This window comes from Silene latifolia, chromosome 7 (assembly GCF_048544455.1).
Source record: "Silene latifolia isolate original U9 population chromosome 7, ASM4854445v1, whole genome shotgun sequence".
Classification (NCBI taxonomy): domain Eukaryota; kingdom Viridiplantae; phylum Streptophyta; class Magnoliopsida; order Caryophyllales; family Caryophyllaceae; genus Silene; species Silene latifolia.
In genome coordinates, this window is record NC_133532.1 from 121,374,798 (window position 1) to 121,446,886 (window position 72,089).

At 39.9% G+C, this 72,089-nt stretch overlaps 4 protein-coding genes and 1 non-coding gene across 6 annotated transcripts; 3 read left to right on the forward strand and 2 right to left on the reverse strand.

The window, feature by feature from the left end:
- The first annotated feature begins 20,542 nt into the window (after positions 1-20,542).
- LOC141593680 (small nucleolar RNA R71) lies at positions 20,543-20,649 on the forward strand. Its single transcript, XR_012521751.1, has one exon. It is a non-coding gene; the product is annotated as a small nucleolar RNA R71 (small nucleolar RNA).
- Positions 20,650-31,035: 10,386 nt separating this feature from the next.
- On the reverse strand, positions 31,036-34,037 carry LOC141592838 (uncharacterized). Its single transcript, XM_074413699.1, has 5 exons — positions 33,841-34,037; positions 33,194-33,443; positions 33,008-33,077; positions 32,335-32,500; positions 31,036-31,366 (listed from the first exon to the last, which is right to left on the reverse strand). Exons 2-5 carry the CDS (start codon positions 33,345-33,347, stop codon positions 31,259-31,261), a joined length of 498 nt encoding a protein of 165 aa, XP_074269800.1. The 5' UTR covers positions 33,348-33,443; positions 33,841-34,037; the 3' UTR covers positions 31,036-31,258.
- Positions 34,038-45,603: 11,566 nt separating this feature from the next.
- LOC141592839 (uncharacterized) lies at positions 45,604-46,837 on the forward strand. Its single transcript, XM_074413700.1, has one exon. The coding sequence runs from the start codon at positions 45,780-45,782 to the stop codon at positions 46,638-46,640; it is 861 nt and encodes a 286-aa protein (XP_074269801.1). The 5' UTR covers positions 45,604-45,779; the 3' UTR covers positions 46,641-46,837.
- Positions 46,838-53,486: 6,649 nt separating this feature from the next.
- LOC141592840 (uncharacterized) lies at positions 53,487-59,084 on the forward strand. Of its 2 annotated transcripts, none has more exons than XM_074413701.1 (5): positions 53,487-53,725; positions 55,286-56,188; positions 56,579-56,779; positions 57,872-58,067; positions 58,367-59,084. In XM_074413701.1, the coding sequence occupies exons 1-5, from the start codon at positions 53,663-53,665 to the stop codon at positions 58,549-58,551; spliced, it is 1,548 nt and encodes a 515-aa protein (XP_074269802.1). In that variant the 5' UTR covers positions 53,487-53,662; the 3' UTR covers positions 58,552-59,084. The 2 variants fall into 2 exon arrangements, with proteins under 2 accessions (XP_074269802.1, XP_074269803.1); XM_074413702.1 differs by having other exon boundaries at positions 53,533-53,725; positions 55,273-56,188.
- Positions 59,085-61,889: 2,805 nt separating this feature from the next.
- On the reverse strand, positions 61,890-67,978 carry LOC141592842 (BES1/BZR1 homolog protein 4-like). Its single transcript, XM_074413703.1, has 2 exons — positions 67,553-67,978; positions 61,890-63,053 (listed from the first exon to the last, which is right to left on the reverse strand). The coding sequence occupies exons 1-2, from the start codon at positions 67,763-67,765 to the stop codon at positions 62,244-62,246; spliced, it is 1,023 nt and encodes a 340-aa protein (XP_074269804.1). The 5' UTR covers positions 67,766-67,978; the 3' UTR covers positions 61,890-62,243.
- Between the last annotated feature and the right edge of the window lie 4,111 nt (positions 67,979-72,089).

Consider the following 72,089-nt stretch of genomic DNA (forward strand, 5'->3'; position numbering starts at 1 on the left):
GAGTATCCCACTCGTATTCATTTATATTTCTTATCCTTTGCCTTCGCTTGATCATAGGAATGATCTTTGCCTTATCTTGTCGCATGGGTGCCTGGACCTTGGGCGGAGTACGCTGGAGCGCCTCCTTTTGTCGCCGAGGTCCTTCGACCTAGGAGCCCGAGTCGGCCGCTTGTTGTGGGACGTCGATGGGTCCCGTGTGGTATCTGGGCGAGCGTTTGGCCGTCGGTGTTCTCGGGACGCGTTGACGGTTCCGTTGATCCTCCGAGGACGATGTTCGGGGAGCCTGCGAGGCCGAGAGGAGGCGGACTGGGCGGTGCCAATGGCGACGACCTTCTTCTCCCTGGAGAGGACTACTCGGCGTTCCTTTACGGGAGGTTGGCGTACTGGCCAGTAGTGGTGAGTATCTTTTACTTTTCCTTGATTTGATTTTGAGAATTACGACGAAAGATCATCGATTAATGAGAGCTATTTGTCCTTGCAGGAGGTCGAGGCGGCGGGCATCGAGCCCCCAGTGTACCCCGAGACTCTTGAGTACACTGACGCGATCGGGAGGACGACGATCTCCGAGTTGCGTGACTTTGACGTAGGCGCGTGACGGATCTTTGGCCTAGACGACTGGCAACATCTGATTCGGAGGGTGAGCCTCCAGTTTATATACCTTTCGTGTAAGAACACATTTGATTGAACTTGTTCAATTTACTGAGAATTTCTTTTGAAATGCAGGTCGCGCCATCTCGGTTCGTGGCGCTATAGAGGGTGGCCAACCGGCTACGAGCTACCGCCATCGAGGCACTCGTCGGTGGTCGAGGTCGTCAGGTATGAACCTCATTTGATTTCTTTTGATTTTTTTGATTTTCGATTTTGCTTGAATTGATTGACATGAGCCACTTTACTTGTTTTACGGTGGCCGTGAGTCGGAGCGAGAGCGACCCGTCTCGGGAGGAGACGGCTCGCTTGTTGAGGAGCTCGAGTTTCGGGATGCGAGATTGCCGCTCTTACGGCGAGAGTTCTTGAGTTGGAAGGTGCCCAGAGTAGTTTTGTGTAGTTTTGTAGATTTGTACATCGATTTTGAACATTTTGGACTTTGTTTGGGCGCAAGCCCCGTTGCTGTACATTTGCTTCATTTGGTGTATATACGACGGCCGAGTGCCTTTGTTTCTTTGGGTTGTGTTGCTTGTATCTGCAGGTTAGTTCTTGAACAGGTTTGGTAGATAGCGGTTTACGCCGTCATGCTGCCGAAATTTACATAGAAATCACGCAGAACATACATTTTATACATATGGCCTTAATTAGCGCAAAAAAGACTCAAAAGAACGTAAAAAATGCAAAAATTTTGCCGGAAATGACCGGACGGTAGGGAGGGTTACCCCCTAAAAAAAGAAAAAAGAGAAATCTATAAGTGTAGAAATGAAATGTAGAAATGAAATGTTGAAATTTGTTAAAAAAATGAAAACAAAAGAAAATTATTTCCCAAAAGGAAAATGAAATTTATTTCCTAGAAAGAATGAAATTTAGTGTGATGAAATGGCGAAGGTGTCGACGTCGCCTCGAAATGCGTGCCCGCGAATTTAGGAAACTCGAAACATGGTAATCTCCCCGTATTTACCAAAATACAACTCCGCAGGAATAGGAAATCATGCGTTATAGAATTAGGAAAGATCCAACACGGAAATCATAGAAGTGAGATCAAGAAGAGGCGCGCATGAGTCGCGTCCCTTTGAAGAGGCGCAAGCAGTCTTTGCGCTGTTCCCAAGCTGGTCCGTTCTGACGGATTTTTGGAAACAGCAATTAGTATAAATAGAAGCGTCGATGGAGTTTTAATTCACATAAATCTTTCGTCTTTTCTTCGTCTATTCACATAAAATTCCCAAAATAAATTTTCAAAAGAAAATTATCATCATGAATACTTTGGAGATCCGCTTGAAGGAATGGACTAATGAATTTTCGAATATGGAGAAGCATGACATGGGTGCTTATAACCTTGGGTCTTTGTTGAGTTTGAAACTCATTAAAATTGTAAACCCATTCTTGGATGCTTGCCTTGACTATTGGGACCCGAATTATCATGTTTTCGCGTTCCCAGGAGGTGATATTTGCCCATTTCCTGAAGAAATAGCTGCTATTGGTGGATGGGATCCCGAACATTTACCCGCCATTTCTTCCACTTCACAAGGGTATAAGAGCAAATTCGAGAGACTTGCTTGACCGACCAGGACTTGAGGTGGATCGTCTAGTTACCCCGAAAGGCGTGAGAATGTTGGACTTTATTGATCGATTCATCAACAGGGCTGACCCTACTGTCTCTCATGTTGCTAGGAGGAGAGCATTTGGCTTTTGTTTGTTGCATGTGTATGTCTTCCAAGGGCATGTTGATGAAGACTTGAGAGGTGATCCTCGTCTTTTGTGCCTTATCGAGCAAATGGAGTGCGGAGCCCAGCTTGCTTATGCTTAGGGGAGATTATCTTGGGCTTGGATAATAGGAAATCCAACCGCGATCTACCGTTTTTGGGGAGTCCCGTCATTTTGCAGGTAAAAGACACCTTTTCTTTTTCTCTTTTTTGTTGTTTTTGTTTTCGTTCGTTTTTTTTCTTTTTCTTCTTTTTTTTTTTTTTGTTCGTTTTTTTTTCTTTTTTTTTTCTTTTTTCTTTTTTTTTTTGGTGTCTAATACCTGCTTTTGGTAGGTTTGGCTTATGGAACGGCTCCGATTGATCGAGCCTCCAGTTCATGCACTTTCCTATCATTCCCGTATGATTGCGATGAGGACGCGTTTGTACATGATGGACTTCACCCGGGTCTGCGATTATTGGAAGAACAAGCTGAAGAGTGATGATGGCCCATTGATTAGGTGGGTCGTACCGTGGTGGCACCTCAAGTCTGTCACTGGAGTGTCTTCTTTGGATCCTACTAGGTCCGTGCGCATTCCGGGATTGGAGTTCATGGTATGCATCTTTCCGGAAAGATTGATGAGGCAAGTTGGGCTGAAGTAGACGATCCCGAGGCTTGACACCGTCCCGCAGACTGCTGTGGCGCTTACTACCGAGAGCCGAAGAGAGTGGGCTATTAAATGGGCCCAAAGAAACATGTGGTTCTTGAACTTCTCCGCCAATGCTTTATGTGTGTCGGATTCTTATCTGAGGTGGAGAAAGGCTGCGACTTCGGAAGAGCGCGAGAGACTAAGGAAACGCGAACCTATCGACTACAAGGTGCGCGAGGGAGAAAAAGAGAAAGGGAAGCATCTGACAGAGGGAGAAGAAGAAGCCGGGCTTCAGGTCATTCGTCCTTCAAAGAAATCAAAGACTACTCCTGTCGCAGAGATGGTGGTTGGCAAGAATGGAAGAGTCAGGCCTCGAGAAAGACCGTTGGTGATTAGGTCTGAAGTGGTGCATGAGCGCCCAGCTCGAGGTCGTGACAAGAAGTATGACAAGAATGACAAGGGCAAAGGGAAGATGGAAGAATAGCCCGAGTCCTTATTTATTATTTGATTATTATTATTATTGTTGTAATAAAAAGGAGGGATTTTTAGAATCCTAGCCTATTCTATTTTTATTATGTAACGTACTACTATTATTAGAAAGCGAATGGAATAAAAAAGGTTGAATGGTTATGAAACCGTTGTGATTTTCTTTTATTATTCTTGTCGAATTTCAAATGCAATGCAAATGTCCTTCTATTTACATTTTAGATATATTGGGTTGAATCCGGTGAAGGATTGCCTACGTATTCACTTTAAAAAGCGAAATCAAACCCTTGCGCGTAGTTCGAGTAAATGTAAAAGAATAATTGTTCGAAGCAAGAGCTTGTAACGAACATGGAAAATAAGCATGAGCTTTTGCTCGTTCTCAAGGTGCGAATTTAGTTTATTTGATGATATGAGGACGACAAATTTGTCAAAATGCAAGAGCACAGTGACACTTAGCTTATTTCAGCTTGGCCAGGGGCCGTTTATTTAGTGCCACATGAGCGACACATGGGTTTACGCGAGGCGCGTGTGTGGTCCTATTCTAGGCATAGTATCATTTCAGCTGGTCAAGGTTTGTTGGGTTTGAAAACTCATTCCCATCTAGGTCTGTGATTCTAACCGCACCCCTTGGGAGTATGGATTTGACTAGATATGGTCCGGCCCAATTAGGTTTGAATTTTCCCCTTGGGTCGATAGGTAAAAGAGCTCTAACCGATTTGAGTACTAAGTCTCCTTCTTTGATGTTTCTTGGCCTAACCCTTTTGTTGAAAGCTCGTTTGATACGTGCTTGATATGTTTGGACATTATGTAAGGCGCGTAGCCGACGTTCATCCAAGAGGATGAGTTCTTCATATCTATCCTTCTTCCAATCAGCTTCAGGGATTTGACTTTCGAGTAGAATACGCAAGGATGGTATTTCTAGTTCGACTGGATGTACGGCTTCCATGCCGTAGGTTAAATAGAAAGGAGTGGCCCCAGTGGGCGTCCTAACTGATGTACGATACCCCCATAAAGCAAAGGGTATCTTGCTTGGCCAATCTCTGTAGTTGTCAGTCATTTTCTTGAGAATTGTGACAACATTCTTGTTTGCCGCCTCTACCGCGCCGTTAGTCTGTGGTCTATAGGGCGAGGAGTGGTGATGCCTAATCTTATATTTGGCTAGCAATTGCTCGGTTTCGGCTTGGAAGTGTGACCCATTATCGCTAATGATCTCATGTGGGCAACCATATCGACAGATGATGTTGTTTTGTATGAACTTTGCCACATTTTTGGCCGTAAGACCGATGTAGGGAAGCCGCTTCTACCCATTTGGTGAAGTAGTCAATTGCTACTAGAATGAAACAGTGACTTCTGTTCCGGTTTGGGGTTATCTTTCCGATTATGTCAATTCCCCATGCAGAAAATGGCCAAGGAGATGTCATCGTATAGAGCAATGAAGGAGGGACATGTTGTACATTCCCGAAGATTTGACAATTGTGGCAATGTCTCACATATTTGATGCAATCAGATTCCATTGTGGTCCAATAATATCCCAAACGTGTGATTTTCTTTGCCATCATAGGCCCACTCATGTGGGGACCGCATTCTCCATCATGGACTTCTTCCATCACCTTTCGTGCCTGTGAATGATCAAGGCAACGTAGGACTACACCAAGAGGTGTTCTTTTGTATAATTCTCCTTGTATCAGAATGTATTGGGAAGCTAATAGGCGTATAGCACGTTGTCCCCTCTTGTCCATATCGGGTGGATAGGTACCATTGAGCTTAAAATTCAAAATTGCTTGGAACCGGGGTTCTGCCGCGATTTCCTCTTCATCGGTGATTTGGTGGACATAAGCCGGTTCGACCGTCGTTCGATGCACAAAGGCATGTCTATCATGATCGGCATGTTTATCAAAGATGCAAGTTTCGCAAGAGCGTCTGCAAATTGATTTTCCTCTCGAGGTAGGTGTAAGTAGGTTACGTGATCAAAGAATTGAGCCACTTGGTCTATCCTAGCCTGATAAGGTGCAAGGCTTTCACTTCGGATTTTCCAAGATCCTGTAACTTGGTTGATGATTAGTGATGAATCCCCATGTACTCGGAGGTTTTTGATTCCTAAGCTTACTGCTGCTTGTAGTTCGATGAGACAAGCTTCATACTCTGCAGCGTTGTTTGTCACCTCGAAGTCGAGTTTGACAGCAATTGGTGTATGCTCACCTTCAGGAGAAATGAGCAACACTCCTATTCCGAATCCTCTTAAGTTTGATGCTCCGTCAAAGTATAGATCCCCGGAGTCTACATCTGTTTGAAGTATATCCTCATCGGGAAATGACCAAGTATCTATGGTTTGTGCGTCGTTGATAGGATTTTCCGCGAAGAATTCGGCGACGGCGCGACCTTTTATGACTTTCAGTGGCACATATTTAAGGTCGAATTCTGAGAGCATCAGAGTCCATCTTGCTAGACGTCCGTTGAGGACGGGTTTTTCGAAGAGGTATTTGACTGGATCCATTTTGGAGTATATCTTGATGGAGTAGCTAACCATGTAGTGACGTAGCTTCTTCGTTGCCCACACAAGAGCGAGGCATGTCTTTTCGAGTTGTGAGTATTTGCACTCATATTCCAAGAACTTCTTACTTAGATAGTAAATAGCTCTTTCTTCACTTCCTACGGTTTGAGCCAGCATAGCACCTATGGCGGTTTAGTTACTGTGAGATATAAACCAAGAGGTTGATCTCGTTGTGGCGGCATGAGCACTGGTGGTTTAGCCAATATCTCCTTGATTCGGTCAAACGCCTTTTGGCAATCATCATCCCACATGGTGTGGTCTGTTTTCTTGAGTTTCTTGAATATAGGCTCGCAAATCATCGTAAGTTTCGATATGAATCGACTTATGTATTGTACCTTTCCCAGGAATCCTCTGACTTCTTTTTCTGTTCGGGGTTGTGGCATTTCGATCAGAGCTTTGATTTTGGAAGGATCTATTTCTATTCCTCTTTGACTAACCACGTATCCCAGGAGTTTGCCGATGTTACCCCAAATGTGCATTTCTGAGGATTGAGCCTCATGTTGTACTTCCGTAGCCTTGCGAAGAATTTGCGAAGGTTCGCAATATGTCCCTCTCTTTCTTTGGATTTGACGATCATGTCATCTACGTATACCTCAACTTCTTTGTGCATCATGTCATGTAAGAGTGTAGTTGCGGTGCGTTGGTATGTAGCTCCGGCGTTGATTAATCCAAACGGCATTACGGTGTAGCAATAGGTTCCCCATTGGGTGACGAATGCGGTCTTATGCATATCCTCCATGGCCATCTTGATTTGGTTATAACCCGCATATCCATCCATGAAGGATAGTAATGCGTGGTCTGCAGTATTGTCCACTAATATGTCGATGTGAGGTAGAGGAAAGTCATCTTTTGGACTCGCTTTGTTCAAATCCTTAAAGTCAACACAAACACGGATTCCCCATCCTTTTTGGGTACGGGTACTATGTTGGCTACCCAGTCAGAATACTCGGAAACTTTGATGAACCCGGCTTTGAATTGCTTATCAACTTCTTCCTTAATCTTTAGAGCCCATTCTGTTCTCATTCGTCGAAGCTTCATTTCACGGTTCGAAACCCAGCTTAATCGGAAACCTATGTTCAGCAATATCCCTGTCGATCCCTGGCATATCTTTGTAGGACCAAGCGAAAACGTCTTTGAATTCATTTAGGAGGTCTATGAAATCGGCCCTTTCGGTAGAGCTCAAGGTAGTTCCTATCCTATGTTCTTGGGGTTCTAGTTCGGTTCCTACGTTGATGGGTTCGGTGTCTCTATTACTGGCCCCCCTTCCCCTTCCTGTAATATTTCTTTGGCTACGTAGGGAGGTATTTCGGTTAAGTCTGGGTCTTGGTCATCCTCAGTATCATCATAAAAACGAATTGCACTCGAAAGAACACAGAGAGTAAGCAGAACCTGATTTATTCATATTAAGATTTGAGTAAATTTGAAACAAAGAAGCCAACTGATCCACGGTCAGTGGTGGCAAAGGGACAGTGGTTGGGGCATTTCCCGAACTACTGTGACTACTCGAGGCTAAGCTAGGAGAAACGAAGGGAGTGGGGACGACAACAGGAGTAGACTCTCTAATGACTTCTCTAGACTCCGACTCTGACTCCGACTCCGACTCGAATTCATCGTCTTCTGGTTCTCCTTTGAACATCTCTCCTTCTCCAGTGGTGAGCTTGAAGAGTCTTCCTTGGTTGTTGGTCCACTTGATTGATTTTCTCCATCCTTTCTGCTGCTTTGTGTCGGTTTCTGTGATCAACGCGGTGGGGTTGAAGCGATCGTCCTGAAGTATCATAGTAATGATCTCATCCTGCGCGGCCCTAATGAATCTGTCCTCTCCAAACAATAGGCTAACAGCTTGTTCGTCTAAGCAAGGTGCTTGACGGGTTTTGACGGTATGAACCGTTTCTGGAGGAATGAAGTAGCAATCGTGAAAGATCTCGATTCCGGCTAGCTTCCTCTCAAGGTAATGCCAAGGTTCGGGAAATCCATGAAAGAGCTCCGAACTTCCTTCTTGAACAAAGTATCCATTTAAGATAGGTAGATAGGGTCTCATTTGGACTCTTACGTGCTTGCGGTTTTGGACTTGGGCCAGCATTTCTAGGACTTCCTCTTTTGTAGGTTTGTACCCTAGTCCAAGTGGTATCCTTGTTGAGTTGCCTTTCTTGTGTGGTGCGAAGGTATTCTTCCGAATAGGGTTCAAAGGCATTCCAGGGAAGTATCCCTGGGACTTGAGTATGTGGTTGACCACTAAGTTGGAGTAGGGATTATAGTATAGAGGTGCCAACTCACTTTCTATGACATTCACACTTTGGAAGCCCCCAAGTTCGTATATGGGATCCGCAAGGACTTGATTGTTTGATTGTTTCTCGATTATTGCCTTGATGGGTGACGAAGTGATCGTCACTACTTTGCCATTTAGTGGGATCTTGATCTTTTGGTGAAGGGTGGATGTTACTGCTTTGGAAGCATGAATCCAAAGCCTTCCCAGAAGTATATTGAATGAAGCTTCGATGTCCACTATTTGGAAGTTAACTTTTCGTTCGATTGGTCCCGTGGCTATGGTTAGGCTAGCAAGTCCAACCACTTTTCGTCGTGTACCGTCATACGCACGTACACCTTGATTGGTGGGAGTCCAATCCGACTCTTTCATGCCTAGCTTGTATGCCGTTTTGAGGGGTATGACGTTGACCGCGGAGCCATCATCTACCAAGGTCATTGGCACATTCTTCTTTAGACAAATGACAGTGATGTATAGAGCAAGGTTGTGACTAACGCCAAAAGGTGGCAAGTCTTCGTCTGAGAAAGTAATAGGATTACTTAGCTTTGGTGATTCTTGGAAGACCAAGTTGACTACATCTTCAGGAGTGGAGTTATGTGCTACACTTAGCTTGGCCAAAGCTTGGCGATGTGGGAATGAGCTTGCTATTAATTGCCAGACTGAAAGATCAGCCTTGGTCTTTTGTAATTGCTTGAGCAAATGATCAGTGGGGTCATCTTCGTTGTCATTTGGTGTGATGACGTTGGTTGGACCGTTTTGAGTAGTATTTTGATATGGGCGATCCGAACGAGTTAGGTGATCCACATCTTGGTCTTTGCCATTCTGGACTATTTCCTTGACTACGGAGTTTTCAATGAGATACTCGTCTTCATCATTATCGGCCCAAACCCCATTGATTGCAGCTAGTTCCCTCATTCTCATGATGTCACTTTCTAGTCGTATGATTTGATCGACTAGTTTATCAACCACGGTGACTACTTCTTGCATAGTGGCATTTTGAGAGAAGATTAGTGGCGCATGTTCTTCGGGTATTGCGTTGGGATTGCGTAGGGTTGTTACCATGCTCTCTAGTTCCCAAACTTGCCTATCTACACTCCTCGCCCATGTGATGAAGTCGGAAATGGTAGGGGAGATAGTAGAGTAGAACCCCTCTTTCTCAATTGCATGAATTTTATTTTCGGTGGGAGAAATGAGGTATGAGCAATCTAAGGTAGATTCATCACTTGTAATCACTAGAACTCCAAGAGGATTCTGAGTGTTGTTGGGTTTACCTCCTGGTGGTATCGGAAGTCGACCATCTTCGATCATATCTTGAAGCACGTGTTTCAACTTGTAGCATTTTTCTGTGTCGTGTCCTTTGCCCCTATGGTATTCACGAGGGAATTTTCATCCCAAAACTTGGATTTCTTTTCGGGTTCGGGAGTAGGTCCAATGGGTTGGAGTTTACCTTGCTTCATTAGCCTCTTTAGAGCGTTGGAGTAAGTATCCCCAAGGTTTGTGAACTTCCTTGGTGGGCTAGTTTTCTTGGATGGCTCGAGAAGGTTAACCTCATCGGTCTTGCTAGTAGAGCCGTATGAACGACTCGTGGCCCCTTGATATCCTCTACCTACCGTTTTGGACAAGAGTCTTTTATGGATGTCATCTTCAATTCGTGTCCCTAGTACAGTTAAGTCCTTGAAAGTCTTGATGTTTTGATATCTCAAATGGTTGGCATATATGGGCTTGAGATTATCCACAAACTTTTCCACAAGAGTAGCCTCATCCGGGCGTTCAACTAGTTGAGTACTAGTCTTCCTCCACCTACTTAGGAAGTCGGTGAATCCTTCTTTGTCATTTTGGGTAAGAACCTCTAGAGTACGCATGTTGACTTGGATCTCGGCATTATCCGCATATTGTTTCGAGAACTCGATTGCGGCGTCCTCCCAAGTGGCGACTTTCTTGTGATCTAAAGTGTAGAACCATTGCTTCGGGATGGTGTCAAGAGATGAAGGAAAGATCCTTAAGAACATCTCCGGTTTGATGCCTATGATAGACATGTAATCCTTGAAGGCACGGATGTGGTTCAAAGGATTCTCGTGTCCCTTGAACTTAGGGATATCCGTCATGCTAAAGTTAGTTGGCAATTTGGAATTGACGGCTTCATACTTGCGATTGTTTTCCCTATAAATGTCATCCCCCTTAAGGTACATCAATTGCTCCTCTAAGTATTGGAGTCTTTTCTCGGCTGCAGTCGTCCCTATGATAGGATTCTCATCTTTAGACTCGTCATCGGAAAAACGTAGTACTTCACCTTTAGGGGGAGGCAACCTTCCCTCTACATCAAAGATACGGCCTTCGATAAGTTCAAGGCGGTCATAGGTTTGTTCTTGAGTGATTTGCATTTGGGCTAGCGCGGCTAGGATTCGATCATTACTCTCTTGAATTTGCTGGAGATTTGTTTCTTCACTTGATCCGGGCATCTTGGAAACTGGATAAGAGATCGGCGACGAATCAAAACACGATCGACCATTCTATCACACTTGCTAAAAGAGGAAAAGTTTTGACTCGTGAAGTGGGTGTGTGCCACTTGTGTTGAGTGAGTTTTGAAGAAAGACAAGGTCTTTGAAAATGTGTGTCCTAGTCAACTGTAGTGTAGTTGTAGGAGTGGACTCGAAGTGAGGTTTTGAAATGGGCTTGTGGCCCGAATTTTGACACGACAAACGGACGGAGTTTTGACCGGATTTTGCGCTAATTGAAGGCCTATTTTTTCGAAATTCTTGTTTGAAAAAAGGATTTTGATTTTTTTGAAAATTCGTCATGGTTTTGTTTAGAAGTGGTGATCACGTAGGGTTTACACATTTATACAGGCATTATAACGGGATGCTGAGTGCATTTAGAAGGGTTTTGGTTTAAAGGGTGGGTTGCCATACCGAACCATCAAACCCGAAGTCTGTGGAGAGGCTCGTGCCAAACAAGAGTAAGGCCGATTCCTAGTCCATTTCCTCAAGTAGTGAAGGCCCTTGATACAAACAAAAGTAAGCATCACGGTACGGATGACGTCAATCGCTATCCATCCTTAGGCCCAAATAAGAATTAGGACCGTTTAGACGGGACGATTGGTCGAATGGGTTGGGTTGGGCCTAGGAAGGCCGAATAAAACGGTCTAGGAAGACCGAGTTATGAAAACCGACAATTGTCTTGTACAAACTATTCCCTAACCTTGTTCGAGTTTCACCCTAGCTACACGTAAGTGTATAATCCCCAGCGGAGTCGCCAAACCGTGGACAGCGGGCCGCCCACGGGGGCGCTTGGTGAGAAGGTCGAAAACAAGCGTTTGCATTTTGTATGGAGTCGCCACCAATTTTTATGGGAAATTGGAACCGTTCGAATACCTCGTGTCATGTCAAGACACAAAGTAGTGACATGAACACTAAGCAATCGTTACCCTTAGCATTCTATGTCTAGAATGACTCTCGTGGATGCCAATGAACACGGGTGCTCACGGAGATCTGGAGTAAGGGGTGAGGGTACGTATTAGGAAGCTCTTTTGATCGAACACCTAATCCCGCCCGCCTCGATAGCGGCCTCTACTAATGATTAGGGAAGTTATTCGTACTCGATATATCGTCGATTGTATGCATGCAATGCAACATCCAAGTTTTAATCCTAACATGTGAGAATTAGGCTAAGTCGGTGAAACAATTAATTAAGCATACGATTAATGTCGAAGTAGGATTTAATGCTCATTTACATGTGAAAACATACAAACGGTAAAAGAAATACAATAATTATAAATACAATAATGAAAATTACATTAATTACATTGGAATAGGCGATTTATGTCGAAAATACCTTCAAAACGGATAATTTGAGAAAAAGAATAAAAGAATAAAAGAATAAAATTAATGAAATAAATAAATTACGAACAGGACAGAAGGTGATATTACGGATAATAGTTGATTATACAAAGACTAATTAAACTAAGTCAAAGCAACAACGGAGTTCAGAGACAGAAATCATCCTGGAACAGGCGCAGCAGAGCTGCGCCCTCTGGAAGAGGCGCAGCAGTTGCTGCGTCTGTTCCAAGGGTGAGTTCTGGCTGTGAAGCCGGAACTGCAAATCGTTAACGTCAATTGATAATTTTAATGGTTAATTGATAATAATTACTCGGATGAAAGTGGTTAACATGTTGTTTAACATATGAATGAGTCATGAAAACAGTAAAATATGAGTGAGACGGAATTAAGATGGATTAATTTACATGAATGAACGATATCAATGAGTGAAAGACATTAATGAGTCCTCTATTGAAATCAATTAACTAGGTTAGATATAATGATATATGACGAACTAATGATGAATACATGACAAAAGACAGGTTAGAATGTATCAATGACGAATTCCAGAGATTTAATATGGATGAATCGAACCTCCAAAACCCGGGTTTGAATTGAATGACGAAAACCCGCAAGTATTGAATTACTTGGGATTTAAGTCGGATTAACAATGAATTATACGAATTAATGATGATGCTTAATATACATGTGAATTATATACTACTTATGACGAAGAATTAACAGACAAACGAAACAATCAAAACAAGAGTGACGAATTACAGAGGACGAAGGAAGAAGAAAAGAAGCAGGAACTGCGGCAGCCTCACGAAGAGGCGCAGCAGGAATTGCGCTCCTTCGAAGAGGCGCAGCAGTTGCTGCGTCTTTTCTCGACGGTTATCTACTGGAAATCCGTAAAAAAAAGGTTTTAAAGATGGTTTTAGAAATCGGTTTTAATGGTATTTTCAACGTGAATCTTACAATTGTGATACAATAATTAAAAGTACAATAAATAAAAGAGAGATTATACACCCTCAAACTTACATGTTGACGAAACGAGAAGAACTAAGATATCGATTAGTGATGCTCGACGCGAATGCAAAGAGAGTGCCCTCGTAAGAGGAAAACGATTGAAATAAATTGATTAATTAGATTGATTATTGTGTAGTTGGTCAAATTGGTCGGTCATGCAACGGAGAGGCTGGTACCCGGAAGGATCCGAGCTTACGTGGTCGAAAGTTCAAGCACGTAGGCGCCAATTAGTAAGAACGAAGTCTAGAATGCAAAGGGAGAAGAGAAGGGCGGACACTCGCGTGAGAAATATGAGGAGCGAAGGCTCCTATTTATACTAATCACACGGAGGAATAGGGTTTCAGAGACTCTTTGGAAGTGAATCTCGGAAAGATATGAAAAAGATACGTAAGATATGCAAAGAAGGGCCTGGGAAGAGGCGCAACAGCCACTGCGTCTCTTGGAAGAGGCGCAGCACCTGCTGCGTCTATTCCCAGGAGGTTTCCTCCTGCTGAAGAAAGATTTCCGCGTTTGAGTTATGGTAGGACGGAAATAATCCGATCTTCCTTATGAATATTACGGGATATTATTTGCCAAAAGATAAAACTCGTGAAATATGGAATATAAATATCCGGAACATTCCAGAATATTCCGACTCGGGATTTAACAGTTATCAGAAAATGGAGACGGTTTTTGACCCGGACTCCGAATGTACTCTAATTACTGCCAAAACGACCGTATCAGGACGTAGATGACAACTATGAGGTCGACATTAATATTTGAGCAATCACTTGACGATAATCTTACGAACTGTCACAAATCGTTCCGCGAATCAAACATGCGGCCCAATCATCACCGGGTGGTTTGCGGGAGGTGCAGAAATGAGGTGTCTACACCCATACATCTATGCCACACCCGAATGACGGGGTTGTGGCAACTCATCGCGGGCCTTTTCGCACCAACTTTATCATCAAGACCCGAAATCGCTTTCCATACACGGGAATAGTGAAAATCAGCGGGTGGGGTATATGACGGCGCATTTTCCAACCCAAAAATGTTAGCCAACCGACCCAAAGTGATATTGTGTTCCCGGTTCATCAGACGAAAGCTAAGGGTAGCCACCATATTCGATTGCCGATGTTTGTTAATCTTAAGACTACTCAAAAATTCCCAAGTAATGCGAGGGTAAGTATACTCATGCATTGTAAATATTCCCTTCATGCCACACCCCGTAAATAAAGCCTCCGTCTCCCTAGCAATCCCAAGGGTTGACAAAGATGGATGATGAAGAAACTTAGTTGGGGTGAGGGGACGATTTTTGAAGAGAATAAACTTACCCTTATGAGTTGGTGTGGCAAACTTGACCGTAGGAAAGTCCGGATCGGGGTTTGTATCAGTTGCGGCCCGAGCAATCAACTCGGCTTGATCCCTAGCTACATCTGCTCTTATTCTTCTTGCGGCCATCTTGATGATTAGAGGAGATTGGTGAAGGTAGGGGGAAGTTTGATTGAGTTTTGAGGGAGTTAGGGTTAGAAAGGGGGAAAAATTAAGGAGGAAAGATGAAGAAGAAATGAAGAAGTGATTTGGGAAAAAGGGGGTTTCTCGGTTTTAATTGTGTTCTGCGAGTGTGTTTTACCGGTTGGCGAACCGGCAGCCGGTCTGCCGGTAAAACGCACTTCCCATTTTTCCTATTCTTCGAATTTTCTCCTCGGATTTTTGACCTCGCTGCCGGTGGACCAACCGGCTGCCGGTCCACCGGCAAATCACTCTCCTTAATTAAGTTTCCAATATACCAGGTGTGTTCTGCCGGTGAGCCGGCTGCCGGCCTACCGGCAGAACACCACTTCCACTCAAATTCCAACTACTCAGCTATAAGGTATGAGTGTCTTGCCGGTGAGCCGGCTGCCGGCCTACCGGCAAAGCACTCCTCTTCACCAATTTTCCAAATTCTTCTAAGTCAGCATGCGTGTTTTGCCGGTGGGGGCAGTGCTGGTCGCCTCTTGCAAGAAAAACACACTCCTCATCATCAATTCTTCGTGTTTTCGGCTTTGCCGGTGTGTTCTGCCGGTGAGCCGTCTTGGCCCCACCGCAAAACACACCATTACTTCAATTTTTCAAAAATAAGTTTGGCCTCGCTGGGTGGACCAACCGGTTGTCGGTCCCACCGCAAAACACAACACACAGCTATTTTTCGTTGTGTTCTTCCAATTTGCTCAATTTTTCTTCAACTCGGGATTCGAGCTTTTTCATTGACCCCGGGATTCTTGTTTTCCACAACTACTCCGACGCATGATGTCGGGATTTCGGGTCAACGAAAATAATACTTGTGTTCTTCAAAAGTGACCTCCGTCACCAATCCAAATAGACAAAATACGACTCCAAATCTCTCACTACTAGTCTAGAATGCAAGTTATATACAAAGATGCATGGGTTGCCTCCCATGAAGCGCCCTTGTTTTATGTCGTAGGCTCGACGGAGTTATGAATAACAATCAATAATTTGGAAGATAGGTGGCGATGGAGCTCACATTCTTGATGATAGGGGTTCCGGCAACGTAGTGCTTGAGCCTTTGCCTGTTCACCTTGAAGGATTGATCTCCATCGGATATTTCAATAGCGCCATGTGGGAAGACTCGGACCACGGTGAAGGGTCCCGACCACTTAGACTTGAGCTTCCCCGCAAACAACTTGAACCTTGAGTTAAAGAGGAGAACTAACTCTCCCTCCTTGAACTCTCTCCGAATTATGGCCTTGTCATGGAATCGTTTGGTCCTCTCTTTATACAATCTAGAGCTCTCATAGGCCTCTAGTCTAAACTCTTCAAGCTCATTGATGTCAAGTAGTCGCTTCTCTCCGGCGCTCTTCAAGTCAAAGTTAAGGAGTCGGATGGCCCAATGCGCCTTGTGCTCCAACTCGACCGGCAAATGACAAGGCTTCTCGTACACCAACCGGAACGGTGAAGTTCCTATTGGTGTTTTGAAAGCGGTCCGGTAAGCCCACAATGCATCATTGAGCTTGGTTGACCAATCTTTCCTTGACCGGCTCACGGTCTTCTCAAGTATCATCTTGATCTCGCGGTTAGAGATTTCGGCTTGGCCGTTAGCTTGTGGGTGGTAGGCAAGACTCCGCCTATGTTGCACCCCATGTTTCTTAAGTAGAGCATCAAGAGTCCTTTCCCGAAAATGAGTTCCACGATCACTAATCACAATTCGTGGAACCCCAAACCTTGGGAATATGATCGTCTCCATAAGTTTGGTCACCGATTTTGCGTCACAAGTCTTTGTTGGTATTGCTTCAACCCATTTGCTCACGTAGTCCACCGCAACAAGGATATACTCATTCCCATTTGATGAGGGGAAAGGGCCTTGATAGTCAATGCCCCATACATCGAATATCTCCACTTCAAGTATGTAGTTCATTGGCATTTCATGCCTCTTTGAAATGTTACCACTTCTTTGGCATTTGTCACACCCCTTGACATAGCTTGCCACATCATGGAATAGAGAAGGCCAATAAAAACCACATTGAAGTACCCTTGCGGCGGTTTTTCGTGAACTACCATGCCCTCCACTTGGCATGTCATGGCAATGAGAGATTATGGGTTTTACCTCTTCATTCGGGATGCATCTTCTAATTATCCCATCCGCACAAGACTTGTAAAGACATGGTTCCTCCCAAAAATATTGCTTAAGATCGTGAAAGAATTTCTTCTTCTTATGGGAGTCATAACCATGTGGGATGACCCCGGATACCAAGTAATTGACATAATCCGCGTACCAAGGGACATCCATCAAAGCAAGTGCGAATAATTGATCATCCGGCAAGGAGTCATCAATTGGCAATCCATCCTTACCCTTGACATGAAGTAGCCGAGAAAGATGATCGGCTACCACATTTTCCACACCCTTCTTGTCTCTAATTTCAATATCAAACTCTTGTAGCAAAAGTATCCACCGAATCAAGCGTGGTTTTGACTCCTTCTTGATTAGCAAGTGCCTCAATGCCGTGTGATCGGTGTGTACAATTACCTTAGAGCCCACCAAGTAAGAACGAAACTTGTTCATGGCATATATGACCGCCAAAAGCTCCTTTTCGGTGGTGGTGTAGTGTGATTGAGCTTCATCCAAGGTTTTGCTTGCATAATATATGGCATGGAGTTTACCATTCTTCTTTTGTCCAAGCACCGCTCCCACCGCTACATCACTAGCATCGCACATCAACTCAAAAGGTTCTCCCCAAGTGGGAGGTTGCATAATTGGAGCGGTGATGAGAGCTTCCTTCAACCTATTGAAAGCATCCAAACACTCATTAGTAAATTCAAACGGCACATCTTTTCCAAGCAACAATGTTAAGGGTCGGGCAGTCAAAGAAAAATCTTTGATAAATCTCCGGTAAAAACCGGCATGCCCAAGAAAACTTCTAACTCCTTTGACATTAGTGGGAGGGGGTAGAGTTTTAATCACTTCTATCTTGGCTTGATCAACTTCCAAGCCTTTACTTGACACTACATGACCCAAAACAACCCCGGATGTCACCATGAAGTGACATTTCTCCCAATTCAAGACTAGACCGCTCTCTTGACATCTTTTCAAGACCTTACCCAAATTAGCTAGACATCCATCAAATGAGGTGCCTAAGACGGAGAAATCGTCCATAAACACCTCCATGATATTCTCAACATATTCGGAAAATATAGCTAGCATGCATCTTTGAAATGTGGCCGGCGCATTGCAAAGCCCAAAGGGCATGCGCCTATAAGCAAAGGTGCCAAACAGGCACGTGAAGGTGGTCTTTTCTTGGTCATTAGGGTGAATCGGGATTTGGAAAAATCCCGAAAACCCATCAAGGTAGCAAAAATGAGAGTGTTGGGCAAGTCTTTCCAACATTTGGTCAAGGAAAGGGAGGGGGAAATGGTCTTTCCTAATTGCCTTGTTGAGGTGTCTATAGTCTATACACATTCTCCACCCGGTTGTGACTCTTGTTGGAATTAGCTCATTCTTGTCATTGGTGACTACCGTGACCCCGCCCTTCTTTGGCACAACATGCACCGGGCTCACCCATGCACTATCGGAGATAGGGTAAATTATGCTTGCATCATAGAGCTTCAACACCTCCTTCCTAACCACTTCATTCATAGCGGGGTTAAGGCGGCGTTGAGGCTCAATGGAAGATGCACTCTCATCCTCCAAGTGAATGCGATGGGTGCAAAAAGAAGGACTAATCCCCTTAATATCATCAATTGAGTACCCAATGACATCCTTGTACTTTCTCACAACATCAAGTAACTTTTGAAGTTCGATGTCATTGAGTGCACTATTGACAATAATAGGGTAAGTGTCATTAGGGCCAAGGAAAGCATGTTTAAGAGTAGAGGGAAGAGGTTTCAACTCCACTTGAGGAGGCGTAGATCTCTCCTCCTTTTTACCATCTCCTCTCAAGCTTTCAAATTCTTTGTCCGGGTCTTCTTCAATTGTTGCTTCCATAGCTAAAGCATACTTCCGGTGTTCCTTGCAATCCTTTACCTTGCCCTCAAGGAACCCTTGCAAACCCCTGTCTTCATCAAATTTCTTCATATCAACCCACTCTTCTACCACATCAATCATATAACAAGACTTTTATTCCGAAGGCTCTTTCATGGCCTTGTTCAAGGAGAATTCAACCTTATCTTCACCCACTTGTAAAGAAAGCTTCCCATTCTTCACATCAATCATGGCACCCCCCGTAGCAAGGCAAGGGCGCCCCAATATGATGGGAATATTTGAGTCCTCGGGGATGTCCATAACATAGAAATCACATGGGAATGCAAGTTTCCCCACCTTGAGTGGGACATCCTCCACAAGACCAATTGGGTATCTTACCGACCTATCCGCAAGTTGGAGAGAAGCCCTTGTTGGTGAAAGCTCATAACCTTTCAATTTATTTAAAATTTTGAGGGGCATAAGACTAATGCTTGCCCCCAAATCACACAAGGCCCTCTCAATATGCACGGTCCCAATCTTACAAGGTATGGAAAAGCTCCCCGGGTCTTCAAGCTTTTGAGGAGCCTCATTCATGAGAATTGCACTACACTCCTTGGATAAGTTCACCGTAGTTGTCGGGCTCAAGGAGTTTTTGTTTGATATGAGCTCCTTCAAGAACTTTCCATAGCTTGGAATCTCCTTTACGGCATCAATGAAAGGCATGGTAATGTTGATACCCTTCAACATGTCCATGAACTTTCCATACTTTTGTTCAAGTTTGGCTCTTGCCAACCTTTGTGGAAAAGGAATCGGCGGCACATAAGTTCTTATAACTTGTTGTTGAGGCTCTTCAACCACCCTAGTCGGTTCATCAATCACTCTTGGAGTTTCCACAACAACTTCTACAAGCTCATCTTCTCCCTCCTTTTCCTCAATTACCTTAGGAGGTTCAACCACAATTTGAGATTCAACGACATCACCCGATCTACTACTCTTCCTCTTCTTGACAAATTCCCGGTCTTCCAAATCTCTACCACTCCTCAAGTGGATTGCATTCATGGTTTTTGGATTTTCCTCGGTTTTCCCCGGGAATTTCCCTTGGGAGGCTTGTAGTTGGCTCATTTGGGTAGCCAATTGGGAGATTTGGTTGTCCGTCATCCGTTGAGAAGCTTGCATTTGGGTTCTAAGTTGGTTGATGGATGTGGTTGTCTCTTCTTGTTTTTGAGTGGTATGGTTGATGAATTGCGTTTGAGATGTCATCATTTGTTCCATCATGAGTTCCATGTTTGACTTTGGTTGGGTGGGTTGTTGGAATGGTTGGAAATTTTGTTGGAAAGGTTGGGAGGTTGGTGGGTTAAGTGGTTGAAATTGTTGTCTTGGTTGGAAGGTTCTTCCTTGGAAACCCGGTGGAACTTGATTGAATGTTGTGTTTTGTTTTTGAGTTTGAAAGTTTGGTTGTTGTGACTTTTGTTGGAAGGTTGGGTTTTGGACATTTTGAGAGCCATAGGAGAAGTTTGGGTGGGCTCTCATTTCGGGGTGATATTGGTTGTTGTTAAATGCTTGCTTGGCCGGACTAGACTCCCATATCCCGTTCACTTGCTCCATACAATTGCCATCTCCAACAACCAAAGGGCACTCATTGGGTGGGTGTCCTTGGTCTCCACAAAGCTCACAATTATAGACTTGGTTCCTCATAGAAGAATTGCTATATGTTTTGCTTGAGCTCATCAAAGCAACTTGTTGCTTAAGCTCTTCTATCATCTCTTTTACCTCCACATTGTTGGCCGATTCGACCGTTGACTTCCCTTTCCTCTTGTGCCTATCATTGTTCCAATGAAAGGTACGAGAAGCCATTTCTTCAATAAGCTCTTTCGCCGTCTTGTGATCTATCTTATCCAAAGCTCCCTTCCCCGAGCCGGAATCAAGGTTCATCTTCATCTCATTGTTTAACCCTTCATAGAAATTGTTGATGAGTTCATCATCCCCAATACCGTGGTGAGGACATAGCCTTTGGAGGCCCTTGTACCTCTCCCATGCTTCATAAAGGGTCTCATCTTCTTGTTGGGTGAAGCCTTGGAGCTCACTCTTGATTCTTGCGGTTCGTTGGGGTGGGAAATACTTGTTTAGGAAAGCCTTAGAGACATCGTCCCAAGTCCGAAGAGAGTCGGGTTCACAACTTTTAAGTCACTCCTTGGCACTTCCACTCAAGGAGTAAGGGAAAAGCCTAAGGCGTACGGCATCCTCCGTCACTCCATTGGCCTTGAACATGTCACAACTATCCAAGAACTCGTTGAGATGCTCGTTGGGGTTTTCAGTGGCTCCCCCTCCGAATTGGTTCCCTTGGACAAGTTGTAGCAAGGTGGCTTTCACATCAAAATTGTTGGCTTGAATGGGTGGCTTGACGATACTCGGATTCACCATCTTTTTCGGAGCCAAGTTATCTCTCATAGGAACCGCGGCCATTGTTACTTCCGTTTCCGGTGTTGCAAAAGGATTTTCGAAAGTTTCAAAGGCCCGTGGTTCTTCTCGAAGGTCCTCAATTACTAAATTTTCTTGAGGAATTGGTGTTTCTATAAGCCCTCTTCTACGGAGTGAATTTAGTCTTCTCGCGATTGCTTCGATCTCGTGGTCAATCGGACGAATTGGTTGACCTCTTCGAGCTCTCCTAACCATGCAAAAAGTCCTACACACTTAAGAGAAGGATTAGTAACAAAGGACTTAGTCTAAACAAGAACGAAAACAATTAATATCTAGCCAAACTCCCCGGCAACGACGCCAAAAACTTGATGGTATCAAGCTATACCTCGCAAGTGCACGATTTTATCGTTGTACACTATTAAGGGTCGATCCCACAAGGAGTTGAAAAGATTACTAATTGTTCTAATCCTAATATTTAGCTAAGTCGGCAATAAGGAGAAAAGGTTATACTAGAACTACCAACAACAAGAGAGGACAAACTAAATAAGAAATAGGTGAATGAGCAAGATAAAATGAAAGGTTGTAAATCAAATAGATTAAAAACCTAAGACTCGGTTCTTCCCAAACAATTCGTAACTCCACACAATTAAATCTCTAGGCTAATCATAAGGGTAGCAAGGTGAGGAGGTGACGACTCTAATTCGCCTAAGACCCCCCTCTCGGGTTCGAAATAGGACACTAGTACTACCCACCAACCCCCCTCTCGGGTTCGAAGGTCGGAATCCCTAACTCAATACTCGACTACCTCAAAAACATGCATTTTCCCAAGGTAGTCCAATATTTGCTAAGGTCATTAAGCCCCATCAATTTCCGGGTCATCCCACTCCCTCTCTCGAGGGTCGATTTCAAACGCTAGTTTAGAGGTGTCCTACCCCGGTTCTCCCTTTCGGTCTCAACCAAGGTTAACAATAGGGTCAAGTCCCGGATATCCAAATCACAACCTAACCAACTCTCGTTGGTGGACAAGGGTTATAAATCGACACTACCCAAAATCAACCCATAAACCAAATCAATCCTCCAAACTACCCTCACCAATTTCCCCAAATAATTAGCCTTTATAAGATTCAATTAGTGAAATTACTCATGTTGGGTCAAACCGAGCCCTAGTGGAAGACTACTCACTAATCATGGTCCTAATTGCAAAATAAACAATAAAGATGGAAACTTTGGTCATAAACATGGTGAGAAGATAAATCTTACTACTAAACATGCAACAATCCAACAATAGTTGTAAAGGAAGATAATTTAATCTAATAACAAGGTTGGTTAAACTAAAAGACACAATCTTTAACCCAATCAACTCAAAGATTAAGTCTTTGAGGACAACTATCAAAAGATGAACAAATGAAAGAGAAACAAAGGAAAAATGAACAATGAAAAGATGAACAATGATGAAAACAACAACAACAACAATTTCAACATGAACAATCAAACAAACATGAAGGAAGAACAAAATGTAAACAAATGAAAATAGGGAGAGAATTAATACCAACTCAATAGCAAAAGAGGAATTTGGATAGAAATAATAAAGAAGGAGAACCTTCAATCTTCTTACAAACCCAAATTCAATTACTAATTAATTGAAGAACTTCTCTAATTAAGGAAAGATTAATAAAGAGATTAACAAAGTTTTAAACTTGAAAGGGGAAATATTCTGGATCTAGGGTTGTGTGTACAAAAGGGTTTAAGAGGGGGTATTTATAGGCTTGTACAAGATTAGGAAGAAAAGAGGAAGAAAAGAGAGAAAAGCCCAAATCTCGTTGCTTTTTGCGTTTTGCACCGCACCGGCTGGGTCTCAACCGGCAAAACCGTGCAAAGAATTAAAATATCCGCATCTGTGTTTTGCTTGGTGGACCGGCCGCCCTGGCCTGAAAAAACACCTTCTTCAGGACTTCTTCTTCTATGTTGGAGTGTGCAATGCCGGTTGACCATTCTGCCGGTGCTCTACCCGGCGAGAGGTCAAGCTTCCTTTTTCTCTAAATCTTCAATTTAACTCCTCTTGTTGTGTTCTACCGGTGGGCCGGCTGCCGGCCTGCCGGCAAAACACAGCACTCAGCTTTTTTCCTTCAACTTCTTTGGCATGTCTGGGGTGTGTTCTGCCGGTGGGCCGGCTGCCGGCCTGCCGTCAAAACACACTGTCTTGAGCATTTCTTCACCTCTTCTTCATGTAAAGGCAATGGAATGCCTTCCTTGCCCCAATTCCTCTATACTCGGGTCGGTTCCTGCAAAAGGATACACAAGATAACAAGTACGGGGATTGGGCACAAAATGCAAGGAAAAGCAACCGAAACCGACTCGATACGAGTCGGTTTGCATAAAAGAAAGAGGGGAATTAGAAGTAAATTAATCGTATATCAGCAGGGGAAATGGGTCTTTTGGGCAGACTTTATTCAGATCGGTGTAGTCCACACAGACTCTCCACTTGCCATTTTTCTTTTGGACAACTACTACATTGGCAAGCCAGTCGGGGTACATCACTTCCCTGATCATTCCCATGTCCAATAGCTTGTCAACTTCTTGATTGATGATTTCATTTCTTTCTGCAAAGAAATTTTCTCCTTTTTTTCTTTGTGACAGGGCTTAAACGATTTGTCATTATTTAACTTATGAGTTATAATATCAAAGATCTATAACAAATCATTTCAAAATGTGACCAAGCAAAACAAGACATTTTAGTTTTGAGAAAGTCGACTGCATTAGGCCTGACGAGTCAAAAAGTGCGTCGATCCTACAAGTACCTTCCTGTCAGGGAATTCTGGATCCAAAATGACTTCTCTTGTTTCCAATTGTGATTGGGCTATATATTCTTTCCTGACAGAGGACTTTAGTTGCTATGCGAGGGACTTACCTGACTTTGAAGGTTTCAAAGCCTAAGTGTAACATTCCCCGGGTCGTTCTCTCCCCGATGGTGGTTATCCCCCCATTCAGTTGGTATCTTTACGCATTGATGATATGTTGACGGGATTGCTTTGACGTTGTGGATCCAAGGTCTGCCCAGGATTACGTTGTATGAGGATAGGCAATCCATTACTCCAAATCTTTCATAGGAAGCTACGCCTTCTACATAGGTTGGCAAGCTAATCTCTCCCAGGGTGTTCTTTGTTTCTCCGCTGAATCCGACCAGGACACTGGATTTCTTGATAATTTTCTCTTCATCTATTTTCATGGCTTTGAGGACGTCCAGCATCACCAAGTTGATTGAACTGCCTCCGTCTATCAGGATTCTTGATACCTTAGCTGTGCCAATTTGCATGGTTATTACCAGGCTATCATTGAGTAGGTCTGGTACTCCCTGCAAGTCTGAGTCATCAAAAGTAACAGCAGGTAATAGTTTAGATTAGAAGGGGGTTGAAGTTTAGACTCCCTGGCGATTCTTTTAGCGGCCGAGCTGGTCAAGCCACAGATTTCTGAGCCTCCGTTTATGAACTTGACTTCATAGATGGGGGGAGGAGGAGGAGGATCCCTGTTGTTTCCTGGATCTCTCTTGCCCGGTCCTTTGTCTTTGCCCTTGGGTTGCTGGATTAAATCTTTCAGATAGCCTTTCTTTAGGAGGTAAGCCACTTGTTTCTTGAGCTGAATGCACTCTTCTGTGGTGTGTCCGATGTCCTGGTGAAAGTCACACCATCTTGTTGGATCTTTCCTGGGGTTGTCGATTTCTTGGGCCATCTAACCGTGTCTCCCGGCTTTCCAGGCGTTTGATCAATCTGCGATTTATAGAAAAGTTATATTCAGGAATAGTTGGTAGGCTAGAAAGGTTATCTTTGTGTTCTGTGCCACATTGACTTCGATCGTTCGGTCCGGAATAGGTCTTGATCTGTGGTTGTTTCCTTTCTGGTAGGAGCTCTTCCTGTTAGTGTGGCTATAGCTTTGCTTTCCTCCTGGATAAGTTTGTTCGAAGTTGAGATCTTCTTCCAATCGACATGCTCCAAGGCGATGGACTGAACAAGGCAAAGGTTGGACATGCCTTTTTGGTTAGATCTGCATAGATGTCACCGTCAAGCAAAACTCCTTGCCTGAAAACTTCTCTTCTTTGTTTCTTCGTCGCACCTGGGAATGACCACTTTTTCTTTGACAAATCTGGCCAGGAATTCTTTGAGGGACTCTTCGAAGTCGTTTTTTACCACCCGAACAAGTTCTTTGGGTCTCTTAGGCATGTCTCTGCTTTGCTTGCAAATCTTTTGATCAAGGCATTGACCAAGTCTGCAAAGTTCTTGATACTTCCATTTGGGAGGTTGATGAACCACTACAATGCTGCTCCAGTCAGGGTAGTATCAAAGCCTTTACACATGCAAACCTGCCTGAGTTCATTGGGTATTGAGACGGCTAACATCTGGTTTTTTGAATCAGAGGTCCCATCATAGGTTCTCATAGATGGGACGGTAAATTTCTTGGGGAGATCAATCTTTGCAATTTCATCTGCAAAGGGTGAGTCATCAAAGCTATCAACTTCCACCTCAGCTACAGGATCTGGCACTCCGGGTATATTTTCTATCTTGTTGTGGAGTTTCTGGATTTCCTGAAGCATAGCCATCATTATTGCTACCTCAGTCTTGTTTGTTTCTTTGTCAGGAATAACTTGCGGGCCAGAGGAGGTATCTTTCTCCGGAGTTCCAAAACTGGAGAAGTCAATTTGCTTGATGATGGATGAGAATGGGGTTCATGGCTCGAATCTGGTTTTGGAGCCTGAAGCCTGACTTTCCAACTTCTTTCTCAGGCTAGACTCTGATTCCTTAAGCCTAGTGATCTCGGCCTCTGCTTGAGCTGCTTTTTCTTGAATTGTTTCCAGTTATTTGTTTTTAGCCAAGGCAGCGGCCAATTGTTGCTCTGGGGTAAGTTCTACCATTTTTGTGTGTGAATACTAAATGGAAAATGATAAAAGAAAAGATTTTTTTTATTAGTGAACTAGATGCCCCACGGTGGGCGTCAATTGTTTTAGCAGGATTTTCCCTGTAAGGATCCGGCCTGATGATTAAGTAGCGTAGGTATCTAGTTCCAATATTTGAGACAAAAATATAAGTTAATGAATGAAAAAAATGAAGAATGAATAATATTGTTTATATTCCTTGGATAAATTGAACAATAATATGGGAATAAGAGATTGAATACACGGTAAGATAATTGATAAATTATATGTATCTGATATGTTTTCGTTGTCCCCTCTACAAGTATTCCTCCATGCTATTTATAACCTTTCTATCTAACGTTATGCTCCATCCAACGTTCATTTTGGTTGTTGGAATCGTTTCCTGATTAATAGGGCACATTCCCTATTAATCTGGTTGACCTGTTCTTCCTCAACAACTTCCTATTCTTCTCCTTTTGCACGTTGTGATTTATGGGAGTAGCATATTCTTGTGCTTTGACTTGGTCTTCCGTGAGAATAGGACATATGCATCACTGTCCTACCTGTCTGCTGATTAATTCATCCTGCTGGAGAGTTCCATCAGGCTACTTTATGCTCGTTATCAGGTCTTTCCTCCTGGGTCTGATAGCTTGCTTATCCTCTGGTGTTCTTTGCCTGTAAAACAATAATTGTATTTGCCTGGACTTTGGTTGCCCCAATCAGCCTAATTGTGCCAGGCTAGCCTGAAGTCAGACCAGGCTAATTTGGGCCTAACACGAAGATAGACACAGCATGATAGTTATGAAATCGAAATTAATGGCATGGAATAAACACTAAATATTTCGTAATGAATTAGTATCCATCATATGCACGCACCAGTGCACCAGTGAACTACTGTATAGCAATATTCAATAAGCACACCATTAACACTACAAAGGTTAAAATAATAATGCATACAAAGGCCTAAACTGATAAGGTAGCTGATTATATAAAAAAATATTTGGCAAACTAACTGAATAATCTTTGAGGACAATACCACCACTTTTTCAATTACGTAAATATGTGAATTATGCTAATATTGTCAAACTCTTTGGAGTATTGAAACGCAATTTAAAAGAAGAGTAAGTAAAATAGTATAAAAACACCAAAGAAATTGTAGTTTGGAGACTAACCCGATCTCGGTGCTCCCTTCGGTTGAAGATCCTAAAATTGATCCTCGTATTTGAATCTTCATATTATGTCCTACAATACCGAAGAAGATTATTGATATGCATACATCCCATAAGCAGATAAAATAAAGGAGTATATTAAAGTAGATAATATATCGTTTGAAGCTAAATAAACGGAATTCATACCATATCATGAGGGCTAAGGCCATGACAATACCTTCATACGTAATGAGATTAGCATTATTGTATGAGTTCGTATTACGGGCTGCAAAAAGAAAAGAAAAAACAAAGAAAGAAATCAGCAATCATTATCGTAATACTAAGAACAAATAAAAAAAACTTTCGTAGAAAAACAATATATGAAGTCAAATGGTTTATGGCATGGAGTATATATAACATTTGGAGGTAGGTGTTATCAAATATATTTGAGTCATATTAGACTTCTTTTTGTTCGATAATTCCTACAGACTCTATCTTTTAATTTGATTTGAGTTGTTTAGATTTAAATTATTTGTTATTGTATATCCTTTATTATACGTAATTTGTAAATCTTGAAGTCTCTATAATCGCTCGGAAAAAGCTTCCTTTTGTTCGATAATTCCTACAAACTCTATCTTTTAATTTGATTTGAGTTGTTTAGATTTAAATTATCGGTATTGCTTTTTCACATACGGATTTTATTCTTTCACATACGTCATTTACAATTTTACCCTTGTCATTTTTTCACCCACTCACCCAATTGTATTTTTCCCCCTTCCCTCATATCCGTTCACTACCAAATCACCAATACCACCTCCATTCACCATCTCCGGTCAGTCCATTTGCCGACAAACCTAATTCCGGCCGACCTCTGCCTTTATTCAATTAATAATAAATAAAAAATAATTATTATTCACAAAGAACAAACTATTGTGATTATAGATGGAAAAAAAAAAAGAAAAAAAAAAAGCAAATACTGTAGACCACCCGGCCACCACCACCCGACCACCTGACTTATCCCAGCGTCAGCCGACCACCGTCGTCCCCAGCCTATCATCGTCGTCCCCAGCCGACCGCGCACATCCCCCTGCAATCGCCCTTCTGCCTCATCTCCCCTCTCCCGCACTCCCCCGACCACCATACTGTCCCTGCTTCGACTAACACCCAACAACCAAACCACCATGCCTTTCTCCATCAATCTAATTGAAGGATTTAAAGAATTATAAACCCTAATTTTAGGACAAAATAATTGATAAACAAGTTTTTAATACTCCCAACTGTTAAACAAATTAATTACTTCCCTACTTGAAGAACTTGAAGAATTGTAATTGTAATCGATTATTCTAAGTTTTAGAACAATTAGAATTGGTTAATTTTGTAGGTAATTACTTCCCTACTCGAAGAACTTGAAGAATTGTAATTGTAATCGATTATTCTAAGTTTTAGAACAATTAGAATTGGTTAATTTTGTAGGTAAAAGGTGTATATGAAATCTAATTTGTTTAGATGTAGAGATTTAGCAAAAGGGTATAGTATGGAAACTTTATGAAAAAGTGTATGTGAAAAAGCAATACCCTAAATTATTTGTTATTGTATATCCTTTATTATACGTATTTTGTAAATCTTGGAGTCTGATTTGAGTTGTTTAGATTTAAATTATTTGTTATTGTATATCCTTTATTATACGTATTTTGTAAATCCTGGAGTCTCTATAATCGCTCATAAAAAGCTTCCTTTAATAATATAGATAGATATTGATTCCATTCTAGGGTGTCTCAGTAAATTGTTGTCCTTTCTATTTCAGGATTACATTTGATGAGCAATTTGATCTTTCACCTTCAATTTGGTCCACTTATCATCTTATAATTGACTCTCTCCTCATTCATTGTTCTTTGTGCCAAAGCCATAGGATAACAATTAACCTGGACAACGGAGGGAGTAGTATATTTGAAGTTGACAATTATATATTTATACCTCTTTACCCGCTTTACCTTACCCCTTTACCACTACCTTTTGGTAATACTTGCATGATATTTCTATCAATAAATCATGAATTTTGAGATTTTATCGATATTGTACTGCTTAAATAATTATGTACATAATGAGCTTATTTGTAACTATTTGGAATTATTTCTCAATGAGCCACTTAAGTTATATTGTGTCGAGATTGTATTCTAGGTATCACTTTTTGTGATAGTTGAGTTTAGTCGGATAATTAATATCAACGTTTCGGAAAAAACAATATCACATCTAGTCTAGAGTAAAAAGCCTCGACAAATTATATGAGGCTCAGAGAAAAAAGAAGGAGAAAAAATAAACAAAGAATAGTAAAGGAGCCTCATAAATTAAAATACAGCGAAAATAAATTGTGAATCGTAAATGCACTATTGCGTCATTGCGTGAATGCGTGGTCAATTGCGTATATCAAGTATGTTGGACCTTGGGGTTCGAAAAAAATAATACAGTAAGATATGTTGTTGAAGATTCATTCAAGCGTTTGGCACTTCAACATAAACTGTGATTCAAATATGTTGTTGAAGATTTAAAAAATGTTGTGATTCAAATATGTTGTTGAAGATTCATAAACATGACACTTCAACATAAACTGTGATTCAACATAAACGCTTAAGATCCATATTGACAAACTCATTAAATTCTAACGGGTCTCTCTCAAATATGATCTAACCGTAAAGTACGATTTAAAGATGGCCTTAAAATTAATATGATTAAACTCGAATAACCAATCTAGATATAACTCTACTTGAAATGATCTAAAAGTAGTTATTTGAAATACCTTATTCGTTCGGATGAATTGTTTACATTTTCCTTTTAGAGTGTCTAGTCATTTTTTCACGTTTCTATTTCTGGTATTCACCTTCCTATGCGAAGTTCTATAAAGTACTTCTTTATTCGTTTGCATTGACATTGACTTCAAAACCAAAAGTAAACGATTTATTGTGATGGAGAGAGTGGTATCTTTCAAACCACATTCTAACCCAAAGTGAACTTTTTGACCTAACCTAAAAGTTAGGACACGGACACGTGACACGGCATCCCATGAAATTTAGGGCACGGGACACGTTATATAAATTTAATAAAATATATATTTTATAGTTATAAACATTCGATTTTATTTTTATAAAAGTATTTGATATTAAATTTAAATAAGTAAAGGTTATCCATGATTATAACTCATTTTCATTTTCCATCAAAACCCATCTTCTAATCAAGCTATTTCAACAGCTCATTTCCCGTCTAAAGAACATCATTCACCCCAAATGATGTCCAAATGTTATGGACACGCGTCGGACACGGCCCAAATACCATGGACACGTGCCCAAATAAATGTTGAAAGTTAGACGCGGCTTTATAGGCGTCCGACACGTTTTGGCATGTGTCCGAAGAGTGTCGGTGTCCGACACGGGACGGCGGCTTAAGAGAAGTGTTCGTGCTACCTAGTAGTTAACTAAAGATGTGATTCAAATGATCCATTTGCCAAAGTCTAAGCGCAAGATTGATGGCTTTGCTCATTAATCTATCTTGGGTTGGGGTAATTGATTGATGTGAGATGGTCGTTGAATTGATTCAAAAATCATTTCTTCTTGTCTAAATTAAATTCATTGGTGAAAGGTAAAAATTCAAAAACGTTTACGAGTTTTTACTTGGTAGAAAATTTGTACTCGGATATAAAATTTATGAATGCTTTACTGCGGAGTATCTTTTACTTTCATAAAAAAAAAATCTCGTTATCAAGGGTAAGACCATAATTAAAGCAGCTTAATCAGATTCAAATATGTTGTTGAAGATTCCTTCAAGCGTTTGGCACTTCAACATGGATACTGACAAGTTTCAAAATCAAGTCCAATAGTTGAATACCACCACCATTTCAATAACTTCACCGTCTAAAAGATGTCTTGGCCTAGTGGTTAAGACGGAGGTATTGTGGATAATAGGTCCCAGGTTCGAATCCCCCCTCCCCTCTATTGTAATGCGACTGAGTGCGCGCTTCCATTGACCCAAAAAAAACAAGTTAGCAACCGCAACTAGTGTTTCACATTGATGATCGCTCACTACATACTGCATAATGAAACAGCAACTAAACTGTGATAAGTAAACCTTAAGCCAATATCTAACCTCATGGTCTTAGGCACAACTACAATACTAACTGCTGTCAAAATTGTGGAGTTCAACAGAAATGCACAAAAGGTGGCAATTGTTTTCAACGCTTGCCTACTCAAAACCGTGAAAGCCGTTCTTTAGGAACTTGTGATTCCACTTTACCTATTCGCTGAGGCGGCCACAGAATGTGTGTGACTCTACCTTGGGCTAAACCCAGGGGAACCTGCAAGAGAAATGTAAATTTTACTCGAGACAATCTTAGAAAAAACATAGAAAGATCATTCAATACCGAAAATTTTAGTTTGATTAGGGTAATCCTGATTATCTATCGAGATAAACTGACATCCACTGTAAATGAGAACAATATTCTTGAAGGTTCTCACTGTTGGGGTTCAAGGGCTGGGGAGCACAACTGATCGTCAGAAAAGGGAAGGGAAAAATATTAAAACTCTACTAGAGAGCAGATTTATTACATGAGACTATGAGAGTATGAGACTGCCTCAAAAGAAGAATTGCCCAAAAATATTAGGGTTTGTTTAGTACTCCTATTTACTTATTATTCAGACATCATGATATATTTTATAATCATAACTAACATATTTTATAATCTGTGAAGAAAATAATATCAGAAGAATCATCGCCTTATCTGCACATCATGGGTTTTGGCAGGCTGATGCATAAAAGCACAAATCTTAGCTCGGTACTTGTAGTTGTAGATCTCTCATTTGCATAAAATAGTTGGTGGTTCAACAATTATGTCAATGTCCTTATATGTATGATGATAAAAACAGCAACTCCATGGGAACGTCAGGATTTCTACTAGGTTCAAGCATTCAGAGCCCCACAACATTGGGGAACATCTCAAATTGGTCACAACATATGCCTTAAATGGCCCAAACACTAATATATACGAGTAGTTCTCAGAAAATTTTCTGCCGTTTGAAAAAGAGATGGAAATGTTAGAATGAACAGAATGGCTTCGTGACCATGTATCAGGCCATATATATTACTTCCAGGCCACATTAGGCTATTACAACTACACCACCAATGAAGCTTTAATCCTAAAGTTGTAATATATAACCATCAATGAGAAGTGGGTAAACAAAGAAGTAGAATGATGGAATATAAGCGTATACGAAGCAAAATAATAAAGCACCGAGTAACAATAAACTAGAATCAGAGAATACATACTGGACCAAAATATCTTGAATCCATACTGGCTGCTGAATTGTCTCCCTCCACCCAACAATGGCCAGCAGGAATCTTCACTGTATCATGCATATCAGGCAGTTTGAGCCAATCACCAGGCAAAGCAATGATCCTCTTCACATTTTTCTCCTTGTGGTTAGTTGGAGACCTATAATAGGGTTTCCACGAAAGAAAGTGTTACAATTTAGCAAAGCATTGGATGGAACAAGATATCACAGTTGAAACTATGTTCCTTCAACACCTCACTTTGACAATGTTGGTGTTGACTGTTGAAACAACACGACAATACAATACATGAACAATAACACCAGATAGTTGTGTGCAACTCTCAGACTTGCATCCACTGTAACATAGATTTGAACATGATCAAGAGAGTTGGAGCCCAAATCATTTGATATTTTAGTTGATGAACTTGCAATCTTGCTCTTCGTAATAATTAGCAAAACAGATGAAACAATCAGCATTCCAAAGTTGTACACTTAACAACCCCCTCCCCCCAAACAAATCCTAATTATTTACAAATTACTTTTAAATTAGGTTGCATGAGAAACTTTTTGCTACAACTCTAACCAGGTTGTAGGGGTCGCGCCATAACAATATCAGCATCTCTTGATATTTTCCAACAACAAATACAAAAGTCATACAAGAAACTCACGAGAGAACTATCACATCACCGTGAGAAAAGCTATATCTCCGAAGGCAAATCTTTTCAACTAAAACATAATCTGCAGAATAGAAATAAAAGAAGAGGGTAAATCATCCTTGGCTGGAAGAGTGGAAGGCAAAACTATTTCTTATAATCACAGCATTCATGATTCATCGTCATACCATAGCACCTTACCAGTGAAGCTACTATTTGAAGGATTCAATGTTGGAGACATGGAATATCCACGAATGTGAGTGACACGCCCAAAACGGTCAGAAACAGCCAAGCCTACAAGGCCAGCAGTAAAACATTTCTTGGCAACATCCCATAAAAATCTAGGATAAGCCATGTTTGAAACCCAATACTCATCAGCAATGTCAAATAATTTGCTTCACTTCCAACAACCGCAACCACCCTTTAGTAAGGAGTATATAAAACCAAAGACCTGGGATTCATAGGACGCCATAACGGGTTAATTTTTGTTTCGCATCAAAGTAAATACTCCCTCCAGCATAACTGGAATTGCAACATTTCATTAAAAATACTACTCACAAATATTCAACTAATGTTGCAATTCCAGTGAACATAGGTTATACGCTGCTTATTATCAAATTGTAGTTGGCAGATTGACCAAATCATCAAACATAAACAATCTTCTAAACAAAAAGGCCGAGATTAAAACTGCAAAAGTAACTAGCATTTCTTCAATCATTCATAATCATTTATAATTATGATGCTACTCACAAATATTCAACTAATGTATACATACAGCAACAATAATACACAAACCAAATAAATCTAAAGCTACAAAAAATGATGGAAAAAATGACAAGTTGAATAACCGTTTTGAAGACGAGGTGAGGGGGAATGTTAGATCGGTGGCGAGCAGGGGCGAGAGCGCGGTATTAGGCTAATAGGGTAATTGACGGAGATGGTTGAATCGGAATAGAGGGACGGAGATGGTGGATGCGCAACTGTTAGGGTGCAAACCCTTATCCCGGTAGAATAAAGATGGAAGATTATCTTTATAAGTGTCTACAAAATATAATAGTACGAGGAATAAAACGCTTTTTAAAAACCGAAATAGAATGAATGAACCAGGTAAAAAAAGTGTAATAAAGGAGAGAGGAATACATAATTTAAATTCTTTAAATTAAATAAAGAAATACTAAATATGTCAAAAAAATATCAAATACTAAAAATCCACATGTATCCTTTCCTTCCATTGTGCTCTATCCCTTTTCTGTTCTCCAAGTCTCCAGCCTCCTAACTGGTGCGTCCATAGGTCTCCTTCTCACATGGCCAAACCATCTTAGACGGTTTTCCATTATCTTGTCCTCTATTGGCACCACTTTTACTTTTTCCTTAATCACCTCATTCCTTAACCGATCTTTCCTTGTATGTCCGCACATCCATCTCAATATGCGCATCTCCGCCACACTCATCTTTTGAATGTGGCAATGCTTCACGGCCCAACATTCGGAGCCGTAAAGTAAGGCATGCCTAATTGTCGTGCGATAAAATTTTCCCTTTAATCTTTGGGGCATATCTTTATCGCATAGAAATCCTGAAGCACTCTTCCATTTCAACCATCCCGCTTTAATTCTGTGAGCCACATCTCCGTCTAACTCCCCATCTTTTTGAATAATAGATCCTAGATATCTGAAAAAATCCGAACCCTCAACATTCCCATCGAAAATAATATTCCCCGCCTCTGTCGATCTCAACCCCGCCACCGCCACCTTAGTGAACTGACACCTCAAATACTCAGTCTTACTCCTGCTCAGCCTCAACCCACAAGTCTCTAAAGTCTGTCTCCACAATTCCAACTTTCTCTCCACCTTCTCTTTTGTCTCATCAATCAACACAATATCATCAGCAAACATCATACACCAAGGGATGTCATCCTGAATATCCCTTGTCAACTCATCCATAATTATAGCAAAGAGAAAAGGACTAAGTGCGGAACCTTGATGCACCCCGATGATAATAGAAAATTCTTCCGTTCTCCCAACATTAGTGCGAACACTTGCACTAGCCCTCTCATACATGTCCTTTATGAGGTCAATATATTTTCGCGACACCCCCTTTCTCGCCAAAGCCCACCAAAGTACTTTGGTAATAGAGGTAGTCATGGTCTATGATAACACCAAAACAGATACGGGCGCGAAACGGACACGGAAAACGATACTGCAATTTTTTTAGGACACGACAAAAAAAAAATCAATATACATATTAAAATCAAGGGAATTTGAAGCCCTTCATAACCAACATCTAAATCCGGCACAAATTGTTCTCTCATGGCGCTCTTCAGACCCGACCACGGTATAGCACCAACCCCTTCATCCCTGTAGTAAGCTCCGGCATCTTCTTTCACATTCTGTCACCACACTGCAGCCTCATCTCTCAGGTAGTACACTACCTGCTCAACAACTAACTCCGACGGACACTTAACAACCTCTAGAAGACTCTCCATCTCACGGTGCCAGTTGTCAAGCAGCTTAGGTTCTCCGGTGCCCTCCTAAGTAGATGGGTTGAAGCGGACGATGATAGTGCTCAGGTGGGTAGCATCCACCGGTTGCTCCGCCCCCTTACCCACATTCTTAAGAGCCTCAAGGAGAGCATCCTGCTGCTCGATCATACGGGCTACCTCCTCGGTGGTCATCTCAGTTGCCTGGATATACGCGGCTTACCTCTTTGGCGGCATTTTGAGCTGATAAGAAGCAAGGAAACGTAAGCTGAAAGCATACGGCTCAAAATAAACATGACCCTCCGCCAAATAAGCACTCGGCCGAGTATGGTGAGATACTCGGTCGAGTATGGACTACTCGGTCGAGTACTACTATAACTCGAATGAGTGTTCCACTCTAGTAGCCAACGACAAAAACAGAGAAAACATACCCGGTCGAGTATGGGTGATACTCGGTCGAGTATGCCTCACTCGGCCGAGTATGCTCTAGTACTCAGTCGAGCGGTCACAACCAGAAGCTACTGCTTCGCACACCCCAAACAGCACTCGGTCGAGTGCTTGGTTACTCGGCCGAGTACCCCCTACTCGGTCGAGTACCTGCCCTGCTCGGCCGAGTCATGCCAAAATGAGCTGAAACTATCATAAACTTACATAAACATGCTTTTCTACCGAGATATATAGGATATACCACTACCCAATTAAAAGCCACAAAGTTAACATTGGACACTTACTGAGGTACTTGCATCTTGAATCAAATGTTTAGCATCCGTCTCAAGTACCGAAATGCCATGGTTGCCTGGTTGGTTTACCCTTAAGACATTCACCATCTGAATTCAATGTCTAAGGTTAATATTCGCAGAGAGCATTCGATCTACCCTGGTTGCAATAAAGAAAGATGGGCTGGGCTGGTGCCTGGTTGGTTCTATACAAGCTCACAAATATCTATCTGCACACGGTGCGAGGCTTACACATTCGATGGTAGTAGACTTAAACAAGAAGTCATTGATGAATATAAATCCAGATTCCATAAGCTTCGGCTATGGCAATGTAGCGCTACCACGCTACAGTCGAGTGGTGTACTGGTGTGTCAACCGTTAGTCCGTTATATATTTATTTATTTTAAGCAAGATGTTATCTCATTTATGAATGTTATCACTTGATGTTGCTGTAGTTCTCAAGCCCCAAATCTATTTGGAATTTAGGCAATTGGTGTTCTTGTATCAGCTGATTTCTGATATGAGAACAGTATCAGGTGATGCTATTTCATTTTCCCTTGATTAAAATGTGTTAATAACCCTTTACTATGTTAAGTGATTTGGGGTATCTATCTTTACTATGTAGTTCTCAAACCCCAAATCACTTAACAGCACAACCCCAAAAATTATATACTTCGTAAAAACTACTCTTATGTTAAGTGATGTTAAGGCCAAATATCGACATAACTCTAATTTGTAGAAGTATATAATTTTTGGGATTGTGCTGTTGGCTAAACGTTTAAGCCAAAAATCAACTTAGTTTTAATTATTTTTTGAAAATTATTTTAGGTGTCATTTCAATTTTATTAATTACTTTTTTAAAATTTCTTATTATAACTACCCAACGACCATGAGAAAGATTCTTCCATCGAAAATACAACATTTTCTTATAATTTTTTTATCTCTATCAACACCTTTTTTTATGTTTGATCTTAAAATACACTATGAGAACCAAATCAAAACACACAACACATAAACCTTGCAAAATTGCCCGACCCATACGGCCAAAAAGAGAACTCGAATTGACCCACAACCCCAACTGCATGATCCCTATCTAATCCGACCCAAATGCTTATGTAGGCACTGAAATTTTATTTAAGTGTCAAAAATACAGAAATTAATTAATTTGAGTTAATAAATTACTCAATTTAGTTATTTTTGTCCCTTTTAAATCAAATTTGGGTCATTCCGAGTTATTCGGGTCCAAACAGAAGTCAAATTGGGCTAAAATTGCAAGTGGGCCGAGAAATGAGCCCGCAACCCTAAGCTGGAGAAAGCCCAAACTTTTCTCTATAAATAGAGCGAAGTTCATTCATTTCAGAAAATAGAAAACTCGAGGGAGAAAAACTCGAAGAAAAGAAAAACTCGAAGAAAAGAAAAGCTCTGGAATTCTCTCTGAAAATCTCGTGAAATTCAACGTAAGCAGTCAACAAGCACAACAAATTCGTGCCGCCTGCGCAAGAAAACTCAAACATTCAAACTCGAATATTCAAACATTCAAACTCGAATATTCAAACATTCAAGAGAGACTCAAGTCGTTCGACCCTCTCAAGAATACAAGTCAACGTCGCGCGTAGAGTGCATACACCCTCTACACGCGCACCCCCTGCAAAACGCACGCGCACCCCCTACGCGGATCGTGCACGCGTACCCTGTTTGTTTAGTTAGAATCAGAGGATTATTAGAGATTGTACACGAACTTTTCTGATATTAATAAAAACTCATTTTGTTTCCTTGTTTTGTATTTCAGTTATCGCAATACAAATTTTGTCGTTACAAATTTGGTGAACCCGACGTGAAACTCTCTACCTCTCATCTCTACTACTTTACAAATTAAGTCTACTGCTACAAGAAGATGTCTACCAAGCAAGACACCTCTTCCAGCACCCCCAAGAAGACCTACGCAGCTATCCTGCAGGATACTCCTGCTGCTGCTACCTCCCCAGCTATGCAATCAGTTGGCATCTGCACTACAGGAATGGCAAGGAAAGCTGCTATCAACGTTGCTGCTACTAGCCTACGCTCCGCACATGTCCCAACCAGGCCGCGCAAGATCTCTGTTGCCTCAATAGATGCTGCTGCTACAGCTATCCTTGCTGCCTCTACTTCTTCGCGTGAAGAGACTCGAAGTTCTAAGGTCGACAAAAACGCTTCCCCTTGCAAACCTAGGGCGTCGCCAAAAAATAAGGATGCCTCCACTCCTATCAGCGCTTCAGTCATGGTGATTGCTGGTTCTACACTTGAGGAGCAAGTCCAAAGCATGAATAAGCTCCTTGAAAAGATGATGAAGGAAAATGAAGAGAAGAACAAGAAACTTGAAGAACTTCAGAAAGAGGTGGTGGAGCTCCGTGAGAAGAAGATAGCAAGTGAGCACACCGACTCCGACAAGGATGATGATATCAATAAGGATGATGACAAAGATGATAGTGGAAAGCCTTCTGGCCATGCAATTGGCGCCTTCACTGAAAACCAAATCCAGCAGTTGATAGTCAATACAATCAAAAGTCAGCTAGGCAATAGCTCGACCAGCAGTGAGCGCTACATCAAGCCTTATACTAAGAGGATCGACAGTTTGTGCATGCCTCCTGGTTATCAGCCTCCGAAGTTTCAACAGTTCGACGGGAAGGGAAATCCAAAGCAACACATCGCCCACTTCGTGGAGACCTGCAACAATGATGGGACTGATGGTGATAGTCTAGTCAAGCAGTTCGTGCGTTCCCTTAAAGGAATTGCGTTCGATTGGTACACGGATTTGGACTCGGAGTCAATTGACAGTTGGGGTCACATGGAAGATGAATTCCTCAACAGATTCTACAGTACCAGACGCATTGTCAGCATGAGTGAATTGACAAATACAACCCAGTGGGAAGATGAACCTGTCGTTGACTACATCAACCGATGGCGCGCACTGAGTCTGGAATGCAAGGATCGCTTAAACGAAACCTCAGCGGTGGAAATGTGCATCAACGGTATGAGCTGGGATATTCTCTACATCTTGAAAGGCACCAAGCCTAAAAGTTTCCAAGAGCTGGCGACGCGCGCTCATGACATGGAAATCACAATTAAGGGGCACAATCAGAGAAAAGCAACGTACTTTCAAAAGTATGATGAAAAGGAGGAATACCAAAATGACGAAGAAGAAGCCAAAGAGGCCATGGTCGTCAGTGTTAGCAACAAACCAATAAAGATATCCAGGAATCCCACGCTCGGCAATAAGCAAAATGCATTTATCAAAGATTTCAAAAGAGGGCGATCTACATTGAAAGAGTTGTTGGCTAAGAAGTATCCATTTTCTGACTCTGACCTGTCTAATATGTTAGTTGACCTCCTAGAAAAGAACGTAATACAGCTGCCGGAGTCAAAAAGACCTGAACAAGCTAACAAGACGATTGATCCTAACTATTGTCGTTACCATAGATTGGTTAGTCATCCCCTTGAGAAATGCATAACTCTTAAGGAAAAGATCATGCAACTTGCCAGAGATGGACAAATCATCTTGGACCTTGATGAAACAGTAACAACTAATCATACTTCTGTGGCCATGGAACATCCTATAACTCCGTCAATCCTAGCTTCACATGAAGTACAAAACGGTTTCTCAAATGAGAATGGATGGTGCGTAAACACGATTCAGTTTGAAAGTCTTGAACCATTAGCTATCTGGAGCCGAAAGACATTGTCGTCTGTAGCTCAAGCATCCCCAGACATAAGCCAACCTACAAAGAATAACAAAATGGTGGATGGTCATAAAAATTGGGAGACAATAACAAGAAAGAAGCAAAGGGGGCAAGCAAAACTAGAAACACATTATGCCCAGCAACGAGGAAAGCAAGGAAATAAAATAACGCTAGAGCACCTAAAAGATCACATCAACCAAGTTAGTGTCAACATTATCTCTATCATGACAAATGAATAAAGTGGAGAGGAAAACAATGTACCTCTTCCAACAACGTTCTCCGTCTTTGATAGGATACGTCAACCTAAAACGAGACCACGTTCGTCTGTATTTAATCGACTAGGAAGATCTGCAGCTACAGAGGAGCGACAACTACCTTTGAGTAATCATCGGTATGTCTTCAAAAGGCTAAGCTCGCGTAGAAGATGCTCGGTCACGTCAGCCATTTCATTGCATGCAAAAGAGGAGACTTTGGTGCTTCAACGCTTAAGTTATACTACAAACGGGGTCTTCAGTCTCCTAGAGATGTCCATAAATGCCCGTCACAGTAAACGTCGACATTTTGCTTCTGCAAATCAAGAAATAAACGAAGTGAAAGATAACAGCGACGTCAAAAGTCTCATTCCTTCTAGTATGAAGCGTATGGAGATAGTAGATATCGTTGAACTAGAACCCCTCAAAGTAAAGAGACGAATTACAGCACTCACAAATCAACAAAAAACTTCTAAACTCGATAAAGATGAAAATAACGAAGAAATACCTGCTCTCTTGTACGTCAAATCCAAGGCGAGCAATATTGAGAATGCTACTAAATAAGTAAGTGCCACCTCCTAAGCAAGAGGATAAACTGCATAACACCTCCTAAGCAAGAGGATAAACTGCACAACATGCTCCTAAGCAAGAGCGTAAACTGCAAGTCATGCTCCTAAGCAAGAGCGTAAACTGCAAGCCATGCTCCTAAGCAAGAGCGTAAACTGCAAGCCATGCTCCTAAGCAAGAGTCTAAACTGCAAGCCTCTATGAACTACGTCGGCTTGATCTTGTGAAGTACTGTTTCTACTTTGCAAGTACGTAGGCAACTTGGGTGAACATGTCGCCTGAGTGCAGCCACACAAAAAAAAAATGTGTATCATACCTAAAAAAAAAAACAACCAAAAAAAAAAAAAGAAAAAAAAGAAAAATTGAACTACGTCGGCTTGATCTTGCGAGTTATCATACTTGTCACCTTGCAAGTACGTAGGCAGCTTGAGTGAACATGTAGCTCGAGTGCAGCCACCCCTCCAAACAAACACCATTTCCCTTTACACTACTATGTAGGCCTTCGTGAATCATCTTTGAAAGACTCCAATACACTTCGTGAAGCATTTCTCTTTGAGAGGCTTGAATCAATGCTTGAATCATCTTCAAATCTTCAATGCTTCAATGCTTTGACTGCTCAGCATCATGGGCTCACATGTTAACCGAAATGACCCAACGGGTTCATTGCATGGTAGCTCATGTGAGAATCGAAATCGGCTCTCCACAAAAATCTTCAATGCTTTGACAGCTCAGCATCACGGGCTCACATGTTAACCGAAATGACCCAGCGAGTTCATTGCATGGTAACTCATGTGAGAATCGAAATCAGCTCTTAAGATTAATCTTCAATGCTTCAATGTTTGGCAGCTCTCAAGATTAATCTTCAATGCTCCAATGTTTGGCAGCTCTTCATCATGGGCTCATATGTTAACCGAAATGACCCAGCGGGTTCATTGCATGGTAACTCATATGAGAATCAGAATGACCTCCCCGAACAAAACCAAAAAAAAAAAACCTTCAAGACGACGCCTCAGGCTCGACATGTAGTATGATGGTCTTCATGAAATATGGCTCCACATGATAATCTTCAATTGTTGGTAGGTCGGCTCATTGCATGATTGCATGATGGTTGGTAAGAGAAAGGAAGGCCGTTTCCTGAAACAATGAATTCTCCATGGAATACACGGACATGAAGACTTGCAATGATTTAACTTGGAATAATAAAACCACTGATGGACCGAGTTCATTGCGCGCGATAACTCGTATATATGAAAACGCAAGGGACTTGTAGATTGATGAAGTTTCCATGAGATAAATACATAAGCTAATTTGCTTGATGATCTTGTTTAGAGAATAAAATCTCCAACGGCTCCAACACCAATGTACGAGGTTTCATTTCATGATTAACTTATATAAAAAAAATGGAAGGCCAGTTCATAGTGGTAATTAAAATCTTCAAAAAAGCTGACAGTAGAGATTGAACTGCACAAGAACGATCGAACACCTTCGTTTGAATTAATCGTCGTAGCTCTACATCAAAATGAACTCAAATACGAGGTCAATAATGCAAGTTTTGTTGTTAAGAGCCCAGTTTGAGCAACAAAAAAATATAAAATTACTTAAAAAAAAAATTGTTGTTAAGACGATAAGCACAAGAGCAATAAAGATTCAACATTGATGAATAATCTGTCCTACAAAAGAATCAAACAAAAAAAATGGTCAAGAGTTGGCTACAAAGTAAAGCCTTAAAAGGACATTGCAGTAGTGGATATTCCTCAGGTCAGCCTCCCAAACTCGAAGCAACAACGAAATTTGCCGGATGCGTTAAATTGATCGACCGCTGCAATAAACAAATACCGCGACGTCAGACATGATGATAGGCCGAGTACTGGATGGGGCTATGACGACCACCTTGATTATGCGTTAGATACAAGCTAATCCAAGTCAACTTTGTACAACAAAATTATGGCGGTCGTGAATTTTGAATGCTTAGAATCACAAAGACATTAAAAATTGAAGTTGCTACCTGCAATTGCTGTTCCCAATCAATTTTTTACTCATCAAACTTCAGTAGGTACCTCACTCAAGTTCGGGGTGGGATGAACTTGTTTTCACAAGATGCCTCTACAAAAAAAAGAAAGAAGATGATGTGCTTTAAGATTATAGACTTTGTCATACATAAAATTGAAGTCAAGCAAACAAAGAGCAGCATAGTGTCTAAAATATTCAGACCAATGCGTAGACTGTATAATACAGATGAATATGAAGATATCGCTCGCTGGTGATAACAAAGCAGGGAAAGACCGAAATCAGAGAAACTACAAAAAAAATGAATGGAAAATGAAGGAAATGAAGAGGGCAATATACCTCTGTTGTTCTCTTTGATAACGCTGCATTGAAGTCGCCTGATGAGACATTTGTGCTTGAAGGACTACTATCACTTGCTGAAGAAGATGATGGTAGAGTTAATAATGAATATTTGAATAGCCCCTAATAATGTATATGCTCTCTGCCTAACAAGATAACTATATGAAGATAGCTTGGCAAGTATTTATAGAGAAAATAGATACTTGTACATCAAGGAAATCTTGCCGCCTCACCTCTGAAAACAGCCAATCAAAAAAGAATTGTCTTACAAGAATTTGCAATTTGCACGAGTCGGTAAAATAAGTTGTATTTTATCAACTTTTCAATAAGCTAAATGAAATTTGATACGTTGGTATAGTGGTGTCGATTTAAACATTTCCTATTCATGAAGTAATTTGATGAAGGTATTTGTGGCTCAAGTGTCATCCGTCAAGGTTACTAAATGATCGAGATGATGAAAATTCAAGTGTCATCCGTCAAGGTTACTAAATGACCGAGGTGATGAAAATTCAAGTGTCATCCGTCAAGGTTACAAAATGACCAGGGTGACATAAACTCAAGTGTCATCTGTCAAGGTTACAAAATGACCAGGGTGACATAAATTTAAGTGCAATTCGTCAAGGTTACAAAATGACCAAGGTGACGAAAAATTCAAATGCTATCCGCCAAGTCAGATAATGACAGGATGGCCAAAAAAATGCTATCGACGCAACATGATGGATAGCCGTCGAGTTCCAAGTCAACCCAAAAGAATGTGTCGAGACCCCGCCACGCTAAAACACTTCAAAAGTGGGCATGACAAAGTCTCGAGGGGGCAATTTGTAGGCACTGAAATTTTATTTAAGTGTCAAAAATACAGAAATTAATTAATTTGAGTTAATAAATTACTCAATTTAGTTATTTTTGTCCCTTTTAAATCAAATTTGGGTCATTCCGAGTTATTCGGGTCCAAACAGAAGTCAAATTGGGCTAAAATTGCAAGTGGGCCGAGAAATGAGCCCGCAACCCTAAGCTGGAGAAAGCCCAAACTTTTCTCTATAAATAGAGCGAAGTTCATTCATTTCAGAAAATAGAAAACTCGAGGGAGAAAAACTCGAAGAAAAGAAAAACTCGAAGAAAAGAAAAGCTCTGGAATTCTCTCTGAAAATCTCGTGAAATTCAACGTAAGCAGTCAACAAGCACAACAAATTCGTGCCGCCTGCGCAAGAAAACTCAAACATTCAAACTCGAATATTCAAACATTCAAACTCGAATATTCAAACATTCAAGAGAGACTCAAGTCGTTCGACCCTCTCAAGAATACAAGTCAACGTCGCGCGTAGAGTGCATACACCCTCTACACGCGCACCCCCTGCAAAACGCACGCGCACCCCCTACGCGGATCGTGCACGCGTACCCTGTTTGTTTAGTTAGAATCAGAGGATTATTAGAGATTGTACACGAACTTTTCTGATATTAATAAAAACTCATTTTGTTTCCTTGTTTTGTATTTCAGTTATCGCAATACAAATTTTGTCGTTACAGCTTATTATCATTTACTTACGGTTATCCCTAAAATAACAAAAATGACAACATACTCGAAAATAGTCTACTTCACTCCAATCTAACCCGAATTCTTGTAAACCAGTAATAGTCTAATTCAAACTCAAATCAATTAACCAGTTAGGTCTACAGTCTGCCGATAGGGATGGGCAAAATCCGGTCCGGACCGGAAAAATGGACCGGTCCGGACCGAAAGTTTCCGGTCCACCATTTTCTAAGATCCTGGTTTCCGGTTCAGTCTGGTTCGAGACCGGTTTTTTCCGATTTAGACCAGAATTATTGTTTTTTTATTTTTTTTCTTAAAAATATATTATAATCCGGTCCAATGGACCGGAATTTGAAAAAGTGAACATATTATGGCAAATTTCAGTCCAACCGGTCCAGTCCAATCTTGGACCGGAATTCTTCCGATCCGGTCCTGATCCGCAATTTTTGTAATCCGGTCCGGTCCCAGTCCATAATTTTTGCCGATTTCGGTTCCGGTTCGGTCCGACCCGGTTTTTAACCCGTGCCCGCCCATATCTACCGACCGCCACAAAGCAAAGCCTATTTACTCAAATTTTTAAAATTTATACATAAAATTTACATATTTATATTTGTTATAAAAAGAGGTTTCCGAAAATTATAATTTCGATACAAAAAACTAATATATAAATGGAAAAAAAACGTGGTCAAAGTGTCGTCTCGTAGACCGTGAAAAGTCAAATGGGTAGTTTGGATTGGATTGGAGGGAATATGTTTTATATTTTAAAAAATATTTTTTTGGTTAAATAAATCGTTAAAAAAAGACGATAGAAATTATTCATAACCCGTATTCAGACCTTAATCCTATTCGTGACTCGTATAATCCGACCCGTATTCTAGCCCGATCCCGACCCGACCCCCGACCCGTTTGAAGGTCTAACCGCCACAAAGCAAAGCCTACGAAGAAGGCTATCATCCGAAGCTAACGTTAAAAAGTGACCGTTATTCCAAACCAAAACATAACCTCCTCCCACCTTTCCACATTTCAAAATAAATCTCTCATCACATTTCAAAACAAACCTGTTCATCCTCTCTGTATCCATCCTTTCAAAAACCCTCAAAAAAACCCAACTCATTTCCTCAAAAAACCCCCTAATTTCTGTTTCAATTTTACCAGAAAAAACCTAATCAAATCAATAATTACCCAAAAATGGTTTCCAAAAAGATGAAGAAAACCCCAATTAAATCCCTCAAAGACTGTCGTCGTACTCCGTCTCGAAACCGCAAGAAAACCCCTTTAAAATCCACTACAGCAACCGCTTCTGTTGTTATTGCAACCATTAACGAGTCTTTCTTCACTTGTCGTCGCCGTCTCGTTAAAATCTTTTCCAAACTTGTTAAGATTACAACACCAAAACGAAAATCTCCCAAAAAACAAGGGTTTATAAAACTCAAGAAAACCACAATGTTGGAAATTTCAAAACCGCTTTTTTTCGGGTTACCTCCGATTCAAAACCCGAATCAAAAAACCGTCTTTCTCGATTTAGACGAGACTTTGATTCATTCTTCAGCTGATCCACCTCCGGAAAAATATGATTTCATTGTTAGGCCTGTGATTGATGGTGAAGTTATGAACTTTTATGTGTTAAAACGTCCTGGAGTTGATCAATTGCTTGAATTTCTATCTGGGAAATTCGAGGTTGTCGTTTTTACAGCGGGTTTGCGAGAGTATGCATCGCTTTTACTCGATATTTTGGATAAGAATGGGGTGATAAGTCATAGGCTGTACAGGGATTCTTGTAGAGAAATTGAAGGGAAATTTGTTAAAGATTTGTCTCAAATGGGAAGGGATTTATGGAAGGTAGTAATTGTTGATGATAATCCGAGTTCTTACGCATTTCAACCCGAAAATGCTATACAAATTAAGCCATTTGTTGATGATTTGGATGATGATGAGCTTACGAAGTTGATTCGGTTTTTCGAGGATTGTGATGGTGTTAAGGATATTAGGGATGCTGTTAAGTCATTTGGTGGTCTTAAGGAGACTCAGATGAATTTGTTGGAGTTTTGATGATTTTACTATAATATTCGGTTTAATTTCTCGTCATTTATGCGTATTCAAATGTCGAAATTATCATATGTTTAAGGTGTTTTTTTTTTTTTACATTTGGTTGAATTGAAATTGAGTTCATTGAACATAATTGTTCAATCAAAATGGATTAGAATTGTAAGAGAAGATTTTATGTTATATGAAATTTCATTGAAGAATGAAGATGTTATGCTTATTTGAATTTGTTTATTCAGTTGGTCTTGTTTGTGACGGTCTCTTCAAAGAGACCTCTCACAGTCCCTTCCCACTTGCCCTCCCCACTTGCCTCTTTGTCTCACGTCTCTTCGAAGTGACAGATTTTATCCGTCACAAATGAGAATTTGTGTTGTTTATTAGTGTATGCATTTCATTTTTTTGGGTTTATGTAGTTGTATTTTGATGCCTTATTCGATTCACAATTTCTCATTTAAGAAATGAGTATCCGTCTTAAGCAAAACGAGTCAATCTATACTTCTCATTGCTTTAAAATTATTCAGTCCATGTACTCCTTTTTCTTTATTTCCTTTTTATTTGTTCTCTTTTCTTTTGTGTAACAAATGTTTTCTCTTTTTGTCCATTTGAATGAAAATCATTATGGCCCTTCACTTTGTATAATCGTGTTTCAAATGTCATTTTCGCGGTCTTTGTTAAGAGTGAGTGTATAATCGTGTTTCAAATTAGAAGACTTCTATGGCGTTTTGTTTAGTTAAATGAGCGAATGCAGGAACTCTTAGCCTCCTAGGTGTCACAAGCGCAACTGGTGATCAAGTCGGGGTAACAGTATCAGACCATGGGAATTCCTTATCATCCAGTGACTCGTAAAATATTGCAATTTGCTACGTTATTCCTATCAAATTAAAGTGTTAGAGCAACAACAGCAATGGTTCCGATTTCACCATAACTTATGTAACAATCGGTAGCAGTGACAGCCTAGGTAATAATTTTGTTACTCTTAATAGCCTTAATTGTAGGCGATTCCCGCTATATGCAGATGAGTAACAAGTTGCAGCCAGTCTGCACTCTGCAATCTGAACTGAGGAGTGAGGACGGTTGTAGGCGATTCCTGCTTCATGCTGATGAGTAACGAGTTGCAGCCAGCCTGCAATCTGAACTGAGGACGGTTGTAAGCGATTCCTGCTTCATGCAGATGAGTAACGAGTTGCAGCCAGCCTGCAATCTGAACTGAGGACGGGTTTGTGCGATTCTCTAACTCTACTAGTTGGATTACAACATTAAATTTAGTTCCATATCGATTGTGATATGCTAAGGTCGTTGAAAGTATTACTCATGATTCAGTTTCGAAATCCATCAGAACTGCAAATTTAAAACTGAACGTAAAGAACCGGATGAGACAGAAGAAGTAATTAATTCATTTCTTTACATTCAACAATCAATACAACAATTTCTCAATAGCCAATACTCATCTCCAAAAAAACCCAATACTCTAAATCAAATTGCAGGGTAGGGGGTCGGAAGTACGCAGCTTTATTCTTGCATTAGCAACACAAAGAGACTGTTTCCGAATAAACCAGAATGACTACAAACACCCAACATCTTTAAATAAAAACAACAACAAAGTGCTACTCCCTTCATCCCATTTCTTTGTGAGGCGTATTTTAATCAAAGGTAAACAAATGAATGAAACGGAGGGAGTATATATCAGTAATCGCAGCTGAAAATCTGAGAAGGAAGGCGCCAAGCTTCAATCTTAGTAGTACACATATCATCAAGAACATTACTATGACACCATCTACAATTAAGATTTGAATTACAAACAGATTTGTTGATTACTTCAGTACAGCTTTGGATCTGATTTCCATTCTTATTGTTATTTATTTGGGTATTGTTTTTTTGCCTTAGATTTGAAGAAGCAAGTAAAGTTCTTTCTGATCTAGCTGTGGAAATTGTTGGGCAATAGTTTAAAAGGAGTAAAATGAAGATTAGTGTGAAAAAAGTTGTGGAATTTGAATGATTGAGTTTGGGATTAGTAGCTGTTGCCATGGAAGTTGAGCAAAGTTGTTGGCTTTTTTTGAGGTGGGATTTAGTTCTCAAATAGTAAGACTGTAAGAACATCAAGAATGAGAGGAGAAAGAAAGGGAAAATGGAGAAAAAAATGAGAGCAACATGAGAAGAAAGCACGTTTTGGAGATTCTAAATCTAGAGGGACAATCGGGCCAGTTGGGTCGGGCTATATCTGGTTCGGGTCGTGACTATATTCGATTTGGGTTGGTCTCGGGTCAGGTTAGTCGGGTAAATATATATCTCGGATTCGAATCGATGTCGGGTCGGGTCATTCATATAGACTTGTTGGGTCGGGTTGGGTTTGGGTCAGGTTTTGGCTGGGTCAGGTCATCCCCCGGGTTGGGTTATTAACGGGTTTGTTATATTGAGTCGTGTCATTATCGGGGCGATCACCACCGGGTCGGTTGGGTTTGAAATAGGTTTTGCCTAGTTTGGCTCCTCAATTCATTATTGAGTCGACTTTTTTCGATTATTTAGCAAGTTGGAGTTTATACGCGGATCAAGGGCAATGACGTCCTGGATAAGGTTTTAAAAGATGATGCGACAGTTTAACAATGTACTAAAGACGTTAAAACGTGATTTTGGCTCATTAAACGACATTATAAGGTATTATTGGTTGATTAACAGCGTTACAATGAGACGGAAAGTGATGAAATGTGTTATTTAGTATCGAGATCGTTCAAGTCGTTTTGGAAGGTTGTGTGGAGCATATGAGTCAGAAGTAGTTTTAGAATGCAACGTTTAGTATCGAAAGAGTTTTTGCATGAACCTTGTAGGTCATAGTTAGGCCCAATTCTTATTTCAGACCAAGGGTATCGTCTTATTAATAAGACGGATACCATATTCTCTCATAAAATACCCATTTAAGGTGAGTGGAGAAGCACATGGAGGGTCCCACCTTTGTCCCCTCTACCCATTTCCTCTCACACAACTACCCGTCTTAAAATCCGACCCGTTTTAAGCAAGACTTACTCCATAGTTAGAGACTTCAAGGTGAGATTATGTAATTGTTAATATATGACGAAGAACAAATACTTTTGTCGACTATTAGTTTATTTCGGTAAATAACCATATTCCGAACACATTAAAAGAAGAGTTTGAAAAATTAATCTTTGAGTAAACATAATGTTTTCACATTAAAAGACATACTTGAGTTTCAAAAAATCAAAATTTAAATTTTCAAAGTTGGCGCCAAGGTAGATAATTGAATTTCGAGCATTGGCACCAGTCGAAAATCGAATATTCGTCATGACACCATGTCGAAAATTGAAAATTCATCTTGATGCCAAGTCTAATTTTCAAGTATTTGAAATATTTGATTTTGGCGTCAAGTTTGAAAACAAAATTTAATATTAGTTTTTATTTACTACTCCGTATTTTTTTATTGTCGATATTCGCGCACGGTTTCATGAATAACATTTTATTCACTTAAAAATTAGATTTTTTCGTTTTTTTTTTTAAAAAAAGTCTTAAGTATTAAAATTATTTTTAAAGTAGTTTACAAAAGGTCGGAAAAAATCATTAAAGTGGTAAAAAAAAAATGGAACAAGAGGTAGAAAAATGATGGAAAAATATTCTTTTTTTAATTTTATTCTTGCTAATGCTTTAATTGTTGTTTTATTTCCAGTCACTTTCGGCTTATCTTTTGGGTCGGGTCAGCTTTCGGGTTATCATTCGGGCCAGGTCAAACATTGGGTCGACCGGGTCATCACGAGTCGGGCCGGGTTCGGTTTCGGGTTAACCTTAATCAGGTTACGGATCATCATCGAGTCGGTCGGATCAATTTCAAGTCGTAATATTTCTATCGGGTTTGCTCGGGTCGGGTCAGACTTCCTAGCTCTATCTAAATCTCTATTTTATTGGTGTTATTCGATCGGTCTTGCTTAATACCGTCGATTCGTCTTAATTTAAGATTTTTCATAACCTCATTATATTCACCCCTATTTTAAACGGTTGTGTGAGCTATTTTAAGTTAAGACAGTCTTTGACTCCTTTATTGCTGTTTTTTGTGAGTATATGACTCAACTAAATTAGTTTAAGAGCTGTTTGGTTCAATAGTTAGGAATTGAATGGATTGAAAGAAGAAATTAAAGTAGTATGGAGTTTCAACTCCATACCTTTTAAATGTCGTTTGGTTCATTTTTTTTAAAGAGGTTCATTTCAATTTAAAGTATGGAGGAATGAAGTTTGTTAGCAAGGAGGGAAAATGGGTATGTGATTTCAATGAGTTGGAAATTGGAATAGAATTAGAATCTATTAGTTATCTAACTCCATTCCAAAATTCTCCAACCAAACATTGGGATAAATTGATCAAATCCATTCAAATCCATTGTGAAAGATGAATGATACTTATACAAGATGGATGAAACACATAATCACATGAAAATGGAAATGTTTGAATGAGGCTTTTGTCAATTATTTTTCGGGATTTTTTTAATTGTTATTTGAAACTATTTTGTTTTCTAAGTTGTATTATTTAAAAAAAATGAATTGACATAATTTCTAGCTATGAGTTTACAAAGTGTAATTTTTTCTTTAAAAACACGGTCTTTACAAGATCTTTGATTAGAAAACAAAAATGACCTTTGTTTGAACTCCTAGTAGTATGTTATGGAATGTTAAAGTATATTTAAGACTGAATGTAATTCTCGGTTAGGTTGCTAATGAAAAGACCTGCCCGATCCGTCCTTGAATCGGGTCGGTTGGTCTTTCCCACTCTTGTCTGCCTCCAACAGTCCAACCCAAAGACAAAGTAAAAAAAAGAAAAAGAAAAATTAGCTCAGTCGTTAGACCAAGTTCGACCCCCACCAGCCACGAGCCAGTTCACGGTCAAGCTCGACTCTTGAGCTTGTTCTGCCGAGTTGCCCTCCCCATAGGTCGGATTAAGGTCAGGTGTACCAATCTGAGCCGTTAGATTCAACCCAAACCGACCCCTAATGCCTCTAAACTTCTTTCCAAAAATAATTCTCAAAGCACAAGATAAAAAAATTTAAAAAACCCGAAAATAATGAAATAGGCAAATAAATCATATAAATGTCATTTTGGGACTACATTGACAAGATTCATTCTTTGATACTCCCTTCGTCCCGGTCAATTGTTATCTATTTCCATTTTTGAGTGTATCACTCATTTGTTATCTATTTTCCCTTTTGGTAAGTTGTACACAAGTGGGCAAGTGGGTGTTTGATGTGGATATGTGTAGATATGAGAGAACACTTTAGGCTCATTTTTTTTGACTTAATTTCGATTCTAATCGATTCGATTCGATTCGATTCACTCCATTCGATTCGATTCGATTCGATTCAACTCAATTCGATTCGATTCGATTCGATTGATTCGATTCGAATCGATTCGATTCGATTCGATTCAGAATCAGATTGATTCGATTCGGTTTATTCAACATTACTATTATTATTCTTATTGATATTCTTATTCTTATTTTTATATTAATGTATTTACTATTGTTATTATTATTATTATTATATTATTATTATATTTATTATATTACTATTATATTTATTAATAATTAATTCGTATTATTTATATTATTATATTTATATTTAATACATTTATTATTACTATTATTATTATTATTATTATTATATTATATTTATTATTTTATTAATATATTTATTATTATTAATATTATTTATAACATATTTATTATTATTATTATTATTATTATTATTATTATTATTATTATTATTATTATTATTATTATATTAATAAGTTATTATTTAATATTTATTATTTTATTAATATACTCATGATTAATATTATTAATCACATATTTATTATTATTATTATTATTATTATTATTATATTTAATATTATTATGTTAATAAGTTATTATATTAGACCTATTATTATTATTATTACGGATAATTCACGCGGTACCCTTGAAGTTTGCCATCTTTGCACGAAATACCCAAATTTTTGATCCGAAAAACTTAAAGAGGTCATAACTCGTGTTTACGAGTTCAGAAAGTGACGTTTTTTTTTCAAATCGTTTATCTTTCCGAGAACTACAATTTGGAAAAAAAAATTTCGCATTTGGATCCGTTGCTAGGAGTTAGTGTGCGTCAAAGTTTTTCCGAGCGAACAAACTTTGAGTGATCATATCTCTCGGTCACGAGTTCCAAGCTCGTCAAATTTTTTTATCAAATCATAGTTCTCGGAAAGATGATCGATTTGAAAACAAAATATTTCACTTTCTGAGTTCGTAAACACGAGTTTTGGCCTCTTTAAGTTTTCCGGATCAAAAATTTGGGTATTTTGTGCAAAGTGGCAAACTTTAAGGGTACCACGTGAATTATCCGTTATTATTATTATATTATTTATTTTTTAGTTATTATTATTAATATTATTACTTTATTTATTATTATATTAATATTTTATTTTTTATATATCTTATTAGATTATTATTATTATTAGATTATATTAATATATTATTATTAATGAATAATATTATAATAATATTTATTATTATTATTATTGGTATTATTTTTATTATAATATTTATTATTATTATTATTATTATTATTATTATAATCTTTTTATTATTATAATCTTTTTATTATTATTTCATTGATTCGATTGAATCGATTCGATTGATTCGATTCTTGATTGATTGATTAATTCAATTAAGTTGATTCGATTGATTCACTCCATTCAATTGATTCAATTGATTCAGACAATTTCAGTCCAAAAGAACAGGGCCTTAGTCTATTATTATTTTTCTCTATTTTTTCTCATTTACTTGGTCTTTGTGCCGAAATGAATAGATAATAAATGATCGAGGTAGATGAGGTAACTTTTTAGCTTCTTCAATTAACCACTTAACCACTTAACCGAAACCACAAGCAACAACAACAATCCTTCAATTGAGAATTTTCGAAATCGAAAGTTTTATCATATGCTAACAAAAATACCCAGAAGATATAATCAAATCATCATCATCATACAAGATCACAAGGCAATTAATGAATTGTAACACAGATTACCCAGATACTCCATCTCAAAACTTGACTGCCCATTTGATCAAGGTACATACTTTTTCTTTAATTTTGTTAATTCCCCCAATTTAAGTTCAAATCATACACGTACTGGTATTTATTATTGCTCTAATCCCAGAAGTTAAATTCTATGATCATGGGTGATGTTGCTACTTTTCAATTGATTCTAGATGTTTGCTGATGTAACTGTTTGCCAAGACCCAAACTTTTGTATGTGGCTATTTAATAATATGATGGACGATTAGTTTGTGTAAGGCGGTTTTACACAAAAATTGTGTAAAAGGATCCAAATCACAAGAAAATCAACAATAGTGGAAATTTTGAAACTTTTAGTTAAAATTTTCGGGCTTTTTTCGAGTTTACCTTATGATTACCAGTTTGCCCTGCTGAAATTTTTCGGCCCGTAAATGTGAATCCTAGCTCCGCCACTGATCAGCAAGTGATTGTTTTAGTATTTAAAAGTTACTCTTTTGGCCCTAATACAGAAGATTTGCAATTAGTTTAGTAGCAGTATCCTAATTGTTTTTGTGATCATTATAAATAGGATTCAGAGCTAAGCCAGTAGAATTTGATCTCTTATGTAATACTGTATGCAAAAGTGAATTGTTGCTCCACATCTTAGTTTTAATGTGCTCCTTAGTCGCGCTTAAGCTCAAGGCTCTGTGAGGTACTAGCCAAAACGCGTGGTGGGCGCCTTAGGTGCACCTTGGCCATGAGGTGCAGCAAGTGATGTGCACTGCTATGTAAAGTATATTTCTTTTTTTATAAGTCTTTTATTCTTTCCTTCCCTTTGCCTGTTTATCAATATCGCAGATGGTAGCCATCTTTAAAATCCAAAAGGGGTATTGGTGCACGATATTTTATTTTGAAAATACATTTTTACATTTTTTTCTGTAAAAATGGTGTGCGTTGGGTTCTCCCCTTGGGCCTCGTCTCCACTGGTACTCATTGCATTGGTGCACCTTATGCCTTTCAAAACTGAGCTTCACACAGAAGTGTTATAGATACTGTCATCAGCTACAGCGATTTGATTTTTTTCTTAATACTCGAAGCCAAAAGAATAGATAATCATTTCTCTTTTGGATGTGGAAGGATCTGGAATCAGTTTTGAAAATTCTTCGACAATCTGTCTCTATTTGTTATTCTCATGCGGCAGCGTCCAAGCAAATCCATAGCTATATGAAAAGAGCATGACTTTATTCTTACAACGATTGCGCCTGTCTTTAATCTACTGAACCCTCCATGCTAGTTTCAGGCTTTCAGCTACCCTTATTGTTGCTTTATGGTCTATGATAAGAACCATACTTGTAGTTGGAGTTGGTTTTAGGTTAGAGGCGGAAATTTGATTACTGCTACTACTATGAATGTAATGATTGAAACCTTGGCTACTACGGAGTATATGGTTTTGGAACATAGTAAACACCAGCACTTTGTTAACATGAATGTCAACAATATCAGTAATTATTACTCGATTTGTCATTTGCATCTTTTATTGTTAGTTGCCTTCTTTGCAAATTTTGGGTTGTCTTATTATGCAATTTATCCAATGTGAATTCCGTACTCTAAAGCTCTTTTAGATTGTTCAAACAGGAAGAGGAAGTCTCTGCTCAGCATGTTAACTATGGTGATACTTTGTATACACCTATCATGAACAAAGTGTCAACGGAACTTGTTGGTTGCAATAACAATACAAGCGAAGTGCGTACATCAACTGATGGTTGCTTGGGACCCTTGGTCTCAGGTGACATAGAAAAGATAAAGTATTTCAGCTATGATGCACCACTTGCTGAAGAAACAGGGTTTTGGATACCCGTTTCAGTCCCCCCTCTGTCTGAAAATGAGCGTGATGAGTGGACCCGTGGCTGTCCATCAAATGGAGGTTACTATAAGGAGACTGATAATTGGTTTGGTCAAGAGAAAGAGTTGACTATGTGGGACGTGGTTGTTGAATTGTTACTTGCAGGCCGAGGAAAAGTAGGCACTTTAGTGCCAAATGAGTCTCAAAGCTTCAATGGTTCATCCATATCTAGCCATCTTCTTGAGCAAGCGTGGAAAGAAATAGCTTTGACTCTTACAGAGACTAATCTTAGTGCGGTAAAAGAAATCTTAGAAACACCACCACCTAAATGGTTACCTGACAGTTCTGCTTCTGCTTGTATGCTGTGTGGCGTGAGGTTTCATCCAATCGTATGCTCACGTCATCATTGCCGATTCTGTGGAGGTGTCTTTTGTGGTGATTGCACCACAGGGAGAAGCTTGTTGCCGTCGAGATTTCTTTGTGCAGATCCAAAGCGTGTTTGTGATGTATGTTGTGTGCGGCTTGAATCAGTTAAGCCTCATTTGATGGATCAAGTAAGTCGTGCAGCTCAAATACCTACCAATGACGTCACTGATCTTAGTACTTTGAGATCATGGTTAAATTTTCCGTGGGCCGACTCCATGGAATATGAGATTTACAAGGCAGCCAACACAATTCGATCATACCATAGTAAGGTAATTATGTTAATGGTTGTTAACCTTGAACCTTTTGTTTTTAGCCTTGTGCTCTCAATGAATGGGTAAAATGTTAATGGTCTTCTTGGTATTTGAGATAAATGTTCGGAGTATGTTCATGAACATTATGATTAAGAAGTTGCGTTATCACTGAACATATTTGTTTTTAGTCTTGTCCTGTCAATGTTAATTTAATGTTTTGTTTTGTTGTTTGACTATACGGAAAAAGTAATGTGTTTTAGGTAAAGATAGATTAGTTTATCGATTGGGAATATATGTGGGAGAATATAGAGAGAATAGAGGAGAGAAAGCGATGAACTCGCAAATTAAGTTGATTGTGTTTCTGTATATTTGGGTAATGGTTGATGCTTTCATGGCTCTGCTCCTTAGGTCGGTGCTCTGAAAGTAGAGAAGAGGATTCCAAATAGAATCTTAAAGCAAGCTAAAGGCCTTGCAATACTTACGGCTGTGAAAGTTGGAGTTGGCATTAGCTACAGCATTGGTACAGGACTTGTGGTTGCTCGTCGAGAAGATGGTTCATGGTCTCCGCCATCAGCTCTGTCGTCATTTGGTGTTGGTTGGGGAGCTCAGGCAAGTTTCTTCTTTTGATCCTCTGTTCAACCTTCCTTGAAAGTTTTGTTCAAGAAAAAAGTGAAGTCCATGAGAAAGATGATACTTCTAGGGATAATCAACTTCTTTTTTAATTACGACTTAAATCAATCTTCCACAAAATTTTAGAAAAAAATAATTTTATTTGGTATGCACGACTATTCATGTTAGCCAACCTCAAATATTATTGTTGTTGTTGTTGTTGTTGTGTCTATTCGCGAGTATCACACGAGGTCATATAGAAGGTCAGAGTAACATAAGAGATGGCCGAAGTATTTTACTTATGTTTATTTATGAGATATGTACATCGTAGATAGATTTTTCTCTATGTTGGATTTCTTGATTTGCTTGTGTTTACAACTTGTTTTGGTGGACTCACCCTGTCATATTGTTTCTCTGTGATTTATATTACACTTCTTAAAGTTGTAACTTTAAAGTTGTGAAATCGATCTAGCCATTTTTAATCAACAAAGGAAAGTTTGGGAGTTGCTGATAAATTAAACCTATCTATTGCTTAGTGACTCTCACAGTCGCCTCATCCAAAATGGGCCGTTTTAAGACAAGTTTGTACTTTAAGCTTTAACCCTTTGAATATAAAGGGGCGAGGGGAGGAGGGCCATTTTCCTACAAGACTTGCTAACGAAACAAAGGAAACTCCCACCTCCCTTACCCTCCGAATCCTTCTACGCTACAAAAAGTCTTGCTTTGCTGTGTGCTTGTTCAAGTTGTCGAACAGAAATGCGATACTGAAAACTGATTGGCTGTGGGGGCTTGTACAAGTTGGATGAACTGTACCAGAAGAACACAACATCAATATTAATCTGCAGGTCTAGGGTAAACTATGCTCGCATAGTCACATTTGACCTCCTTAGTTTTTTGCTTCCAGCTGCAAAACAGCCACTGGTGACGATCAATTTATCAGAGGGTTTCCCCTTCCCACCTGGTGTGTCACGTTACTCACGTATAATTAGGCAGAACCATTTGCGTCTCAAATCTTCTTTTGATGGCCTTTGTTTGAAGTATAGTTGCACATTTATTTATGTATACCAGTAATCTGAACATCATGGTGTACAGGCTGGAGGTGAATTGACAGATTTCATCATCGTCCTAAGAACAACTGAGGCTCTAAGCACATTTAGTGGGATTGGGCATCTTTCACTTGGTGCTGGATTGAGTGCAGCGGTTGGCACTTCTGGGAGGACAGTTGCTGCAGATGTACGGGCTGGCGATGGTGGATATAGTGCCTGCTATACTTACAGTTGCAGTAAAGGTAAATGCCTCAGTGGTGTTGAAAAGCTTTAGTGCAAAGCGAAAACTTTCCAATGTCACAAATATGAATTTCAAATTAAAATTTGCTGTCTTAAATATTGATTAGCTGGCCATTGTTAAGATCACACGCAGTTTAAGAGGCTGCCCTATTAAATCAATTCTCTCTCGATTATGACAAAATCTGACATGAACTTTTTGTTCATTTCCTTGATAATTACAATCTGTTCTAAGCAATTTTGGCGAACATGTTTGCTTTTAAAGCTGTTGTGTTAAACACGGTTGTGTAACTGCTCTATTCAGGTGCGTTTCTTGGGTGTTCTCTTGACGGGAATTGCTTCACTACCAGGACCAGAATAAATTCTCAGTTTTATGGAAGTCAGTTTATCAGTGCTTCTGAAATTCTGCTGGGCACATTGCCGAGTCCACCAGCTGCATCCATCCTCTATCAAGCTCTGGCAGATTTGTATCAAAAACATGATATTTGATCACTCTTAGTTTCCAACAGCTAAGGCAAAGATCAATTGAGTAGAGAGCAGTCAGGACTCGGAACAAAGAATAAAAACACGGTCACTTTCCTCAGTTCCTGGCTTCCTAAGTAACCTTAAAATTTATCCGACCCTTCGTAAGAGGACATATTCTGAAGATGCACAGAATGCAATGCTTACTGTATTAGTGGGGGATATCCATAAAATTTATCCGGCTCTTCGCTAGAGGACATATTCAGAAGATGCGCAGAATGCAATACTCGATAATGAAATGCTAACATTGTGGATGAAAGATGGCTACAAGTCTACAACTGTTCGACTTGTACACTTGTACATACTACATAGCGCAGGCACCATGCCACCATACATACAGCCGATACAGGTAATTTTATATGGTAAACTTGGTAACAGTATGTAAATTGATTATTTATTTATTTATGTATATCGAATGGTTTCAGATGTATTTACATATTCGTACACTGGTAATAATACTTTCTAGTGATTTATAATAAGGCCGTTAGTAAGCGTTACAACCCATATGTTCAGAAATAGCAAGAATCCGTTATATTGTAATTACGGAACTAAATAATATGTACAACCCTCGAAATAACATATTAGGGACTGGCCGCTGGGGGATCCCATATGTGGACCCCAGGGCAGGGTGGGATGTGCTCTCCTATCGTGACTGCTGCCTTTGATCGTTCAGCAGATATTCTGATGTCTGATTGAAATGTCAGCTAAATTTGCATTTGGGAAGGGAATGATTGGGTTTGTGAAGGCGGTGGGAGTGGGCGAGGATTCACGAAGAATGTGGACCCGATGATCCTGAGCTCACCACACTGGGAAATTCAAAAACTCGGTAATTCATAGCACGCTGGCAATGACTGACCCAAATTCAGACAGGTCAGTATTGCAAGGCTGATCAATATGCTCTGTGAAATGGCAGCTGATAGAAAACTACGCCGTCATGTTTGCTTGAATGCATTCTCTTGGATGGTAGATGGTTTACTGCACTTGGGTAACAACTCGGCTGAAACACATTAGACGCAAGGAAAACCACAATAACATGCTTGAACTAAGAAGAACTACAATCAATCTTCATGTTTAAACAAGAAAACAATAGATATTCAACTATCACCTCTCATTAGTAGCGGAATCAGGATTTAGAATTTCCGCTTTCTAGCCGGGGCTGCTAGTCCCCCTTATATCCGCCACTGCCTCTGATTCGGAAAATGAGCATTCCATGAAACTTAAGTAGGAGAAATGACAGGGCAAGTCTCCCTTGGCAAAATATAAAAGGCTAAATGCTCTTTTCTCTTTTGCCAAAGGAGGAATTGCCCTGCAATTCCTCAACTCTTGAACATTATATTTCTTCCTTTGTACCCTGCATGCTGTATTATTGATGCATGCTCGAGTCGAGTTGCTAATAAAATTATGCAGTGTTACCATATTTATACCTCATTCTTATAGCATCTTGCTTTTGATATCTTAGCATATGCTTATTCGCGATTCGTTTGGAAGATATAAATCTGATTTTGATTGTATCTAGACTGTATCGGTATATTTGTACCGTCTCCTGGTTTATCCTACATTTTCTAGATCATTTGGCTTTGCTGTAAAATAAAAGCCAATTAACATCAAATTTTGTAAAGTCTCTTATGGTGACCAAATATTCGTGTAACTGTCGGTCTTCTGAAAGACGGTCCTATAGGCTAATGTACAGGCTCAAAACTTTTAAATACTACGTACAGTAAAAAAAAATCGTAAATTTGTTTTTAGTTTCGTCTGCCAGAAACAAGGCATCCGCCATAGGTGATCAAACCATTCAAACTGGCTCTTCGACGGAGGAAAGGGTAAGAGTTGAGTATAAGAAAAGGTCGGCATTTGGTATGTTCATTATGTTGTAACATATACCAAAGTATCAAGCATTTTCCTTTATGTTTCCGGACCCTTTATGTTTGTTCCTTCACCAGTCGAAAACTGTTAGCAAGTCTTTGTCAAATTTCGAATCGTCAGTACTATCGTACTAGCTGTGAAGAATCTGAACATTATCGGCATTATGCATTTATGCATTTATGCCACAAGATTTGTCCACATATGGGATGGTGAAGAAAATGTGATGCTGAAAATCGTCTACGTGAAGTTCGATCAACCAAGACGTAATACGTAAACAGGTGAGTTGTCGCGTAATTTATCAATTTCATTCGAAAATGTAGCGATATAAATCAAGTTTATACAAGACGGTTACAATTCTTGTGTAGTCGAAAATCATAAAAATGCCCGAGATGAAAAGAATTTTATGTTGAAAGTAACAATTCTACTAGAGGATTGCAAAAATCGTGTAATTTGAGGCTTACGTTTATGTTAGAATATAAAACCGATCATGGGACTCCAATAACCATCAGCTTAAGCTTTTGGTTGAGATGGCTTTTTAACCTGGTATCAGAGTCGGTGTAACTAGCACCGGGTATGGGGAGCCATGCGTAAAGCTTAAGCTTTTTGTTGAGATGGTTTCTTGATAGTTCACGGGATTTGTGTTTAAAGGTTTACGTGTCGCAAAGCCAAGTGGTCTAGAAAATGTAGGATCAATAAGGAGAAGATAGAAATATACTGATACAATCAGATCACATTTATATCTTCCAAAGGAATTGTGAATAAGCATATGCTAGGATATCTCTGGTAAGGCACTAAGGCGTATATCCAAAGCAAGATGCTATAAGAATGAGCTATAAATATTGCAAACAATCCATAATTTCAGTAGCAACTCGACTCGAGCTGTCGAGCATGCAGGCATGTAGAGTTGAGGAATTGCAGGGCAATCCTCCTTTGGCAAAAGAAAAAAGAGCATTACTCATCTGAGTGAGTAAGTAGCCTTTTATATTTCGCCAAGGGAGACTTGCCCTGTCATTTCTCCAACTTAATCAAGGCAATGGCGGATCTTAGGGAGGCTAGCAGGGGCGCTCGTCTCCGCTGGACAACGGAAATTTTAAATCCTGATTCCGCTGCTGATAAGAGGTAATAGAATATCTATTCTTGTTTAAACATTGAGATTGTTTTCCTCATGTCTAATTTGAATCGATGATTTTACAGGTTATCACGTATGTTAATTTGTTTCATACGAGTTCCAACCCATTTTTTGAGGTGAACTCGAAGGAAGAAAATGGATTCTAATCAAGAGAAGTAATGATCGAAAATGGGCGATTCATTTTTCTCCATCTTTTTCTTCAACGCAATCAACTAACCACAACGATATTACTCCAGTGCCTTCAAATTAACCGTTGCCTTTTCCTCCAATTATCGAGAAAAAACACAAAGAAGAATACGTGAAATGATGATGAAAAAAATGAATAAATTAAATAAGTATATTACTAAAACACTCCATCAAACAAGGGCTACACAACAATCAACTATTCTACTTGACATTCATAAGACTATTTTTCAAAAATCCAGTCTCAAACAAATCACAATAAAATTATCATGTATATATGTATTCTAATTATGCTCTCTTTTCCTCTTTTTGACAAAAACAACCAGGTCCTAAACTCGAAAAAACAACTGAAATAAAACATTCCGATTTCAGTGCTCTTCTTGTTCAAGTTCCAAGTGCAGTAAACCATCTGCCATCCAAGACCATGAGATACTGACCTGTCTGAATTATTTGGGTCAGTCATTGCGCTTGCGCGCGCTATGGATTACCGAGTTTTTGAAGTTCCAAGTGTGAGTTCGAGATCATCAGGTCCACATTCTTCATGAATCCTCTCCCCTTCCCACGCCTTCACAAGGCCAACCATTCCGTTCCCAAATGCAAATTCAGCTGACATTCCATCAGACATCGGAACATCTGCTGTACGATCAAAGGCAGCAGTAACGATAGGAGAACACGTCCCACTCTGCCCTGGAGTCCACATCCGGGACCCCCCACCGGCCATCACCTCATCTTTTAAGGCAAAAGGGTTCGAGTTAACAAGGCTAAATGTTGGAGACGTTGCCCCGCTATGTGGAATTTGGATGTTGGCGAGCCATCCAGGTTCTGGTTGGGGCTGACGTCCTGGACTTTGTGGCGTGGACGTAGGCAAAGAGTAGTTAAGTGGGTTAGCCCAAGGTGGACCCGCATAATAATTGTTATTTTTAACATTGTTGTTACCATTATCTTCCCAATCGTTCTTGTTTCGAGGAGTTCTACAGGTAGGCGAGCTCAATGGAGGTGTAACCGGAGCACTTATTGAACCGCCCGGGACATATATGTAAGGAAGCTTGGGAGATGTCGTGGATGAGGAGCCGGAAGAAGACAGGTTTTTCAGCCATGGGATGAGGGAATTTGGATCAGTCTGGCCATTAACGAGATTGGGGTTATAATATGAACGCGCTGGGCTGGGAAACGAGGATGAAGCAGGACTCGGATTATAGGATGCTCCAGCACGCGGGCTAACGGGATATGATGAGCATGGACTCACTGATGCTGAGCCACCAATAATATCCATTTGCTCCACTGGTTTGCAACCCTGCAATAGTTTTTCATAACGGTGAGAAACAGACCGAAAAAGCGAAGGCCAAAGAAACCCGCTTAGTCCATAGATTAGTAGGTAACCCCAATTATGGGACCGTTTAGTTCCGTGGAGTCGCATCTAATAATCGACGACTCAGTAACAGCGAGAACATATTTTTGGTGACAATTTAAAACATCTAATTGCCAAAATTTCCTAATTAAGTGTCTGAAGTCTGAACATATGTCCTGGAACACATTTTAGAAAAACCGTTTTACAGATTACGAGAATCATATTAGTTGGGGAAGTTCTTACATCCTAATAATGAATTTGGTGACAATTTAAAAGAAATCAAACAAACAAAATGATTTTATTTACACTTCAACAACCACAAAGGCCCACAAGGCATACACAAACACATGCAAACAACATCTAATAAGGTCAATAACACAAAATAATAGTCTTAATTCGGTGGATACAGATTCCCATCATTTCTTTACATTTCTTTTTCATTTTGCAATAATAATTCTTTATAGTTGGGACAATAAAATTCATGACCAGATTTTGCTTCTTAACTTATAAACATCATAATCCTATGAATAGGACCTTGCCATAATGGTGGGCAGTGGCGGAGCCAGGATTTACAGTTAGGGCGCGGAATTCAACGGAGACGAACAAGTAATGGCATAATGTAAACTTGAAAAAAATTCTATGTATAGGGAAAAAAGTGGTATCTCAATAACTTAGTAAGAGGCCGTCTCTTCAAAGTATTAAAACCAGATTTTGGCAATGATCCTTTGTTTCTTAACTATAAACATCATAATCCTATGTATAGGACCAAAGTGGGTCAAATACACTTGAGTTGTCTACTCTTTGGTCCAACCTATAAATGGATGTCATGCTCCACCACCTCCTCCTTTCTCTTGTGTCCTTAGTCTTGCCCACATAGCATTATCATTGAGTGTGATTGTTCTTGTAATTTACTCATTTCTTCCCCCCTTAACATTTAAATGTGGATAGACTTTGAAAACAACTCATGAACCTATATGTTATGTCAACATATAGTACAGTGGAGGAGCAAGGGGGTTAACACGACTAGTAATCCCCGCTTAATAATAAATAGGTTCAGAGAACGGAGACTGCTTAAAAATTATTTATTTTCACTGAAAACACCCTAATGCGAAATAAGTAAAATGTTTATCTACGCAAACTCATCTCCGATTCTACGTAATACTGTAATAGTCATAGTTAGAATCGAAAAAAGTACTTTTCTTTCTCTTCATTTAATTATTTTTTTTAATCATATATCGGAATCCAGACCTTTCAAAATTACAAGTCGCTTTTGCAATAAAAAATACTCCTATAAAATTAATTGATAGTTTTATTAGTTCACAAAATCTCATTTGTGACGGCACGTATCCGTCACTTTGGAGTGACGGATACCATTTTCCCTCACAAATGACCCAAATAGAGGAGAGAGGGAAGCACATGGGGGTGCCCCTACCTTGTCCCCCTATCCGTTTTGTGAGTGGCATTATCCGTCACTTGCTCCGACCCGTCTTCAGCAAGACTAATTGTTATTAGTTAGTCTCCTAGATGATCAATCGATATTTTAGCTCCTTAGACTTCAAATCTTGATATGATGGTGCCAAGTAAAACTCAATTCTCCCGACGTGAGGAAATCATTAAGAGGAAGAATTCCTCTATAAAATTGTTTTACACAACCAACTCATCTACTACATATGATTAGCCTTTAAAAATGGTTTTACACAAAAGTTGGCCCTGTTTGGCAAACGGCAAACGGCATAAGCAGATTTATAATAGTAAATAGCGTTAGCGGAATACGGTTGGCAGATTTTTATAACAGGTTTGACCATCGTCTTAAATTAGCAGAATTAAGAAAACGTGTTTGGTAACTAGCAGATTGTATGACGAACCTACCATTTCCATGCATAAACTCAATATGTTATTACAATATGCTGCTAATAGCAGCATGTTCAAAAACAGTAGATTTCGGCCAATATGTTATGTGAAATTAGCAGCATATTCAAAAATAGTAAATTTCGGCTAATATGTTATCTGAATATGCTATTAACCAAACACATAAAATTAGTAGATTGATTGGTTAAACTATTATTTAAGTCGGAATCTACTAATTTCGCCTAATATGCTATTTACCAAACAAATGAATATAGTAAAACCATACCCAATGATTCGAATTGGAGTTGCAAGTCACATGTACAAATAAATATTGACTGCATTCGTGCATGAACACGCGAACTTATCAATATAACAAGAAATTGAAGAACCGAAATTTCAACATAAAATGTCACATTGGATGTTGACAATCTAATTAAATCAAGCTTTTAACATACAAGAACCAAAGAACGTCAAACTAAAACCCCACACCAATTAAAAATAAAAAATTGAAATAATGAAATTCTCTAGTCATTCATTTATATATACGTACCGAACACGGCACATTTGGTCCAGCTTATAGTGATATAAGCACACGGTTTTACAGATAACTACTTCTTATAATAATACTGTAGAATTCATCCAATTAATTAATAACAACCCATGCATTTAAAACGATTTTACAAGAGGATTATTTGACGGAAAAGTAATTAAAATAGTTGTAAAATAGTTGCATATTTTAGAAAATCGAGTATAAATTAGTTCGTTAGTTCATTGGGAATATATGAAGATATGGTTGCTAATGCTTGGACATGACAAAACTAACTCGACTCGAATGATTCTATGCAAATTGTGCAACTCATACCCAAACAGAAAACCCGAATGTAGGTTGGAACCCGAATTAAAGCACCAACTACTTGAAATGACCGGACACCAATTTGACTCGGATGCTTGCTAAATACATAGACAAATCTAAAATGGTTAATAACACCACGCAAAATTTACCTAAAAAGTGATATTATAAATATATTTATAAATATATAAAAACATTTTATACAAAAATTATTGTAGAACACCATTTTTATTTAAGATCGTCTTAACTTTAGATGATTCGCACAATGAATTATAATCGAGGGGATTAGGGGTGGAAATAAAAGGTGCTTGTGACGTTGTGAGACGTCTTAAGTTAAGATTAAGTTAAGACGGTGTTACGCAACCGGATTATTATTATTATTACGATATTACACCAACCAATGTAAAAACAAGTGAGAAAAAGACGAAAAGGGGACCCCACATGCACAGGTGTGTGTCATCACAAGTCACGTTCCCCATTCAACCCTACACCTTACCCGCATGCCCATGCTCGTGTTTGCCAAAGTATTTTCCCCGGGAATCTCGGTCTTCTTAAATTACTCTCCTACCCTCCTACAACGTTATTTTACCTTTGATTTAAAAGGGTAATTTGGGGAATATTTACCGTTAGTAAAAGTAAAGTGGAATCCCAATAAATAAAGACACAAGGACAAAATTTACCCAAGAAGAAAAAAGAACAGTACTACTGTCACAACACTTAAGCATGAGTTTCGGATTTTGTTTTTTTTGTTTTTTTTTTTTTTTTTATGGTCTTTAAATTTTGTCAGAAATAGCGGAAAGTTGTCAAATTAAGATCGTAATTTGACAATTATACCCCTCACATTTAACCGATAAAGCGATCAATCACATCTGTTTAAGCTAAACGACTAAACACAAATACTTATGCAAGGACGTCTTATACTAGTACTTTTAATATGATTCTTGTCGTAATTTGAATTCGTTTGCAAATGAAAACTTATTATTCTAGATTACCTAATCGCATTACTCGTATTAGTTAGACTTTCAAAATTTTTGACTCGTAACAGTAATTTAGCTCATTTATCATTTAATGAAGTCACATTTACAGACCAATTAATACGCAACAGATCACAATTTATAAATAAGACGGTCTCACATTATAAGACGTCTTCCAACAACAATTATTGTTTGATAGATGCATTTCTGGGAAATGTGAAAGCATAGAATAATGGCTGCAGCGTCTTCAAGAAGCATTACAATTTGGTCAGTCCACGTGATCTATTGTACCTTTACTTGTACACCATTTTCACATTTAATCTCTCCCCCAATTCCCAAAAAAAAAATAAAAAAAAAAAAAAATCTAAAATGCTAAATTTACATTGTTAGTTTGATCCTAATTCCTAAATTACCCCAATTCTAATCAAAACCGTCTTAATTTAATACCGTTCTAACACTCACTCAAAACAAATTAACAGTCGATCCTGAATTAATATTAAAAAAAAATAAGACGGTTTCATGATAAGTTTATTATCGTAAAAAGAATTGGAAAACGGACCTCCTTTCATGAGAAGTTAATTTGTTTGCTCCAAGTGTTTTTAATCGCTAATGAAATGCACCATTAGATGTAAATTGGTGCATTTCATTAGCGATTGAAAACACTTGGAGCAAACAAATTAACAATCGACCCTAAATTAATAAAATAAAAATAAAAAAATAAGACGGTTTCATGATAAGTTTATTATCGTAAAAAAGGAATGAGGAAAACGGACCTTACGATAAGTAGTACCATCATCTTCAACAACCCAACCAGCATCACGAGCAAGAGCTTTAAGAACTTCATTATTATCACAATGTTTAGGAAGACGATAATTACCATACATTCTTAAACCCGAATATATTTTCGCAGCGATAGCTCTTCTTCTTCTTTCTCTTCTTTTGTTATTCTCTCTTTCCCTCCACGTCGGCATCCTCGACCCCGTCATTATGTCGCCAATTTCCGAGGGGTATTTTGGGAAATTTAGTAGTTGGGGTTTAATTACGGAGAATGCCACTAGATTGTTTTTGTTTGATTGGTTGAATTAAGATAGAAGAAAGAGGGGAGAAATGAAGAGGGAAGAGGGGTTTAATAAGGTTGTTATTAAGAAGAAGAAGGGAGAATCCTGGAATTGCGGGGGTAATGCACGTGCTATCAGAGGGAGAGAGTCTTTTCTTTGGTGTGGGGTCATGGAGTGGGTGTGTTGCCTAGAAACCCCAAGAGGAGGGAGGGGCCGTGTGAGCACCGTTTTGTATAATCATTTTAGCTAATCTTACTTAAGACGGGGTATTCGTTTTAAGATTTAAACGGATTAAATATTATCTTACATGGGTTATGTAGAACAAATATTTTGTTTTTTCTTATATATTCTGCTTTTGTATTAGTCGCCCCACCTGAATATTTGACTTGTCTTAAACTTAAGACAGATAGTGCATATCTTAAACGAGAACTTGTGTAGTTATATAGTCAAACCTTAAAAGCCACGTAGACAATGTCACCTCGCATTACTAAATGTCACCTTGCGTTACCAAAATTCCACGTCACCAATCGTCCATGTAATATGGCGTGTTTAATTAAGAGGGTAATTCATGTTCGTATAATGATCCATTTAAATTGATACACAAATTAAAAAATATTCACATAAAAAATAAATTAGCATAACAAACATCAAATTTTGACTTGTTTAATTTCTAGATAAATTAAAAAACAATTAAAAACCAAAAATCATACTAAATTTTAAATTTCTACGTTTATTCTTAGAATATTTTAAGTAACAAATAAATATCACATAATTCTAATTTTACGCCGTTTATGAAATAATAAAGAATTTGTAAATATTAAGGGCAAATAATAACATACTTAACATTAAACATTGACATTTCAATTTTTAAAACTACAATTGGTTAAACGAAAAATAAAAATTGACATCAGTTTAATTTTAAATTATTTATATGTGCAACTCCTTCTTAAATATTATTGCAATAAACTTGCTCAATTTCATTCAATTGAATACATATGTAAATGTATAAATATGATTTATAAATAAAAGGGAAGATAAAATATCTACCATTTTTTAGTTCGTAACATAACTCCCTAAACAATTCAAATGCAATGTGAATTTTGTAAAAAAAAAAAAAAAGAAAGAAAGAAAAACCTAAAGTAAAGCTTTTATATTTCATTTCTCATTACTCTATTGTTCCGGGTGTAATTTCGGAGCAGAGTTGTGACCACGTATGCTTGTAGAATGATGTCGTTGCTTGTCTTTTCCTTTCACTCTTTTCTGTTTAAGATTAACAAACTGAGGGCTCGGCTTGGGGCCGAACGTACTCACTCCGACGCTCAAGTCAGTAAACTTAGAGAGATAAGTTGTATGTTACTTGGCAAAGTATATTGTAGAGAGATAGGGGAGTTTATACCAGATTATTATGATTTTCGGATTGATTTGGGATCCTTTTCTCAATTAGAGAAGTGGAGTATTTATAGACTTTCACCTTTTGTCAAGTAGTGGCCAAGTGGCAGAGCAGGTGGAAAGACTATCTTACCCTCGCAATGGGACCCATGGCGGCGGCGGGCAGCTGGTTGACTCCATGCCGAGGGGACTGGATATGAGTACGCGGATATGTCTCTCGGCCGGCTAGTTGCCGAGCCGAGACCCAAGTGACAGGCCGGCAGGCTTCGTCGGCTAGGCCGTCCTTCTTATTGACTTGTTGTCTTTTGGCTTTGACCTTGGTCAATATGTTGACCCGGTCAGCGGGTGCAGAATATGCCCCATCAATTTGCCCCCAACGTAGTCTATGCCGTGGTATGGACTCCGATGCGTGTTGAGCGTATTCTGCGTAAGTTGAACTTCTCCTTCGGCTTCTTCTTTTTCGGCTTGGTTCTGTTCAGGCCGTACCATATCCCCTCTCCACATGGTTGTGTAATGGACATCCAATGTGAAAGAGAAAAAGGCGCTGGCCGAGACCAAGGTTGAGAGTGCCGTGTGCTTTTGATTGCCCCCGGCCGGTGCCGCCAAGCTTGGTTAATCAGCAGGCCGTTGGCAAGTAGATACCAAGGAGCGTGTCAAAGAAGATTGGTAACTGTTATGTCGATTGACATTCCGTGGCTGCATGCTTGACACGTGGCTTGGCATTGATTGGTTGACGCTTCATGGGCTTTGCTCTGATTGGTCAATTGAATGGGCTTTGCTCTATAAATAGAGCAGTGTGCCCCTCATTTTGACCATCAAACTTCATTTCTTCAAAAAAATTTCTCTCTCTAGTTTTTCGAAGAGCTTTCTTTCTCTAACTTTCGAAGCGTTACTCGGCGTAACACTTTTTTCCAAAGTAAACAAACAAATTTTTCCTCAATCTTTTATTTGTTAAGTAATTGTTGCTACCATGTCTTCTGCTGATGCTCAACCCAGTACCTCGGCGCCGGGGGGCGAACCGTCGCGTCCTGATGAGCAGGAGCCACTGGTTGTCACCCCGATAGGGTTTGGGGGTCCCAAGTCGCCTTCTCCGGAAATTGATGAGAAATATCTCGAGGGTTTCGAGGATGATGATGATGAGGAGACCCAATCTGATTCAGAGAGGCCGCATCTCTTGTGGAACGGCGACGCCTGCTCGATCAATCCTGATCGCGTTTGGACAAACAAGTTCGCCTCTGTCTCCGGGCCTGACCTTTTTGAAGACCATTACTCCTTCGGCGGGGAGTATAGAATTGTTGTCCCTGAGGGTGATCAGGCAGTCTGTTGCCCTCCCGAAGGCTGTATCGGCGTGTACATCAGACACCTGGAGTATGGGCTCCGGTGTCCTCTTAATGCACACGTTGTTGCCATAATTAAAGCCATGAACGTCGTCGTGGCACAACTGCATCCGTTGGCCATCAGGACGATTATTGGCTTTGTGTGGCTCTGTCTCTTTAAGAGGGAGGCCCCAACGGTTAACCTGTTCCGCCGGCTCCATCATCTTCGGCCATCCACCCTAGGTGGCACGGGGTGGTACAACGTGCAGACGGAGCCGGGTTACGTTACCGTTTCTAAGCTGACGTCTTGCAAATATTGGAAGGGGCGGTGGGTGTACGTCGAGGTTACGGAGAACTATCCACTGCCTCGTTCATTCCAGAGCCGCGTCAATTTGCGGTGTGAGAGTCAGGGGGAGCATGATAAATATGTCTCCCGTAATAAACTTAAGATGGACGCCCAGAAGGTCTATCTTAAAGAGGACGAAACGCGGGCAATGAGGCTGTTTGAGGCTGAGAAGGATGGCACGCCGAAGGGATGGATGCCCCGACGCGGTCGTTCTTCGGACGAGCCGCTTTGCCATGTTCGGCCTCATCTGCCCCTCGGCCAGGGTGAGTGGGGTCGGTATGAGGCCCACCTTTGCTTTTATGCTTCTGTATTTGAGCTTTGTTTTACTTCTTTTGCTTAACTGTTGACTTTGTTTCTTGCAGATCGATTTGGTCGAGATCTCTCTGTCTCCATCCTCGAGAAGTTGGGACTTGACCAGGACGGGAAAGTTGTTCAGCTGCATCCTAAGGCCGCGCCACGTGATCGCAGACCGGCCCCTCACGAACTCATGGAGCAGGCAATGAAGGCAATGGATGTGGCGGCGACTCAAGCGGAGATTGGCGGTAACGTGCCGCGCCGGAGACCAAAGACAACGTCTACGGCGGCCACGGCGTCAACTCCAACTCAATCTTCAATCCCCGTGGTCCAAAAGGTGCAGGTGGTCGTCGATGTTGAAGAGGAGGTCACTGTTGTGGAGGGTCCTCCTCCTTCAAAGAAGAGGAAAGAAACAATGCTCGCTACACGCCGTTACCGAGGCGGGGAAAAGAAAGACTCGGCGACCCGACCCTCTATCCAAGAAGGTCAAGACTGGTACGGATCTAACCCATGGCTCGGATTTAGCGAGGTTCTTTAGGCATTCCCGATGACAGCTTTCGATATGTCAATGAATGTTGACATGGATGCTTTGTCTGGGTTTTTTATAGATCAACCGTCGCCGGCTGTCGTTCTTACTGATCGGCAATTGGAGAAGCGGCCTGTGCAGGCGGGTGATAAAAATGTCACCGCCGACTCCTCATCCCAGAAGGTTTCCTGTGTTCAGCTCAGGGAGGACGGCGTAAAGGCGCCAAAAGGTCGTGAAGTGGGGGAAATCGTCGGCGCTCATATTATTGAGCAAGAAAAGGTCATGGCTCAGGCCGGTCCTGCGCTTGAACGGCTTAAGCTTGAGCTAGCCGCTGCTAAGAAGGAGGCCGCGAAGACGAAGAAGGACATCCAGGCCGCCATG

Coding starts and splice junctions, on each gene's coding strand:
- LOC141592842 (XM_074413703.1), bottom strand. CDS start 67,765: ATGACGGGGTCGAGGATGCCGACGTGGAGGGAAAGAGAGAATAACAAA. Junction 63,054..67,552: donor ATGGTACTACTTATCGTAAG/GTCCGTTTTCCT, acceptor AAACTATTGCAG/GGTTGCAAACCAGTGGAGCA.
- LOC141592839 (XM_074413700.1), top strand. CDS start 45,780: ATGGTTTCCAAAAAGATGAAGAAAACCCCAATTAAATCCCTCAAAGAC.
- LOC141592838 (XM_074413699.1), bottom strand. CDS start 33,347: ATGGCTTATCCTAGATTTTTATGGGATGTTGCCAAGAAATGTTTTACT. Junction 33,078..33,193: donor TTCAAATAGTAGCTTCACTG/GTAAGGTGCTAT, acceptor TCTATTCTGCAG/ATTATGTTTTAGTTGAAAAG. Junction 32,501..33,007: donor GGTGATGTGATAGTTCTCTC/GTGAGTTTCTTG, acceptor ACCCTATTATAG/GTCTCCAACTAACCACAAGG.
- LOC141592840 (XM_074413701.1), top strand. CDS start 53,663: ATGAATTGTAACACAGATTACCCAGATACTCCATCTCAAAACTTGACT. Junction 53,726..55,285: donor TGACTGCCCATTTGATCAAG/GTACATACTTTT, acceptor TTGTTCAAACAG/GAAGAGGAAGTCTCTGCTCA. Junction 58,068..58,366: donor TACTTACAGTTGCAGTAAAG/GTAAATGCCTCA, acceptor TGCTCTATTCAG/GTGCGTTTCTTGGGTGTTCT.